This window comes from Ovis canadensis, chromosome 1, assembly GCF_042477335.2.
Source record: "Ovis canadensis isolate MfBH-ARS-UI-01 breed Bighorn chromosome 1, ARS-UI_OviCan_v2, whole genome shotgun sequence".
Taxonomy (NCBI): Eukaryota; Metazoa; Chordata; class Mammalia; order Artiodactyla; family Bovidae; genus Ovis; species Ovis canadensis.
This window is the reverse complement of record NC_091245.1, coordinates 868982-929929: the sequence shown is the minus strand read 5'-3', so window position 1 is coordinate 929929 and position 60948 is coordinate 868982. Positions and strand designations below refer to the sequence as shown.

Below are 60948 nucleotides of genomic sequence, written 5' to 3'. Positions count from 1 at the left end.
GGAGAGGGCAGAAGCAGCTGATTCTTAGGGCAGAGCAACTATTACGCTTGATACTGCAATGGGTGCCGCTTGACATAAATGCACAGCACAGAATGAACCCTAATGTGAACGTGACTTCCTTTTGTTGTTTAGTCGCTAAGTTGCGTCCGACTCCTTTGTGACCCTACGTAGTGGAACCCGCCAGCCTCCTCTGGTCCATGGGTCATCCCATGGCAAGAATACTGGAGTGAGTTGCCGTTTCCTTCTGCAGGGGATCTTCTCGGCCCAGGGATCGAAGCGGGTCTTCTGCGTTGGCAGGTGGGTTCTTTACCAGAGCTAGCAGGGAAACCTTAATAATAATGTATCAATACTGTTTCATCTATTGTAATAAATGTGCACCAGCCATGGAAAATGTTCATAAGCAAAACTGTGTATGCGTGGAAGGGGTATATAAGAACTCTTGTATTTTTTTGGTCAATTTTTCTGAGAGCCAAAAACTGCTCTAAAAATAAATTCTATTAATAAGAACACTTATCTACTCGAAACAATAAAACAGGGGTGGTGTGCAACAGTGCACTGGAGTGTGCGTGATTCTCACACCAAGCATTAAATGGAGCGGGGGTGGTTGCACAGACATTGGTATCACTTGGATCGAAGGGTGAGCAAGACGATCGCAGGCCCGCGCCTCCGGGAGTGGGGAAGCTGTACATCTCCGTACAGCCTGAGTTTGTATAACGCAGGTAAAGCTGGCAAAACAGTGAACGCGTTCCCCCTTTTACATGTCTGCCTGGGGTTTAGCACGCCGGCCCCCGCCCCGGAAGTCGCCCCCCCAGGCGCTAGGCGCGCTCCCGGGCCCCCCGGCCGAGCACCAGGCCCCCCGGCCGAGCACCAGGCCCGCCCGCCCGCCCGCCAGGGCCGCCCAGCCCGCCCAGCCCCCGCGCGAGGTCGCGCGCGCCCCGGCCGGAAGCCGAGGCGGGGGCCCCGCCCGGCCGGCGCCCAATCAGCGCGCGCGGCTCATTAATAGTGACTAGCCGGCCCCGCCCCCGGCCCTCGCGGCGCCACCGCCCGCGCAGACCCGGAGCGCGGCCGCGGACGAAGATGGCGACCGCCATGTACTTGGAGCACTACCTGGACAGTAAGCGCCCCGCGCGCCGCCCCAGCCCGCCGCCCGCGCCCCGCCGCCCCTGCCGCGCTTCCCCGAGCGCCGGGCTCCGCGCGCGGGCCCCGGGGCACGCGGGGGCGGCGGGGTGGCCGGGCGGCGGCGGGGGCGGCGGGGGCGCGCGGGGCGGGCGGGGCGGCGAGGGAGGGGCGCGGGGCGGGCGGCGCGGGCCCCGCCGGCACGGCCGCGCCAATTCCAGGTGCGTCACGGCGGGGCGGGGCTGGCGCTAAGGGGCGGGGCCCTCGCGGCCCGGCCCCGCCTTCCAGGCGACCACGCCCACCTTCCTGCAGGCCCCGCCCTCCCCGCCCTTGAACCCGGCCTCCTGGGCGGGGCCCCGCCCCTTATCGGCTGGGCTCCGCTCTCTTCCCTGTCGGACCCGCCCCCTCTGGCCAGGCCCCGCCCCTCCGGGCCCCGCCCCTCCGAGCCCCGCCCCGCCTTGGGGGCGGGACTGGCCCACCAAGATGGTTGAGTCCCAATCGCCTGGGACTCTGGGTCGGGTTTGGGGGGCCCAGGGCCTCGGAGTTCGGTGTTCTGTGCCTGCTTGTGATGTGACTTAGCTTGTGCCTCAGTTCCAGGCCTCATTTCATGCATTTGCGAGGCATGCAGGCGCAGAGGGTCACTGAGGGTACCGGTCCGAGCCCAGGGGCTGGGGGCGCTACTTACTGGCCGGGGTTAGGGTGTTCAAGGCAGGGGTCATCGTCGTGGCCAGATGTCCCGACGCATTGCACATGTTGCCCTCTCTGCAGAACTCCTGAGCGGGTGGCTTTTTTCCTCCACATTTCACAGAGCAGGTGATGCCGCCTGCAGAAGCCAGGTAGCTTGTTAAGGTCTCTTGCTGGAGAGCGGCGATCCCGCGTGGGAGTCCTTCGTCCTGACTCCTGTCTGGCCTCCGCTGGGGCATGGCCTGGGGAGGGTGGGGCTGGTGGGCGTTGGGCCCCTTGGCTCTAGAGCACTGTGCTGTACTGGGGATCACAGCCCCCAGACCCTCACCTGAGGGTGTTGAGAGTAGGGATTGAACCTCTGCTCTGGGGAAGACTGTGGTGATCCGCAGGGGATCACCTAGTCCTGGCCCAGCCTGAGCACAGGTCCTGGGTGGGAGAGCACCCAGGTGCCTGTAGGGGGGGCACTGTGGCTTGTCCTCTTTCCTGGTGCTTGCCTGGTGGGGCCCAGGAGGAGAGTCTGAGGAATATGATCCTGGCCTTTGCGGGCACCCGTGTGAAGGCTTGGGGACAGAAGCCCCTGCTCACTCCCTAAGCACCTGCTGTGCACCAGGAATTTTCCTGGGACATGCTCTCAGATGGGACACAGGAGTTTAAAGGTCATGAAGGAGTCTAGCACGTCTCAGAGTGCAGGGGTACTGCTGCAGTAGGAACGCCGGGGGGGCGGGGTCCCACAGAGAGGCTCTGAGGGGTCCGCTCGGTGTCTGCTGAGCCAGGGCGCCATGGGGCTTAAGCACCAGCTTTATTTGATGAGAGGGGCCCATCCTGGCTGCAGGCAGGGGCCGGGCTTGGCCCAGACCAGGAGCCTGGCAGTGGGGACAGGAGACCAGTGTGGTGCAGGGTCCTCCCTGTGCTGTCCTTCCTGGTCTGTTTAATTTTAAATAAACTCTCATAAAATGGGAAACTCAGTCCGTCTGTGGTACTGGCCCCATTTCAGGTGCTCAAGTAGCCCAGAACACGTGGCCAGTGCCTCTGTGTTGGGCAGCTCCATCTTTGCATCACGTTCCCCCACACAGCCCCGGTTGGTACTTCCCCATGCCCCAAGTTCAGAGTAGAGTTGGAGGAGGACCCTGGGGTTTGGGCTGGTTCGCTGTGACGGGGTGTCTGCAAGGGAGGAGTGGCCTGGGGTCTGGGGTGGGAGAGGCGCATGGGCACCCTCTGTCCTCTGTTTGAATCTAACTTCTTGAGTTTCTGACAAGTGCTCAAACACGTCAGCTTGTACCAGGGTGTGTTCAGTGTTTAGAGCACGTCGCTGGGAAAAGATACCCTGATTCTTCTTGTTTCCAAACCCTAGCAAACAGAAGCTAGAGTGGGCTTACCCCTTGTGGCCTTGAGCTGTGAGGCTGGGAAGGTGAGCTTTTGTCCTGCTGTGTCTGTTTCAGGTATCGAGAACCTTCCCTGTGAGCTTCAGAGGAACTTCCAGCTGATGCGAGAGCTGGACCAGAGGACAGAAGGTGGGTGCAGGCCTTTCAGTGCAACCAGGGTGGGGAGAGCAGCTCCCCAAGGCAGGACCCTGGGGGTGGTGCTGCGCTTCCAGGTACCTGGGGCAGAGGTGCTGCGGGCATGGGGTGACGTCTCAGAGTGCCAAGTCTGTGCAGTCAAACTGAGTGCCTGGTGCTCCTGCATTTCGTCTTTATGACCCTCATCCCCTCCTTGCAGTTAAAGTTTTTGTTAGCTTCTCTTTAAAAGATTTTCCCTTTTCACACTCTGTGTGTAGTTTACACCCTGCTTTTGGGTCTTTTGGTGTTAACTCCTTATTTCTGAGCACCTCGTTTTTGCTGCATTTCTTTATTTCCTTTTGGTTTTAGACTTTAGCTGTTCAGTTATTTCAGAAAGTGAAGACTGACGTCTTTGGTTGCGCCCAGCCAGCTCATGTGCACACAGCTCCTTCCCGCCATCTCCTGGGTGTCGTGGGCCAGAGTTCACACTGTCCTGATGTCGCGTCCGTCAGGGCCCCTGTGTCGGTAGCTGGCCGCCTGCTGTGCGCACGTGGCCTGCTTGGCCTGACTTCCTCTCGGCGTCTCTCACTGCTCTGCTGGTTGGTTTGTCTTCCATGCTCCCTGGTGTGCGGCGCCAGGCACCTGCCAGCCCTCTGTGTGCCCTCCGCGGGGGCCGCCGGAGCGCGCCAGCTGGCCTGCCGTGCACACCCCAGGCCTCCCTCTCCTGCGGCTGCTCTTCCGTGTGGGGCCCTGTTTGCTAGGCTGTTAAGCGTGCCGCGTCTTGATTTGCCCTTTGTTTCAGGGGAGCCTTAAAGGGTAGAGGGGAGGGTGAATAACGTTGCGTGTCTGAAACCGCAGCAGTGAGCAGTTGGCTGGGTGTAGAACCCCAGGTTGACCTGCGCTTCCCCCCAAGCGCGGCAGCTGTTCTGCATCGTCCGCCAGCTTCCGCGCTGCTACTGAGAAGGCCGCTAGCATTCGGATTCCGGATCCTTTGAAAATGTGATCTTTATTTCCACTTTCCTATTTAGAAGCTTTTAGGCTTTCTCTTTATCTGTGAGGTTTTACGTTTGATGATGATGTGCTTAGGCGTGGACACTTTTATCACATGTTGTGTTGGGCACATATTTTGTGAGATTGGAACAACTGTGGTTTTTGACTGAGGTACAGCTTTCTGACTAGTGAATACAGAGACCTGTTTTATCGTGAGATAGACCACTTACATTCAGAAATAAGCGTTCAGTTCAGTTCAGTCACTCAATCGTGTCAGACTCTTTGCGACCCCAGGGACTGCAGCACGCCAGGCCTCCCTGTCCGTCACCAACTGCCGGAGTTTACTCAAACTCACACCCATCGAGTCGGTGATGCCATCCACCCATCTCATCCTCCGTCGTCCCCTTCTCCTCCTGCCTTCAATCTTTCCCAGCAGCAGGGTGTTTTCCAATGAGTCAGCTCTTCCCATCAGGTGGCCAAAGTATTGGAGTTTCACCTTCAACATCAGTCCTTCCAATGAACACTCAGGACTGATCTCCTTTAGGATGGACTGGTTGGATCTCCTTGTAGTCCAAGGAACTCTCAAGAGTCCTCTCCAACACCACAGTTCAGAAGCATCAGTTCTTCTGTGCTCAGCTTTCTTTACAGTCCAACTCTCACATCCATACATGACCACTGGAAAAACCATAGCCTTGACTAGATGGACCTTTGTTGGTGAAGTAATGTCTCTGCTCTTTAATATGCTGTCTAGATTGGTCATAACTTTCCTTCCAAGGAATAAGCGTCTTTTAATTTCATGGCTGCAGTCACCATCCATAATGATTTTGGAGCCCCAAGAAATAAATCTGCCACTGTTTCTCTATCTATTTGCCATGAAGTGATGGGACCAGACGCCATGATCTTGGTTTTCTGAATGTTGAGCTTTAAGCTCTCCTCTCTCACTTTGATCAACAGGCTTTTTAGTTCCTCTTCACTTTCTACCATAAGGGTGGTATCATCTGCATATATGAGGTTATTGATATTTTTCCTGGCAATCTTGATTCCAGCTTGTGTTTCTTCCAGTCCAGCGTTTCTCATGATGTACACTGCATATCAGTTAAATAAGCAGTGTGACAATATACAGCCTTGACGTACTCCTTTTCCTATTTGGAACCAGTCTGTTGTTCCATGTCCACTTCTAACTGTTGCTTCCTGACCTGCATAAAGGTTTCTCAAGAGGCAGGTCAGGTGGTCTGGTATTCCCATCTCTTTCAGAATTTTCCAGTTTGTTGTTAGCCACATAGTCAAAGGCTTTGGCATAGTCAATAAAGCAGAAATAGATGTTTTTCTGGAACTCTCTTGCTTTTCTGGTGATCCAGCGGATGCTGCCAAGTTGATCTCTGGTTCCTCTGCCTTTTCTAAAACCAGCTTGAACATCTGGAAGTTCACGGTTCACGTATTGCTGAAGCCTGGCTTGGAGAATCTTCAGCGTTGCTTTACTAGCGTGTGAGATGAGTGCAATTGTGCGGTAGTTTGAGAATTCTCTAGCATTGCCTTTCTTTGGAATTGGAATGAAAACTGACCTTTTCCAGTCCTTAGGCCACTGCTGAGTTTCTAAATTTGTTGGCATATTGAGTGCAGCACTTTCACAGCATCATCTTTCAGGATTTGAAATAGCTCCACTGGAATTCCATCACCTCCACTAGCTTTGTTCGTAGTGATGCTTTCTAAGGCCCACTTGACTTCACATTCCAGGATGTCTGGCTCTAGGTGAGTGATCACATCATCATGATTATCTGGGTCGTGAAGATCTTTTTCGTACAGTTCTGTGTATTCTTGCCACCTCTTCTTAATATCTTCTGCTTCTGTTAGGTCCATACCATTTTTGTCCTTTATTGACCCCAACTTTGCATGAAATGTTCCCTTGGTATCTCTTATTTTCTTGAAGAGATCTCTCATCTTTCCCATTCTGTTGTTTTCCTCTGTTTCTTTACACTGATCACTGAGGAAGGCTTTCTTATCTCTCCTTGCTTTTCAAAGGAACTCTGCATTCAAATGGGTATATCTTTCCTTTTCTTCTTTATTTTTCACTTCTCTTCTTTTCACAGCTATTTGTAAGGCCTCCTCAGACAGCCATTTTGCTTTTTTGCATTTCTTTTTCTTGGGGATGGTCTTGATTCCTGTCTCCTGTACAATGTCACGAACCTCCGTCCATAGTTCATCATGCACTCTATCAGATCTAGTCTCTTAAATCTATTTCTCATTTCTACTGTATAATCGTAAGGGATTTGATTTAGGTCGTACCTGAATGGTCTAGTGGTTTTCCCCACTTTCTTCAATTTAAGTCTGAATTTGACAATAAGGAGTTCATGATCTGAGCCACAGTCAGCTCCCAGTCTTGTTTTTGCTGACTATACAGAGCTTCTCCATTTTTGGCTGCAAAGAATATAATCAGTCTGATTTCGGTGTTGACCATCTGGTGATGTCCATGTGTAGAGTCTTCTCTTGTGTTGTTGGAAGAGGTTATTTGCTATGACCAGTACGTTCTCTTGAAAAAACTCTCTTAGCCTTTGCCCTGCTTCATTCTGTGCTCCAAGACCAAATTTGCCCATTACTCAAGGTGTTTATTGACTTCCTACTTTTGCATTCCAGTCCTCTATAATGAAAAGGACATCTTTTGGGGGCATTAGTTCTAGAAGGTCTTGTGGGTCTTCATAGAACCGTTCAACTTCAGCTTCTTCAGCATTACTGGTTGGGGCATAGACTTGGATTATCGTGATACTGAATGGTTTGCCTTGGAAACGAACAGAGATCATTCTCTCATTTTTGAGATTGCATCCAGGTACTGCATTTCAGACTCTTTTGTTGACCATGATGGCTACTCCATTTTTTCTGAGAGATTCCTGTCCGCAGTAGTAGATATAATGGTCATCTGAGTTAAATTCACCCATTCCAGTCCATTTTAGTTCGCTGATTCCTAGAATGTCGACGTTCACTCTTGCCGTCTCCTGTTTGACCGCTTCCAATTTGCCTTGATTCATGGACCTAACGTTCCAGGTTCCTGTACAATATTGCTCTTTACAGCATCCGACCTTGCTTCTATCACCAGTCACATCCACAGCTGGTTATTGTTTTTGCTTTGGCTCCATTTTTTTCGTTCTTTCCAGAGTTATTTCTCCACTGACCTCCAGTAGCATATTGGGCATCTACCGACCTGGGGAGTTCCTCTTTCAGTGTCCTATCATTTTGACTTTTCATACTGTTCATGGGGTTGTCAAGGCAAGAATTCCGAAGTGGTTTAAACATTTATAAATTGCTTAGCAAATAATACCCAGAGACCCTTTCCCCAGAGGGACAAATAGGGCCCCTGGTGCCCAGGGCCTGTGAGACTCCTGAGCAGGCCCCCTTCCTGTAAGGAGTGCACCCTGAGTTATCACCTGCAAGAGTGGCCTTTTCATCCTTCTAAACTGAAGCATTAACGGCTGCGTCTGTTTCCACCCTTAATGACAATGGGATCGTCACGTGGGGTGTGTTTTCCTTGCGTCAGTGGGGTTGGCTGGTGTCGCCATGTCTTCTTACTGCTGGGTAGCGCTAAGGGTCGGGCACGCTAAGCGACTTCCCTTTTACTTCTTACTTTCATGCATTGGAGAAGGAAATGGCAACCCACCCAGTGTCTTTGCCTGGAGAATTCCAGGGACAGGGGAGCCTAGTGGGCTGCCGTCTGTGGGGTTGCACAGAGTCGGACACGACTGAAGCGACTCAGCAGCAGCAGCGCTCTGTTCTGTGAGTGGACCGCAGCCTGTTTGTTTTATCTTGGATGTTTGAGTTGCTTCTTGTTATCTGTAGTTATGACTGTTTCCCCGTGTGTATCCAGAGAGTAGCATGCTGGTCATAGGTGAGGTGAGCACGTCATCTATTCAAACGGGGACTCCTGCAAGCCCAGGGAGGCGCAGGGAGCCCCTGCTGGCGCGTGTCGTCCGCGCTGTCCTGGGCACGCTGCCCCGGCGGGGGTGTCTGCCTGTGGCCCCCAAAGGCTGCTCCCCTTGCCGCCACAGGCGGCCAGCTCGAGCCAACCACCTCTTTGCTGGAGCTTGTCATCGTTAGGCTTTATTGGTTGCCGGTCTGGTGAGCTTGTCCCGGATCGCCCGCGGGGAACAGCTCTTCATCCGTTTCTCTCTCAGATAAGAAAGCTGAGATTGACATCCTGGCCGCGGAGTACATCTCCACCGTGAAGACGCTTTCCTCGGACCAGCGCGTGGAGCACCTGCAGAAGATCCAGAGCGCCTACAACAAGTGCAAGGAGTACAGCGACGACAAGGTGCAGCTGGCCATGCAGACCTACGAGATGGTGAGCGGGCGCCCCGGCCCGCGCGGCGGGGAGCCGGGGAGCGGGCGGCCCAGGCGGCGGGGAGCCGGGGAGCGGGGCCGCCCCAGGCCCGCGTGGCGGGGAGAGCTGGTGAGTGGGGCCGCCCCACGCGCCGGGGAAGGCTGCCCCGGGCGGCAGGGCAGGCGGAGGCCAGGCTGGGGCGGAGCGGTGCGGCTCGCAAAGGTGCGCCGTGGAGGGGTCCTCCCCCTGGGAGCCTTAGCGCAGCCTCGCGTTCTGTGCCCTTCGGCTTGTTCCCTTACGTGTGTGTATATACATTTGCTGTTCGTTTTTATCAGCTTTCCGTGAGGCCCTAGAGCTCGTTCTGGCCACCTCCCTCTCAGGTCTGCCTCACTTGAGGCTCACGAAGTGGCTCACATGGGGTTCTGTCTGAGGTGCCCCATCCTCACCTCCCGTAGGAAGACAGTAGTGATTTATTAAAGCCCGAATTCGGTTGTGTTTGAGAAAGAAGCCTCTCAAAGGAGAGCTTAATGCTTATGTTTGGGGTTTTGATGCTCTAAAGCAGTAAGTCCTTTGAGTAAGCAGCCTGTCTTCCTGAGAGTTAGGTGCGATAAGCATCGTTAAGGCAGTCCTGTTTTCTCTTTGATGTATAATGAAGGTGAGGACTCTGGTTCACTCGCAGGAGGGGCCGTGTGGCTCCTGCTTGGGAAGCTGCTGCAGGGGGCGTTGGGTGCCTGTCAGTGCCAGCAGGCGCTTTTCTTGTGATGTCCCTGCAGCTGCTCAGCAAGAGCATCCCCTCCCGTGTTATCCTGTGTGGTCACGGGTGATGTCCCACCTCTTTCTCCTTCCTTCCAGCTCCATCCGGAACCTAAAACTTAAGTCATTTTCTACTTAAGGACCTGTGCGCTCTTCACATTTTACGTTAAGATTCAGTATCTAGTGTACTCAGCCCTTACTCCACGTCTCACAGCTGTTTCTCATCCCTTCAAGCTTTTCTCCCCAGTAGGCTTTATTCTCAGAGAAGGCAGTGGCACCCCACTCCAGTACTCTTGCCTGGAAAATCCCATGGACGGAGGAGTCTGGTGGGCTGCAGTCCATGAGGTCGCACAGAGTCGGACACGACTGAAGTAACTTAGCAGCAGCAGCAGCAGGCTTTATTCTGTTGATGGGTCATATGTGGAGAAAAAAGACCTTTGCATCAACTAGGAAATAGTGGGCCTTGTTCTAGCAGAGCTTCTTTAACTCAGGACTCACCCGAGAGCAGACGGCACTCTCTGGCTGGCGCTGGGAGCGTCTGTGATCCCCAGGGCGTTTGGCCCCGAGAGCCACGTGGACTGTGTGATTGTCCTTCCGTGCAGGTGGACAAGCACATCCGGAGGCTGGATGCAGACCTGGCTCGCTTTGAGGCGGACCTGAAGGACAAGCTAGAGGGCAGCGACTTTGAGAGCGCTGGAGGACGGGGGCTAAAAAGCAAGTCCTAATTTTTCTTCGTTTTGTTACTGTTAACCACGGAGTTTTGAAGAAGTCTGTCTGATAGATGTGTTAGGAATATCACGGTAAATACCGTGTTTGGGTGAACCTTGTCCTGCTTCAGGAAGTCTGTGAACAAAGTTGAGGTCTTTCTTGTTTCAGAAGGCCGAGGTCAGAAAGAAAAGAGGGGCTCCAGGGGTCGCGGCAGGAGGACCTCAGAAGATGACACCCCAAAGAAGAAGAAGCATAAAGGAGGGTGAGAGGTGCTCATTTTCTTTTTCCCCAGAGAACGTTTGTGTTTGCTCAGGATGACAACACCAGTCACTGCTGAGGCTGCAGATGTGCTCACCTGTGCAGGTGCGCTGTGGCCCCTCCCCCTCCCCTGTGCAGGTGTGCAGCAGCCCCTCCCCTCACCTGTGCAGGTGTGCCGTGGCCCCTCCCCCTCACCTGTGCAGGTGTGCAGCGGCCCCTCCCCTCACCTGTGCAGGTGTGCCGCGGCCCCTCCCCCTCACCTGTGCAGGTGTGCCGCGGCCCCTCCCCCTCACCTGTGCAGGTGTGCAGTGGCCCCTCCCCTCACACGTGCAGGTGTGCAGCGGCCCCTCCCCCTCACCTGTGCAGGTGTGCCGCGGCCCCTCCCCCTCACCTGTGCAGGTGTGCTGCGGCCCCTCCCCCTCACCTGTGCAGGTGTGCCGCGGCCCCTCCCCCTCACCTGTGCAGGTGTGCCGCGGCCCCTCCCCCTCACCTGTGCAGGTGTGCAGCGGCCCCTCCCCTCATGTGTGCAGGTGTGCTGACCTGATATCCTTTTGAATTTGAGGTTCCACATCCAAGGGTCACATAATACTGTAGCACGTATTTACTGAAAAAAAACTACATGCAGGTGAAATCACACAGTTCAAACCCATGTTGCTCAAGGCTCAGCTGTTAATTTCACATACTGTGGTTTTTGTTCTAGAACATCATTTGACTCCTTTTTTTTTCACAGAGTTTAGTTAAACGTCTCCATACATGAACATCTTAGTTACGCTTCTTTCATAATGTGTTTAAAGCCCTTCTTTGCTCATCGGAACCTCTGGTCTTCTTGCACTTGATGCTTTTTGTACACAGCCCTCCTGGTTGGTGGTGTTTAGCCTCTTAAGTCGTGTCTGACTCTGCAACCCCATGGACTCTGCCCGCCAGGCTTTTCTGTCCATGGGGTTTCCCAGGCAAGAGCCTGCCGCCCAGGGGTCAAGCGTGTGTCCGCTGCACTGGCAGGCGGCTTCTTGGCCACTGGCCCAGCAGGAAGGCCCTCCTGGCGGCCACTGCTGTGTTCTCGGTCCCTCAGGGCACACGGTTTGCTCCTCGTCTGACCTTGCGGGCGCACGCAGGTCGTGGAGAGGGCAGCGCCTGCGCGTCCCCGAAGGCTCGCCCTCGTGCGGTGCAGGTGGACGGAGCCGGGTGGGGGCTGGCGGGAAGGTGGTGAGGCAGGGAAGCCAGAGCGCCCATCTGCCGCCTGCGGGCGAGGCGCTCCTGCTCCTGCTCCCCTGGTTGGTCACGGGGCCCTGGGAGAGGCTGGCTGGTTGGAGTCCAGGGGCTGGGCTCTGCAGCCTCTGTGTGGCAGTGTGCGGTAGATGGACCACGGGTGTGGCTGTGTGCGGGGCCCGTGGTGTCGGAGCGGCCCCGTGGGTGCGGGCCACGTTGAGGGGCTGGGGTGCAGCTGACTGGGGCATGGTGCCCAAGGAAGGGGCGAGCAGTCAGTCCCTCGGGGACCTGGATCCCTCCCGTTTACCCGGTTGGTGTGTTCACGTCGCCCGGTTGGCCGCTGCCTCTTAGCTTTCCCTTTGCTGCGTCCCTTGTGTGATGCGCCGTCTCTTTAGCAGATGAATATCTGAACGTGCCTGTAGTTTTTACCTGGGGGTAGGGGAGGGAGGATTTTCCTTCTGTGCTGATGGGAAGGTACTGTTTCACTCACTGAGCTCATGGGATTCTTTTAGAAGGCTGAAACCCAGGCGAGTCGAGTCCCCCCGAGCCCCTTCCCTCCCTGCAGCTGTGGTGCCGTGGGCAGCGGTCTCGGGGGTGGCCTGGGTGCTGTGGGGGCCTGGGGGTGGTGTGGACGGCCCTGGTCTGGCTGGGCTGCTCGGGGGCCCTGGGGCAACCGCCGGGTGCAGGGTGGTGGGCTACTTCCTGGGGCTGGCAGGTGAAGTGGCCCCGCGCACAGAGGGTGGCTCTGGTGCTGCTTGGTTCCCGAGAGGCAGAGCCCAGGGGAGGCTGGGACAGGGATGCTGCGGTTCTGAGCTGAAGGTGCTGGTGGAGTCAGGCGGTGGGTGGGGCTGCAGGGCTGCACGGATACCGGGTGTCCGGGTGGGCTCGGGGCTGCTCTCGGGTGTTGCTGGGCGCCCACGTGGTGCCGTCGGCCTTGGGGCGGGGGCGGGGCTGGAGCAGGCCTGCTTCTGGGGGACTGCTCGGGACTTGTGGTAAACGCCTGCCCCACACCGGCCTGCGCCGTTGTGCCGCGCCCTTGCCGGGCGCTGTCGCAGGCAGTTTGTCCCCAACCCCCCACCCGTCACCCCTGCAGGTCGGAGTTCACCGACACCATCCTGTCTGTGCACCCCTCCGACGTGCTGGACATGCCCGTGGACCCGAATGAGCCCACCTACTGCCTGTGCCACCAGGTGTCCTACGGGGAGATGATCGGCTGCGACAACCCAGACGTGAGCGCGGGCTGGGCTGGGCCGGGCTGGGTGGCGGGCGGGCGGGCGGGCAGCACTGACCGCCGCCTCTGGACAAGAGCGCGGGCCGTGGGCCAGGCTGGGCTGGGCGGCACTGACCGCCTCCTCTGGACGGGAGTGCGGGGCAGGTGGGCAGCAGGTGGGCAGCGCTCACTGCCTCCTCTGGACGGGAGGGCTGGGCGGCGGGTGAGCAGCGCTCACCACCTCCTCTGGACAGGTGTGTGGGGCAGGTGGGCAGCGGGCGGGCAGCGCTCACCGCCTCCTCTGGACGGGAGGGCTGGGCGGCGGGTGGGCAGCGCTCACCGCCTCCTCTGGACAGGTGTGTGGGGCAGGTGGGCAGCGGGCGGGCAGCGCTCACTGCCTCCTCTGGACAGGAGTGCGGGGCAGGTGGGCAGCGGGCGGGCAGCGCTCACCGCCTCCTCTGGATGGGAGGGCTGGGCGGTGGGCAGCGGGCGGGCAGCGCTCACTGCCTCCTCTGGACGGGAGTGCGGGGCAGGTGGGCAGCGGGCGGGCAGCGCTCACCGCCTCCTCTGGACGGGAGTGCGGGGCAGGTGGGCAGCGCTCACCGCCTCCTCTGGATGGGAGGGCTGGGCAGCGGGCGGGCAGCGCTCACCGCCTCCTCTGGACGGGAGTGCGGGGCAGGTGGGCAGCGGGCGGGCAGCGCTCACCGCCTCCTCTGGACGGGAGGGCTGGGCGGCGGGCGGGCAGCACTGACCGCCTGCTCCCTCTCCCTGCAGTGCCCCATCGAGTGGTTCCACTTTGCCTGTGTGGATCTCACCACGAAGCCCAAAGGAAAATGGTCAGTATGGCGCCGGCCTTGCTTGTGGGCTGGGCGGGGGGACTGCCTGCTGCGCCCATCCTGGTGCCCGGGGCTGAGCTGCAGAGGGGCAGCTGCCCACCTCACTGGGTCGTGTCGGTCATCACCCCTGTGTGACAGTGACCTCGAGTCACGTGGGTTTGAGCCGCTTCCACGCGGCTGTTTCTCAGTGGTGAACACCACAGCACCGTGAGCTCCCTGGTGGGCAGAACCCGTGGGTGCGGGACGGGTGTGGGGAGCCGGGGGTGGGGCGGCTGGCTGAAAGTTCCTGTGATTTTCGACTCTTAAATACTGGTGCCCTGATCCCCTCCTTGTGCAAGCTGGGCTTTCCTCCGGCAGCAGCTGCTCTCGTTCTCGAGGGAGGCCGAGGTGACTGTGGGTCTAGACAAGGCACAGAGGACTCTCCCTGGGGAAGCTCTGATGGCAGCTGAGGGCCAGGCTCGGGCTGGGCGCCCCTGGAGCCCGGGTCCTCTGTCCCGGGGAGGTGCGGGCGGCTGCAGCTCTGCTGTGTGAGAGAGCCTGGTCCTGCTGGCTGTGCCGAGCGAAGGCCTAGGGACGCTGTCCTCCGCGCGTCCGCGCGTGCCTGCCTCCCTCCAGCAGCACCCTGTGTGGACCCAGAGCGTGGGCCGTCCGAGGGACTGTCCGTGTCGTCTGCCTGCAGTGGACGGCCAGGCAGGGGGTGCGGGCGCGCCTCAGAGCCACGTGTGGTGTCCACCCGGCTGGGCCCTGGCAGGCAGAGCCGGTGGAACCTGGTGGCCCGGGGCAGGCTCAGTGTGGGATGGGGTGGGGTCCTGTGCTGAGCTCCCCAGGAAGAAGGGTGAGAGGGCTGGCCCTGGGGCGGGAGGCGGGGAGGGCGACTTGGGTTTGATTTTGCACGTGGTGGGTTTGAGTTGTTTGCAGGACTTTGCTGGTAGGCGCTAGAGTATTGTTCCCTTCTGTGTAGGCAAATGCGCGCCCCACTGGGTGCAGGGAGCAGGACAGGCAGGGCGGGGCGGGGCGGGGCCGGGCCCAGCCACCAACCGCCTGATGCTTGGCCTCCCTGTCTCCCTTCAGAGGGGGCAGAGTGCAGGCTGCTTCCCAGCTGGTCTGTGACCCTCAGTGCAGCGAGGCTCCTGCCCCCCACCCCGGGGCTGGTGGGCTGTGCTCAGGCCCTGGACCAAGCGCTGGGAGCCGGGGGTCGGGCGGCTGCATCACAGGTGCATCAGCCGTTCCCTGGGAGGGGCCTCGGGAAGCTGCGTGCCCAGGGCCATGGGGCCGCTGAGCCCACTGGGGAGGGCGGGGGTCTGCGTCTGCCTGGTGGGGCTGCCTGGCACCTGCAGCTTGCTTCCCGTGTGCTCCTGGGGCGACGTCCTCGCACAGGGAGCGCCGATGCGCTCGGGTGATGGGAGTGCTTGTGTGTGCACGCCGCTGCGCTCGCTGCCTCGGGTCTTCCCCGGCCTCAGCGCGTCGGGCGGACCTTCCCCCATGGCAGGGCTGCGCCGTCTGCGTCTGGGTCTCGTCTGCGTCTGGGTCTCGTGCCGGCACCGGCACCGTGGCTGCAGCGTCCCGCTGTGCCGGGACACTGGGAGGGGCCTGGCCTCCTGCCTCCCGGGGCCCCTGACGGTGCCTTTCTGGTCGCAGGTTCTGTCCGCGCTGTGTTCAGGAGAGGAGGAAGAAGAAGTAAGGCTGGGCGGACACTGGACCGGAAGAGCGAGCTGACGGAGTCCCTCGTTCATGTTGCAATATTTTACATTCATTTTAAAACTACCTTGTTCCCCACGATATTTAATAACTCAATGGCCAGTTGTCATTCTGGATGTTTCCTCGAAAAGACGAGACGCCACCTGAGCCCTGTTGCACAGAGAAGCAGTCTTAGGGGACTTGCCTCACGACTGATCTCGTGACTTTCGCACAGACCCCAGGCCCTGTGCGTGGTGGCCAGCCGCCGGCCCCGGGCTCCGTGGGTGCGTGGCTGGTGCGCTGCCGTCACATTGCATCTGGAGCTGTGAGCCCTGGCGTCTGGCTGGCTTCCTGGGGCGGCTCGCCGAGGCCCCGGTGGCCACCGCGGGCACCTCTGAGCCTTGCTGGGAGCCCAGGACGCGCCTGGAAGCGCCAGCTCTCCCCGGGGGCTCCGCCTCGATGTGTACTGCCTTCGCGTTTGAACTGCCTGTTCCCTCCGTGAGGGGTTTTCTTTCCGGAGTAAATGATTCTCCACTAGCAAACGGGCTGTCGGTGCCATGACCGGTATGGATAAGAGACGGCCCAGCGGAAGGGCCGATGGTCCGTTTCTCCGGGAATTCTGACTGTACTGTGAAGATGAGTTGTGGTAGCATGAAGATGGTGGTCTGTGTGAGTATGAGGTGAGCCCAGGTGCCGGGAGCTGGCCTGAGACCTATCTCGCACGGCAGGCCAGCCGCTTAGACTGGGGAGTGACAATTATGTGATGTGATTTCTGAGCCTCCCGTGCCGCAGGAGCAGTTCTGGGTGAAGCGAGGAAACCTGCATGTCTTTCCTCCCCAATCGGCACATGGTCTTGAACGCGCCTTGCTGGTCACAGTAGGGGTGGTCCAGGCGTGGACGCCTCCCGTGGCTTCTGCAGGCGCCCTCTCCCCTGAGGCCGTCCAGGCGCGCATTGGGAAGGCGGCGGGCACAGCGGCTCTGCCTCAGGCCCGGAGTCCGCGACACAGACTGGAGGCCCAGCTTCCCGGCGTGGACGAAGCGCGTCCTGTCTATGAGGAGGGCCATCGACAGGAACCCACCTGCTCCCCCCTGACGGCCGCCTGTCCTGTGCGCTCCCAAGAGAGGAGACGGTGGGCAGGAGCTGCAGAGGCCGCGTCCTGTGGGGCCGCTGCCCGCGGGTCAGCTACCGTCCGGCAGGTGACGGGGGGCTGCCCTGGGTCCGCATCCGAGCGCCCTGCGTCTGACCCTGTCCTCGCCAGAGGGAGCTGGGAGACTGCAGGCGGTCTGTGCAGCGTGCGGCCCCTGGGGCCCCCGTGGGCCGGCGCGGGGTCGGGCCGCGGCTGCCCCTCGGCCCCAGGCTCATCCAGGCCATGCGGCGTTCCTGAGGAAGGGGCCGCTGGCACCCTCAGCCTCTGCCTCAGCCAGAAACCCTGGGGGGTTGGTGTTTAGCGACTTAGGTTTTTGTTAGCACGGATGTTTAAAGATTATGGGGAGTAAACTGTGGGAAGGCTTTTGCTTTTCACTCCTTTTTGCGTTTTCGTGGAGAAGATAGGTAAGTATAGGACGTTTGTGGTCATTCCTCACAAGCTCATTTCATCTTCGACCCGTTCACAGCACTGTTCCCACGGGAGGGGGGATTTGTGGACGCAGCTGGACGGCGGTCCTGAGCCTCAGCGGGGTGCCCACCGCCCCGGCTGCTCCCCAGGAGGGTGACTGGCTTCCCTGCCGGAGGCTTTCGTTTAAAGTTGGATGGTGTCACCCTGCTTGTCACCGGTAACATGCCATCCGTGGACCTTTTTTGCAAAGTTTCTGTGCTTATGTTTCCAGCGTTTACTTTTGCTGGTTACAGTAATATCACCGAAACAACATGCACGTAGCTTTGGAGAAAACGGAAAACACGAGCAGAACAGAGAGCATCCCTGGAACGTGTTTGGGCCCCGGCCGAATGCCTCCTGACCATGCGGCTGCCCGCGAGGCGGAAGACGCTGGGGAGGCCCTGTGGCGGGGAGCGCCCGGCCCGCAGGGTCGGCGGGAGCCCGCGCTGCTCGCCCCTCGCCCGCCACCCCCGTCAGGATGAGACGTTCGCTGGTCTTGGGCACCGGCGGCAGGCGGCCACTGCCGTGGCATTGCTGAGCCAGCGAGGGTGCGGGCCCCCAGGGTCCTCTTCCGGGTCTGCCTGTGCGGGAAGGGGCTTCTTGTGCGGAGAAGGGGCGCCGCCCGTTGCCACTGGTGCTCGTATCCGTCAGCAGTGGTTGAAACATCCTTATTTTCCTGCAGGAGAGCACGCGCTGCGCTAGAAGGGGCAGGTGTTAAGCCGCGCCCCCGCCTCTGCGGCGGAGTTCGAGGGGCTCGCGGCTGGCACACGAGGCCTGTGACCGTTCCTGCCGTGGGCTGGGCCCCTGAGCAGGCGGACGCGACCCTGGTGCTGTCGGGGCCTCCTGAGCCGGGCGGCCCCCGTCTACCCCGAGGCGGCAGCCGCCGGGACGCAGCCCCTGGGCAGTTGCGGGGGTGTGTGGGACACTGGCCAGCCGTGCGTCAGTCCTGCCTTCTGTCCCGTCGCCGGCAGCCCTTGGCGAGGACTGCTTCAAGCAATAACACTGTCCAAAGAGCAGCTTCCACGTGTGCCCACAGCCAGGGACTGCCCTGTGCAGGGCTGGCACGCTTAGGGTTTCAGGCTTTCCTCAGCTTTTTGTGAACGGTGAGGTTGATCTTCATTACCTGTGCCGAGAGGAATTTTAAAATGGGAAGTCTAAGAAAAGCGTTCTCATTCAGGAGAGAGTTCTGTGATGTGTCCTCCCCGCTAGTATGTATTTGTGGTATTCATCTTACCACATCTCATCCAAAAAGACGACGCAGCTTTAACCTGAATGTTACATTGTGTTTTCAAGGAATTGTTATTGATGTTCTCTTTGTAAAAGAAAGAAATATTGTAAATCTTTTTATCAAATAATGTAAAGATGTATATCTGTATTTTTGGATCATGTTATAGATGATGGATATATTGTTTAACAAATAAAGTATTTTTTGGAACAAACATTTGAGAACTCATCCTTTCTGGAAATAAGACTTCAGTGTCGTGTCGAGAGCTGGGACTGGATGCTGTGTGGACTCTTGAAGGGGGCGTGCAGTGGGCAGAGTGGGTGAGTCCCACCAGGGGCCTGGGTGGGATCCTGGGTCTCAGCTGTCTCATGGCGTCAGAAGGCGGTCCCAAGCTCACGAGAAAGACATGTTTTTAGTGAGGGCACTGGGGGTCGCTTCCTAGGGGCATAAAGTGCCTCCTCTGGAACAGAAGCTTTGCCTTCTAGACCTGCTTGGGTGCCAAGGCTCTGAGGAAACTAAACCTCTCTGAGGACATCCTTGACGAGTGCTAACAGTTAGTGTCCAGAAAGCCAGCTCCGTCAACCACGGTGAAAGCATGGCTGGGCACCCATTTTCAGATGACGCCCTGTTCCCAGACTTAGCTCCTTGCTGGAAGGGAGACTGGCTCTGGAGGAGGGCCTGTGACCTGCCTCTGCCCACACTGTCCCCCATGTGCCCCAGTGGTGCCTGTCTGGGAGGAGGAGGAGGCCAGGCGCTTTGCCACAGGAGTGGGGAGCTCAGGTGCATTGCTGCGGGTTCCCAGGGGCCAGGATGCCACTGGTCTGTGGTCAGAGTGAGGCCTGTGGCGATCGGGTAATAAGGTGACATTGGATGGCTGTCCAGGTCCCTCTGGTTATCTTCCCAGTGTCTGTGTCATTCAGATAGATGGACTTGACCACTGGCAGGATGGCCACGTCGACCTGTGGAGCGAGGACTGTCACAGTAGGAAGGGCCAGGGGGAAGTCTCTCGAGTGTTCTCTCCCTGCCAGGGCGTAACCCAAAGGCGGGGTGCGTCCTAGCGTGCCCCCACTGACTCACTGTGAAGAGGCAGGCAGATCTTAGGGAAGAAGGTTTACTGGAGGTGGTGAGGCCCCCGCTGCAGCTGCTGTTCCTGATAAGGCATCCTTACCAGAGCGGAAGTCGCACTCCTGGCTGGTGGCAGGTGGCAGGTGGCAGGTGGCTGGTTGTGCATCCAGTCCTCGCTTGTACTCTCTGCCAATCTGCAGGGACCACCTGGATCTCTGTTCTACTTGGCAGAACCTGCGGCACGCCTTCCCAACCCGGCCTTGGGCCATGTACACACTCTGTCGTGCCCTCCGCTAGGGGTCATCATCTTAGTGTCCCACAGAACGCCCCTCCTGTCTGCCGCATCGAGGACTCTGGAGCTGGTGAGCCAGACATGTCCTGGAGCTGCCTCGGGAGGACACAGGGGCCAGAAGGTGAGAAGAGAACTCTGCTCTGGGTACCAGTGACTGTGTCAGCCATCAAAGGGTGCATGGAAACCACTGTGAGTACTGTAACCATTTAATGGAGGATATCCAAGGGCTGAAGAAGCAAAAAGGGACATTGAGGTAGCAATAATTGGAGGAAGCAAGTTGAGTCTGTGGATTTGACAGCTTGGAGGAGGCGTGCTGACTGGGATTCAGAGGAGGAGGAGGAGGCCAGCTGGCTGCATGGCTGCCTTGGGTACCTCAGCCCTAGGAGCGCTGGGAAGAGGAGCTCCACGGAGCTGGGGCTCAGATGTCTGCGGAGACCTGCTGCTCAGCCTCTGCTGGCGCACCCGGGGGAGGGGGAGGCAGCTGGGAGCTGGCCGCTGGGTGGCTGGGGCGGGGAACACCTGTCAGGCCGGGAGCCCCCCCAGCCTGGTGCCCCAGATGGCAGAGCCCAACGGGCCCTTAGAGCAGATACCCTGGAGCCATGGGTGGCAAACTGGCACCGGGCGGGCACGACCTGGAGGGGCTGGAGGAGGCGGCAGTCCCGAGAGGCGGACTCTGCGTCCCCCGGGGCGGAGCGGGTGGGGGTGGTCCGGGCCTTCCTGAAGCGGGATCGCCACCGGGCGCAGATCCTAGGGCCCCTCACTTGGGGCACTGGGGTTCTCAAGCGCTTCGGGGCGCCCTCGGGCTCTGCCTGCAGACTCGCAGGGATGTCTGCCCTTCTGCCAGGGGCGGGGCCAGGGGACCGGGGCCCTGCGTGCCAGCGTTCCCCGAAGCTGAGAGGGTGAGTCACGGTCCTCTGGGGACCCTTTAGGAGGACAGAGTGACGCCCTGGGGTCAGGCGGGATGTACACGTGCGCCTCTTCCTCGTGGAAGGGGTGGGAGGCTGTGCAGGGACCACGCTAGGCAGTGCCAACGCGGCTAAAGGCCCGCGGTGCTCGCGGGGGAAGCGGGAGGAAGCCGGGCCTCACGGCGAAAGGGGCGGGGCCCCGGGTGGGGCGAGTCCGGGCAGAGGGCGGGGCAGTGGGGCGGACGGAGCCGGCAACAGGGGCGGGGCCCGGGGGCGGGGTCCCCGAGGGCTTCCGGCGCAGGCGCAGTCCCGCTCCGCCCCGCCCTCTCCCCACGGCGGCGCGAAGCCTGCGGCGGGGACGCGGACGTGAGTGCGTGCGGACGTGAGTGCGTGCGCGCGTCCGCGCGGGGTCTCGGCGGAGGGGCTGAGAGCCGCGGGCCGGGGGCGGCGGAGGCGCGCGGTCGCGGGGCGGCGGGCGCCCGCGGGGCCCTCGGATCCCGCCGCCGGGGCCGATCCGGTCACGCGATCGCGCAGGCTGCGCGCCCCGGGCCTTCCGGACGAGCCTGGGTGAGCGCGCGCGCGGGGCGCCGGCGCTTGGTCGTCGCCCCCTGGCTGGGGCGGCCGCTCCTGGCCCTCGGTGGCCCCCTAACGGCCGTGACCCCAGGCGCCCGGCCCCCGGCGGGAGTCCGGCCCCGAGCCGGCTGCTTACCTGCCGTGCGCAGCCCTAAACAGGGGGGAGTTGGCCTCCGCGCCTCCATTAAGCCTCACCCCCGCTGGTGCGGCGCCTGCTGCCTCCAGGCACCCGGGGCTCTGGTCGTGTCCGCAGGGTCACGCGGACGTGTGACCCCGCGCGAAGGCGCTGCCCCTCGAGCCGCCCAGGTGGTCTGAGCGCCAGGTGAGCTGGAAGCAACCAGAACACCGGTGCTCCACCCCGCTCCCCTCCCGGGGGGTTTCCTGGCGAGTTGCGCACTCCCGGGTCCCCACGACGGGGGCCCAGAGGAGCTTCCCCCTGCCCCGCGCTTTTTGTGAGCTTGTAGCATATCCGCAAACATGAGGTTATCATTTTAACCACTTGTTCCCTGGTGGCTCTGTCGTAAAGAACCCAGCTGCGCATCCAGGAGACCCTGGCTCACTCCCTGGGTCAGGAAGATTCCAGGGAGAAGGAAGTGGCAGCCCTCTCAAGTATTCTTGCCTGGGCGATCCTAGGGACGGAGGAGCCTGGCTGGTCTCAGAGTCGACGCCACTGAGCGAGTAAACCACCACCTTCATGCGCAGGCGCGCTCAGCCGTGTCCAGCTCTGCGACCCCAGTCTGTGAGCTGTAGCCTGCCGGGCTCTTCTGTCCAAGGACTTCTCCAGGCAAGAATACTGGAGCAAGTTGCCATTTCCTTCTCCAAAGGATCTTCCCGACCCAGGGATTGAACCCGCATTTTTTGCATGGCAGGCGGGCTCCTTACTAGCTGAGTTACCAGGGAAATGGCATCTGCCCCTCACAGCACCGTAACTGCTCGTTCCTTGTGAAGGAAGAGGGGCTGAGAGGGAGGCGTGGTTGTTGCAGATGTTAAACCTGACACAGGGGTGGGGGTGGGGTGGCCTAAGCCAGGGGTGTGTGTCTCGTGACTTGTCAGGGGGGGTCACGCCTGCCGGGGGCCATGCTGCGTCAGCTGAAGGCCTCGTGTCCTTGGTGCCCACCCAGCCCGCCTCTTCCGGGTGGTCTGAACCTCACTCTGCCCCTGCAGCCGTGGAAGCCAGTGTGCGTCTCTGGGCCCTTGAGGGGCTGGGGCCCTGCTGAGCTGCCTCCCCCGCTGCAGGTGCTCCCCTTGTGTCTGCTCCGAGCTGTTCCAGAGTCAGGTCCACTCACTTACTTTGTAGGGCAGGAGTGATGATGCCCCCTCTGGTGCCCAGGTGGCCTGCGTGGCTCTTCTGCTGGCGGGCAGCCTGCATTCAAGGAGCCTCCGTGCGACAGAGGATGTGGGTGGGGCCGCCCAGGATCCCTGGGCTGGGCGGCCCGCGAGGGGCCTGGGGCACCAGCCCCCTGGCTCCACGAGGCAGCTGCTTGGCCTCCTCCCGCGCTCCTGAAGTGACGCTGACCCCAGAGCGCTACCCTGTGCGGCGGCTGCCCTTCTCCGTGGTGTCTGAGGACGACCTGGCCGCCCTGGAGCAAGTTGTCCCTGGCAGGGTCATCACAGACCCGGAGGAGCTTGAGGCTCCCAACTTGGACTGGCTGAGGACGGTCCGAGGTGAGTGAGGGTCTGTTCACACTTCATGCTTGGGTTGAGGAACAGCCTGGGATTCCACGCGGCCAGCGGTGAGCACTGGGTGCAGGAGCTCCGGGCGGCGTCACAGACGCTTTTCTGACGCAGGACATCTGCAAATTAAGATAAAACGGCTGACCGCCCCCCTGCCCCCCCAGCTGCTCTGAGGGGTGTGTGTGTTAACTGCTACTCACTTCCTCGCAAGGCGTCAGTTCAGTTCAGTTGTGTCTGACTCTTTGCGACCCCATTGACTGCGGCACACCAGCCTCCCTGTCCATCACCAACTCCCGGAGTTTACTCAGACTCATTTCCACTGAGTCGATAATGCCATCCAACCATCTCATCCTCTGTCATCCCCTTCTCTTCCTGCCTTCAATCTTTCCCAGCCTCAGGGTCGTTTCCAGTGAGTCAGTTCTTCGCATCCGGTGGCCAAAGTATCAGAGTTTCAGCTTCAGTGTCAGTCCTTCCAATGAATATTCAGGACTGATTTCCTTTAGGATGGACTGGTTGGATCTCCTTGCAGTTCAAGGGACTCTCAAGAGTCTTCTCCAACACCACAGTTCAAAACCGTCAATTCTTCGGCACTCAGCTCTCTTTATAGTCCCCAGCTCTCACGTCCGTACATGACCACTGGAAAAACCATAGCCTTGACTGCTGCTGCTGCTGCTAAGTCACTTCAGTTGTGTCCGACTCTGTGTGACCCCATAGACGGCAGCCCACCAGGCTCCCCCATCCCTGGGATTCTCCAGGCAAAAACACTGGAGTGGATTGCCATTTCCTTCTCCAGTGCATGAAAGGGAAAAGTGAGTGAAGTCGCTTCTGTCATGTCCGACTCTTAGCAACCCCCTGGACTGCAGCCCACCAGGCTCCTCTGTCCATGGGATTCTCCAGCCTTGACTAGACGGACCTTTGTTGGCAAAGTAATGTTTGCTTTTTAATATGCTGTCTAGGTTGGTCATAGCTTTTCTCCCAAGGAGCAAACGTCATTTAATTTCATGGCTGCCGCCCAAGGCCTGGGCTAATGTATAGCGAGGAACCGCAAACTGGGCTCGAACGACTGGAGTGTCTCCTCTCTAGTCTCAGCTGTGGGTAGGACTCCCTCTAGTGGGGGGTCCTTCCTGCCTCTTCCAGCTCCTGGGGCTCCAGGCGACCTTGACGTGTGGCGTCTTCCGGCCCTTGTCCCCCTCACACAGCCTCTCCTTATATTTCCCTCTCTGTCGTCTTATGAGGCCACTGTCCTTGGATTGGGGTACCACCGTCATCAGGATGATCTCAAGTTTAGGTCCTTAATTACATCTGTACGGACCCTTTCTCCAAGGAAGGTCATGTTCGTGGGTTCTGGGGGTGGAGTTTCTACACGTCTTTTGGGGGGCCTGTTGTCCCCTCTGCAGCTCGCTTGGGCAGGATGCGGGCCCTGCAAGATGGCCTGGCCGCCCACACCTCCCACACCAGCTTGGAGATTCTTCTGGACTCAGCTTGCCTTCTTAATAGCAGGTTTCCTAAGGCCCTGTGTTGTCTTCCCTGGTGCTCAGATGGTGAAGAATCCGCCTGCAATGCAGGAGACCCAGGTTTGATCCCTGGGTCAGGAAGGTCCCCTGGAGAAGGGAATGGCAACCCACTCCAGTATTCTTGCCTGGAAAGCCCATGGACAGAGGAGCCTGGCGGGCTACAGTCCATGGGGTCACAAAGAGTTGGACACGACTGAGCGACTAACACTTCCACTTTTGTGTTGTCTCTTGAAGTGATTTCAGAGGTCATGTGACCTACTTAGTTACAAAAACCAACAGTGTTTCTGCTGCATATTAAGAAGATATGGTGGGGAGGGAGGTGGGAGGGGGGTTCATGTTTGGGAACGCATGTAAGAATTAAAGATTTTAAAATTAAAAAAAAAAAGAAGAAGATATGGAAGAGAAGCAGCTTACCACCCAACGCCATGTTTAAGCCTGAACTGCCAGGACGCGCTGGGCGCCCAGGTCCTCAGGCTGGGCCCGGAGCCAGCGCAGCCAGGCTGAAGGCGAGCCCTGGCGGGTGTGCTGGGCTCTCGGCTCAGGCACGGCGGGGCCGTGAGGGCGGCAGGAAAGCTGAGCGAGGCTCCAGACCAGAGTGCAGCGTCAGGAGCAAGTGCAACTGGGCGTGGGCGCAGGTGACGGGCCGGCCCTGCCCCGTGGGGAGGCTGGAGGCGGTGGACGCCTGTCTGCTGGGCTTCTCTACCAGGGTGCCCTTGAGGAAGGCGCCCAGGCCTGCCCCACCCTCATGGGCAGCCCCGCCCCGCCCCGCCCAGAGCCCCCAGCCTAGCCACAGGGCCACGTGGTGTCTCTGATACCGAGACAGGAGGGACGTCCCTGAGGAACGTGGGGGCCCGCAGTCCTGTGGGCAGTGTGGATGCTGGGCACAGCCTGTTCTGCGGGCCACTTGGCTCGAGAAGGCGGCTCTGAGTCCTGGAGCAGAAAATCTCAGTGGCCTGATCAGCAGGCTCCTGCCGAGGACGGGGCAGGAGGTGCCCGCTCTGCAAGGTCCTGTGGGAGCAGCCCCGAGGCGGTGGGTGCCGACCCCGAGGTGCCGTGTGCTGACCCCCAAGTGATGTGTGCTGACCCCTAGGAGGTGTGTGCTGACCCCGAGGTGCCGTGCGCTGACCCCCTAGGCGGTGTGTGCTGACCCCTAGGAGGTGTGTGCTGACCCTGAGTGGTGGGTGCTGACCCCGAGGCAGTGTACGCTGACCCCGAGGCGGTGTGTGCTGACCCCAAGTGGTGTGTGCTGGGGGACCAAGAGCCAGGAGCAATGCTGTGTTTGTGTGTGGGATGAGGGTGCCTGGGTGAGGCCCTGAGGTGAGGAGGGTGCCTCCCTTTCCTCAAGCCCAGAGGCACCTTGAGTGAGAGAGGGGGCTGCAGTGGAAGCAAAGCAGAGGCAGGAAGGCTCAGCAGCGGTGGGAGCAGCTGCTCCAGGGACAGTGGGCAGACAGCCTCCGGGAGGGACGGCAGGGGGACGGTCCCTGAAGTCAGGCCCTTGGAGCCCTGGGGATGTTCCTGGCAGGTGGCGCGCAGGGTGAGGAGGGCTGGATCAAGGGTGGCCCGCCTGTGAGCACAGCAGGGTGTTCGGAGGGGAAGGGAGGCTGCAGTGGGGGGTGGGGCGGTGGTGGGGGGTGGGGTGGGGGGTGATGGTGGCGGTGGCACCCTGACCCTGTGTGGCTGGCCCTTCTGCCTGCCCCCTTGCCAGCCTCTCCAGGCTGGACGTCCCTTCCCTCCAGTCCTGGGGGCTTCTCCAGAGTTGGCCTCTGATGGCTTCTGCCCTGGGCTTTGCTCTCTTTGTAGCCCCCCCTTATTAACACATCGGACCATTTTCTTATCCTTTCCCCATTAGAGAGGTAATCCCTAGGGCAGGAGAACTTTGCTTTTCTCTCTGTGCCTGGGCCTGGGCACACGGTGGGAGCTCAGGTATGAGAAGCACGAGTGAATGAAACCAACAGGAGCCTCGCGGATAACCAGGGTCCCTGCACTCGGCCGCCCAGAAGGACCTGGAGGCCTCCCGGCCAGGCGCCTGGGCAGACGCGGTTCATTTGATGAAAAGCAAACGAGACATGGCTTTCATAATAAGAAAGTAAGCTAGAAACTACAGTCCAATCTCAGAGCGCCGTAAAAGTCAGTGACGCAGCAGGAAACGTGCAAGACAGCCTGCTGCTCTCCTGCAGCCTCTTAGCTGCTTAAAGCACTTTCCGCAAAACTGAGCATAGAGAGAAACTTGATTGTCTTGGAGGCAGTGGTCAGGAATGCCGACAGATAAGGCCGCGACCGGGCATCAAATAACTCGTGATAACCAAGCACTGAGAGTCCACAGCCTGCACTGCTGTGGACAGATAGCCAAGATGATAAACAGGCAAGGTGGGGAAGGCCCCTTCCTGGAGCAGGAGGTGGGTTCATGAGTGCAGGTGAATGGGTGCGTTCAGAAGCTGAAGCTCGCGGGGGTCGGCTCTCAGGGCGCCGGATGTTCACGTGGCCTCAGGTGTTGCCACACGATACAGGTTCCTTCCCGGGGAAACCCAGTCACTTGCAGTGGAGAGGACTCCGGGCTCCTGCCACTGAGGTCCCCAGGCCCAGCTCCAGCCCACGGGCTGCCCGGGCGGGCCCCCCTCCTCAGCGAGTCAGGCTCTAGGCGGGGAGGCTGGCAGGCGGGCTTCCCCAGGAGGCGGGACGCCCCTCCTAGGTGGCCGTGGCTTCTGTCCCACAGGCTCCAGCAAGGTGCTGCTGAGGCCGCGGACGACCCAGGAGGTGGCACACATCCTCAGGTAGGCGCCCTGCCCGCCCCACTGCCTCCTCACCAGCGGGGCAGAGAGCACGCGGGCGGGAGGGCGGGGCGACGGGAGGGCGGGCAGAGCAGGAGACAGAGGGGCCGAGCAGGCTGAGCAGAGCTGCGGCCTCCAGGGGGCGCCGGGCAGCCTCGACACCCAGGGCAGCAGTGGGCACAGGCCTTTTCTTGAAAAACGCCTGCTTTGAAGTTTTCTATCTCTGTACGCTCGTGTTTACTATAGAAAAATTGGAAAACATAGAAAGCCATCAAGAAAAAAAAATTGCAAAAGCAAAGTTTTCCTCTCCAAATATAACCGCCGATGACATTTTGGTTTGCCAGCTCAGCGCTTTCTTGCGCGCGCGCGCGCGTGTGTGTGTGTGTGTGTGTGTGTGGGGGCTGTTAAGCATCATCACATTGTATCTCCCACGTCACGGCCTTTTCCTTCCATGTGGCGATGCCCGTGGTCTGATTCCTATTCCACGCCACTGTTGATGCGTGGAAGGTGAGTGCCCGAGAGTGCTCTGTCCCCGCCGCCCGTGGAGGTGTGTGCGGGGCCCCAGGACACCTGGCGCTGCTCCGACTGAGCTGCGGCTGGAGGCTGGCTGCCTGGCAGGTGGCTCACGTGACGCACGTGGGCAGCCTGCCCCGGGGTGGGGGCCCCAGTGCCCAGATCTTGACCCATCAGGGCCCGGTCCCTTCAGGTCCTCGCTCAGTAGGAGGCTGGCTGGGGACGAGGTGCTGCTGGTGACTCTGGCCTGCCTCTGAAGGGCAATGGGCAGGGGAGGGGTGGGCAGCCCAGGATAAAGGGGAGCAGAGATGCAGGGTGGGGGGCGGGAGGGGCCCTGAGTGTCCAGGGCTGCAGCTGTCGAGATGAACAGGCAGGGCGGCAGCGGACGCTCTGTCTGCGCTCGGAGAAGCAGCCTCGGGGTAGCCCAGGCCTCGTCTGTGACCTGGGAAGACCATGACCGCCTGTTCCCCCCCGCGGTTTGCGGGGTCACTTGCCCCTCAGACTCCTGTTGTGTGTGGGGATGGAGGAGGCACCCCCTTGAGGCTGTGGCAGGAAGTGGCTTGGCTCGGTGGTGGGAGAGGCTGGGGTCCCGTGGCCCTGATGGCGTCCTCCCCGGGTGCTGGTGTGGGAGTCAGAGGCAGCCCTGACCCTGGTCCTCGGCGTGTCCCAGGTACTGTCATGAGCGGAACCTGGCCGTGAACCCCCAGGGGGGCAACACAGGCATGGTGGGCGGCAGCACGCCGGTCTTTGACGAGATCATCCTGTCCACCGCCCTCATGAACCAGGTCCTCAGCTTCCATGACGTGTCGGGTAAGGCCGGCTGCCCCCGGGACTTCCCTGTCGGCCGCTGGGCTGGGCTGGGCTGGGCTGGGGAGGGGGGCCCAGGTCCGGGGTGGGGGAACAAGCAGGCACCCAGGCCCCTTGCACCTTGGGGCGACTTAGACCTTGGACTTGAGCTGCTCTGCGGCCCCTCCCAGCCACGCCGACCCTCCCTGAGGCCTGCGGGGTGTATAAGGGGCTCCACAGTTTCGAAGCTCCAGGCCCCACAACTGTGTGGGTGCCTCTCGGGCAGGACCCCTGGGCCGAGCATGCTCTCTGGCCAGGGCACCTGGACACTGGGGGGCTGGGCAGAGCCCCAGGATCCACCCACTCAATGCCAGCAGAATCTCCAACCCAGATTGTCTCCAGACTTGTCACATGTCCCCTGGGGCAGAATCCCACCCGCACTTGAGGGCCCTAGCCTTGTAGGAACCCCTCTTCACTGCTCCCTTGCGTGAGCCTGTGTGTGTGAGCCCTGTTCCCTCCCCTCCGTGGCCTCACTGGCCTTTCCTCTTTTCCCATAAAGCCATCTTCTAGGGGAGGGATGAGGGACACCCGTTTTCCTCCTCACCCTGGTTCCTGGATGGGCAGATGCCCCTCCCAGGGTTTTTGGCCTGCTGGGCCCCCTGGGCTGAGCCTGACGGCCCCCACGGGGGCTCTGCTTGCTCGGCAGGGGTCCTGGTCTGCCAGGCGGGGTGTGTTTTGGAGGCGCTGAGCCAGTACGTGGAGGAGCGGGGCTTCATCATGCCTTTGGACCTTGGGGCGAAGGGCAGCTGCCACATTGGGGGGAATGTGGCTACCAACGCAGGCGGCCTGCGGTTCCTGCGATACGGCTCCCTGCGGGGGACGGTCCTGGGCCTGGAAGTGGTGAGCTGGGGACACTTGCCGCCAGGCGCTGGCCCTGCTTCCGGGGACCTGGCCGGACCTGCTCTGGCTCCCGGGTTGGTCCCAGGGGCCTGGCCTTTCCCAGTGGTCGGCATGCAGGTCTCTGGTGAGACCCCCTGGCTCAGAGGTCAGGTGCACCCTTGCTCCCATACACGGGCACCCAGGGTGCTGCAGGCCCAGCCTTGGTGCCACCTTCTCGGGCCTCAGGTGGGCAGCGAGGCCACCTCAGGGTGCAGCCTGGTCTCCCCTGGGCCTCACCCGGGCCGTGGGGGTTACACGCAGCACCCCGCTCTCTGGCTTCCCACGAAGCGACGATGCACCTCCTGCCCCCACAAAGGGCTGCTGTGGGGGCTGTTCCCCTGAGCAGGTTCCCGGGTGGTGGCATTCCGCCCGCCAGCTCCCCGGGGGCTCGTGCCGCCACAGCTCCAGGGCTTTTCTAAAGCGTGGCCCCTGTGTTTGCCCACGGAGGGCGGGGGGCCGCTCCTGTCTGGTGAGCCGTGGGCCCCTGAGCTGCTCTCTGGCTGCAGGCTGCTTCATCGCAAGTCTCCTGCTGGCTTCTGCACGCTGTGCCGCTAAGCTTCTGACTAAATTCACCAGAGAGAGCATGACTGAGGCGCCTGTGGATGAGGAGTGCAGGGATGGGCACTGGTGCACTGCCTTTCCCTGCCTTCCTGCACCCCGGGTGTTCCCTGCCTTCCTGCACCCCGGGTGCTCCCTGCCTTCCTGCACCCCGGGTGCTCCCTGCTGCTCCACCCGGGTGCTCCCTGCTCCACCTGAGTTCTCCCTGCTCCACCCGAGTGCTCCCTGCTCCACCCGAGTGCTCCCTGCCTTCTTGCACCCCGGGTGCTCCCTGCTCCACCTGGGTGCTCCCTGCTCCACCTGAGTGGGTGCTCCCTGCCTTCCTGCACCCCGGGTGCTCCCTGCTCCACCCGGGTGCTCCCTGCTCCACCCGGGTGCTCCCTGCCTTCCTGCACCCCGGGTGCTCCCTGCTCCACCCAAGTGCTCCCTGCTCCACCTGTGTGCTCCCTGCTTTCCTGCACCCCGGGTGCTCCCTGCCTTCCTGCACCCCAGGTGCTCCCTGCCTTCCTGCACCTCGGGTGCTCCCTGCTCCACCCAAGTGCTCCCTGCTCCACCTGTGTGCTCCCTGCTTTCCTGCACCCCGGGTGCTCCCTGCCTTCCTGCACCCCGGGTGCTCCCTGCTGCTCCACCCGGGTGCTCCCTGCTCCACCTGAGTTCTCCCTGCTCCACCCGAGTGCTCCCTGCTCCACCCGAGTGCTCCCTGCCTTCTTGCACCCCGGGTGCTCCCTGCTCCACCTGGGTGCTCCCTGCTCCACCTGAGTGCTCCCTGCTCCACCTGAGTGGGTGCTCCCTGCCTTCCTGCACCCCGGGTGCTCCCTGCTCCACCCGGGTGCTCCCTGCTCCACCTGGGTGCTCCCTGCCTTCCTGCACCCTGGGTGCTCCCTGCTCCACCCAAGTGCTCCCTGCTCCACCTGTGTGCTCCCTGCTTTCCTGCACCCCGGGTGCTCCCTGCCTTCCTGCACCCCAGGTGCTCCCTGCCTTCCTGCACCTCGGGTGCTCCCTGCTCCACCCAAGTGCTCCCTGCTCCACCTGTGTGCTCCCTGCCTTCCTGCACCCCGGGTGCTCCCTGCTCCACCTGGGTGCTCCCTGCTCCACCTGAGTGGGTGCTCCCTGCCTTCCTGCACCCCGGGTGCTCCCTGCTCCACCCAAGTGCTCCCTGCTCCACCTGTGTGCTCCCTGCTTTCCTGCACCCCGGGTGCTCCCTGCCTTCCTGCACCCCAGGTGCTCCCTGCCTTCCTGCACCTCGGGTGCTCCCTGCTCCACCCAAGTGCTCCCTGCTCCACCTGTGTGCTCCCTGCTTTCCTGCACCCCGGGTGCTCCCTGCCTTCCTGCACCCCGGGTGCTCCCTGCTGCTCCACCCGGGTGCTCCCTGCTCCACCTGAGTTCTCCCTGCTCCACCCGAGTGCTCCCTGCTCCACCCGAGTGCTCCCTGCCTTCTTGCACCCCGGGTGCTCCCTGCTCCACCTGGGTGCTCCCTGCTCCACCTGAGTGCTCCCTGCTCCACCTGAGTGGGTGCTCCCTGCCTTCCTGCACCCCGGGTGCTCCCTGCTCCACCCGGGTGCTCCCTGCTCCACCCGGGTGCTCCCTGCCTTCCTGCACCCTGGGTGCTCCCTGCTCCACCCAAGTGCTCCCTGCTCCACCTGTGTGCTCCCTGCTTTCCTGCACCCCGGGTGCTCCCTGCCTTCCTGCACCCCAGGTGCTCCCTGCCTTCCTGCACCTCGGGTGCTCCCTGCTCCACCCAAGTGCTCCCTGCTCCACCTGTGTGCTCCCTGCTTTCCTGCACCCCGGGTGCTCCCTGCCTTCCTGCACCCCGGGTGCTCCCTGCTCCACCCGAGGTGCTCCCCGCCCCATCTGGGTGTTCCCCACTCAACCCAAGGTGTCCCCCCCCCCATCCTGGTGCTCCCTGCTCTGCCCCAGGTGCTCTCCACCCTGCCCTGGGTGCTCCCCCGCCCCCCTCCTCTGCCCCAGGGCTCGCTCTCGGTGCACAGGGTGGGTTGGCCGCCCCAGGGCAGCGTGGGGCCAGTGCTGACGCCATCTCTAGGTGCTGGCCGACGGAGCCGTCCTGAACTGCCTCACGTCTCTGCGGAAGGACAACACGGGCTACGACCTGAAGCAGCTCTTCATTGGGTCAGAGGGCACCCTGGGGGTCATCACGGCCGTGTCCATCCTGTGTCCACCCAAGCCCAGCGCTGTGAACGTGGCCTTCCTCGGTAGGCGCCCTCCCCCAGCCTCCGGGGGATTCTTGGGCAGCACTGCCTGCAGCCACGCAGGCCGCCCCTCCCGTTCCTCCCGCCTCTCCCTCTCCCCATGGGCCGGGACCTGGCCTTGGTGCCAAGGTGGGGTCTGGACCGGGCACGCTTTATTCTGTAAAAGGACTGGGGCTTCCTGCGTCTCTTCCACCCGGTGTTTGTTATCCTTAAATAACAGCTTATGCTGTAGGGTAAAGACCAAAAGGAAGCCAAACCAAAAGAAGATAAATCAGGAGAGCCGGGTTTGATCCCTGGGTTGGGACGATCCGCTGGAGGAGGGCATGGCAGCCCACTCCAGTGTTCTTGCCTGGAGGATCCCAGGGACAGAGGAGCCTGGCAGGGTGCGGTCCCTGGGGTCACACAGAGTCGGATGCGAGTGAATGACCTTCCTTCCCTCTCACTCACTCATGCCGGAAGGTTCGCAGGGAGGCAGCGTTTGGTGCCAGGTCCAGGGCCGGGTCCGTTCATCTCAGGGCCCTTAGTCCACCTGGTGGGGCCAGCAGCTCACCACCGTCTCTGCAGGCGCGTCGGGGCCCCCTCCAGCCGCGCGGCTCCTCGACTCCCCTGCCCCGAGTCCCCCTCCTGCCCCGTCCCCATCCACCTGCGCCAGGCCCCGGCCCCGCGACCTTGTCGTCCTGATGCCTTCTGTCCCGCTGGTCGTCACTGTAATTCCACGTTTGCCGTCTGGCGTCGGGCTTTCCTGGCCCCGCGCCGTGAACACATCCTGGTTGCTCCGTCACGGACGCCTGGGGCTGTGAGTCCCTGCTGAGTCCACGTGAGTCCGTGCGTGTCTGTCTGGCATGTCTCCCTCCTCCCCTTTCCTGGAAGGCGGCCCTGGCGTCTGGTGTCTCCGTCCTGTGGGAGCGGCGCTCCTCGCAGCTCCGGTGGTGGGTTGGCGTCCCCTGCGGCCGCCCTGAGGGGCTGTTTCTCTTTCTTTGGCCGATGCAGAGATTTCCTCTTTTCCTTTGGTCTCTTATGGGTTCCAGTATGTCTCCTGTGAGAGTGCGTTTCTTTCTTTCTGGAGCTTCCTAAGCGCCCCACTTCCAGAAGCTTCCCTCCACCCCGTCCTCAGCGGCCGCCCAGCCCTCTCTCCTCCCAGCACGGTGATGAGACGCACGAGGGGACCTTTCAGGCTGTCAGTCTCCATGTGTTGTAACCGCGCGGCTTTTCCTCCAGTCCCGCTCTGTGTTGCATTCTGGAAGCTTCCCTCCGATCTGTCTCCAGTTCGCTCAGCTCCCTTTGCTGGGGTTCACAGGCCGCCCCTGGCTGCTCCTTGGCCCCACAGGGTGGGTCCCACCCCCCCACCCCCACCCCCCCACCCCCACCCCCCCACCCCCACCCCCCCACCCCCACCCCCCCACCCCCACCCCCCCCCACCCCCCCCACCCCCACCCCCCCCACCCCCACCTCCCCCACCCCCCCACCCCCACCCCCTGACCATCCTCCCTGCCCTTCCCAGGACCCCTCAGGGCCTCCTCATCCCTGCCAGGAAGGGCCGAGCTTACCCCCGTGCCCACCAGGTCTTCTTGGCCCGCCCCGCCTGCCTGCACATCGACGTCCGTGCTCTGCCTTGGGCGCCTGGCAGCCAGCCCCGGGTGCTGGGGCGCCGCGGAGAGCTGGGGGCCGGGAAACGTGCCCTGAATGCTTGCGGGACCCGGGGTGTCAGAGACACAGCCGAGTTGCTTCCCGAGGGGCCCGTTTCTTCCCGCGTGTTTGCGACTTTCCAAGTGGCCGTTGGCCGGGCGGGTTGGTTTTGCTGCTTGAAGGGCGGCTCGGGTGGCCCGTGGAGGCCCCGTGTCTGCCTGCCAGTCTGCCTGCTCCCTCACCGTACCTGTTGCAGGCTGCCCGGGCTTTGCCGAAGTGCTGCAGACCTTCCGTACCTGCAGGGCGATGCTGGGCGAGATCCTGTCTGCGTTTGAGTTCATGGATGCCGAGTGCATGAAGCTGGTCAGGCTCCACCTCGGTCTCTCCTGCCCCGTGCAAGGTACTGCCCCTGCCTGCCTGTGGGCAGTGCCCGCCTCACCTTTTGCGCCATTTGGCATGTGGGCTGATGGAAGGTGCCAGGCCTCCAGCCCGTCCGTGGAGTGGAAGGGGCAGGAGGCGCGGCGGTTCTAGCCTCCCCGTCGCTGTTGAGGGCAGGGCTCTCCCTGAGATCCCTTCCCCGGCGGAGCTGGGTCAGATGCTGGCAGTTGTGCCGGAGCCCCGGGGTCTCTGGAACAGCCGGACGCAGTCAGGACCCTCCGCCGGCTCCTCAACTGGGAGAAGTGTCCCCCCAAAACGTGCCAGCCCCCAGAGCTCAGCCAGCTCCTTCCAGTTTAGCTGACGAGCTTGTCACGCCTGGTTCTTGAGTCCACGCGATGTGTGCGTCTGGGTAAACCCGCACAGCTGCAGGTCCTGGCATTCTCACTCCTGAAAACGACCAGAGGAAGCAGCCCTGGTCTCACCCCAGGCCACCGTCACGGAACCGCAGCCCTCAACAAGGGCACTGCTTTTCCCCGTTCTGGAGGCTGCAAGCCCAGGACCAGGGCTCCATGGGGGCTGGGTGAAGTGGGGGCCCTCACGTGGCATCTTCTCTATGTGTGAGGGCCTGGAAAAGTGGAGGGTCCCTTGGGGTGGGGTGGGAAGGTCCCTGGGTGGGAGGGGAGTCTCTAATGGGATGGAGGGCCCCTGGGGGCATAGAGGTCCCCTGGGGGTTTTGAGGGCCCCTGGGGGGTGTGGAGGGTCCCTGGGGGTGTTAAGGGCCCCTGGGGGTATGGAGGGTCTGTGGGGGGTGTGGAGGGTCCGTGGAGATGTTGATAGCCCCTGGGGGGTGTGGAGGCCCCTGGGGCATGGAGGGTCCCTGGAGGGTGTGGAGGGTCCCTGGGGGTGTGGAGGGCCCCTGTATGCACAGAGGGCCCCCGAGGAGTCATCCACCACGGCAGGCAGCACACCTCCACTCAACCTGCGGTTTGATGAGAGGAGCCCCACCCTCCACTGCACGATCCCGGCCCCAGCATTCCGGCTCTGCCTTGTCTCCTGGGGGCACTGTTTCTCTTACAGTGAAGGACCTGTCTTTAGCCACAGTAGCCGGTGGCTGCTCTGTGGGTGACCCCAGCATGTCGGAAGGTGCTGGAGCTCCCTGGCCCCAGCGGTCCTGCCCCGGCCTTCCCCTGACCGCCTCCCCCTGCTCACCCTGCCTCTGCGCTTCCAGAAAGCCCCTTCTACGTCCTCATTGAGACGGCGGGCTCTGGGCCGGGGCATGACGCTGAAAAGCTGGGCTGCTTCCTGGAGCAGGTGCTGGATTCAGGGCTGGTGACCGACGGGACCCTGGGCAGCGACGAGAGGAGGATCAAGGTGGGCGCTAAAGTGAGAGGGGCTGTGGCCGGGGACCCACCTGCCGGCCGCCTCACTGAAACATACTTGGTGTCTGGGCCTGTGGACAGGGGGCGGCTGGGCAGGGCGTGGGGGGCTCCCTGGGAGGGGCTTCACCAGAGGGTGAGGAAGGTGGGCCTGGCGTGGAGGAGGCTGCTATCACCGTGTGGGCGTGGGAGCTGGGGGGCCACGGTCACCGTCCAGGGACCTGGGGCCTCGGGGGCTGCTACCCATCCTGTTCCCACCTGGCCCTCTGGTCTAGGTGCCTCAGAGCCGAGGCCCTCACCTCCTGACACAGGGTTTCAGTCCTGCTCCTAGTGACCCGCCCCCTTCCTGTCCTTCCTGTGAGGCTGGGCTTGCTGGGCTGAGTCCTGGGGGTGGGGGGGATGGGGGAGATGGGGGCTGAGTCCTGGGGGGGGTGGGGGCTGAGTCCTGGGGGGGTGCGGCTGAGTCCTGGAGTGATTGGGCCTGTGTCCTGGGGGAGATGGGGGCTCAGTCCTGGGGGAGATGGGAGCTCAGTCCTGGGGGGGATGGGGGCTCAGTCCTGGGGGAGATGGGGCCTGTGTCCTGGGGGGGATGGGGGCTCAGTCCTGGGGGAGATGGGGGCTCAGTCCTGGGGGAGATGGGAGCTCAGTCCTGGGGGAGATGGGGCCTGTGTCCTGGGGGGGATGGGGGCTCAGTCCTGGGGGAGATGGGGCCTGTGTCCTGGGGGGGATGGGGGCTCAGTCCTGGGGGAGATGGGGGCTCAGTCCTGGGGGAGATGGGAGCTCAGTCCTGGGGGAGATGGGGCCTGTGTCCTGGGGGGGATGGGGGCTCAGTCCTGGGGAGATGGGGCCTGTGTCCTGGGGGGGATGGGGGCTCAGTCCTGGGGAGATGGGGCCTGTGTCCTGGGGGGGATGGGGGCTCAGTCCTGGGGGAGATGGGGCCTGTGTCCTGGGGGGGATAGGGCTGAGACCTGGGCTATGTCCTCCTCTCCCCACCGGGCCCAGTGCTGGGGCTTGCCTCCCATGCTTCCCTTGTTTCCCACTAAACGCACTTGCCTGGGAATGAGGAACCTCTGGGCCTCAGGCCTGAGAGCCGGGCCCTGCCCGCTCTGGGCACAGGGCCCACGTCTTCTGATGGAGGGCCCAGGTCCAGCGGCCCCGGCTCCGTCTGGGTGCATCGAGCTCCAGGCTGCTGTGTGGGGCGGGCGGAGCTAGAGCAGGGCTCCTGGGCTGTCTGCCGGGGGAGGGGTCCCACCCCAGGGACACCCCGCCTACCTTGATGCCCCGTTCTCAAGCGTTGGTGTCCAGGGCCCTGGTGGAGACACGGGGCGGGGGCCGGGGGTGTTTGAGCCTGGATGGGTTACGGAGCAGTGTTAGCTGTGCAGGTGCACAGAGGTGTTGCAGACGGAACGTTCTAGAGAGACTGGGTTCTAGAGAGACTGGGTTTGGAGCGGTGGGCGAGGTGGGTGGACAAGGGGCCTGCAGCTCTGTGGCCGTGCTGGGACATGAGGGCTTGAGGAGGCCGCACAGGGCGGGCGGGGCTGCTGGGCTCAGGCCGGGCATGTGGCCAGGCCCCAGGCACGGGAGGAGCGTCAGGTCACGATGAAGTTTGGGGCGCCCAGGCGTGGGAGGGGTGTGACCCACAGTGCTGAGCAACTGGGGAAACGCAGACGCCCAGTGGGTATCCCGTGCTGGAGAGGAACTGTTCCTTGCTCAGGGGTGATTATTGCACCGTGGGCTTGTTAAAAAAGAAATGAAGAAAATGATGTTTTCCCTTACCCAGAAAGCTGCCTCGCCTCGAGGTTTCCTGAGACATGGAGGTGGGACGTGGAGGATGGGGGGTGATGAGACGGGACAAGCCTGGGGACCCCTTCCCGGGCCGTCTGTGACGAGACAGGACATCGTGGGGCGCTGGGAAGGGCGTGCGGCCGTGCTGAGGTCTCCGCCTGTGTCCCCGAGCTCCCCCCGCCCTGCCGGTCCTGAAATCACGGGGTCAGCACTAATTGTCCCCGAGGGGCCCTGGGTGTCTGCCCTCAGGGGCCCGCCTGGCCACGTCTGGGGTCCCCGTCTAGTGTGGGTTCTCGGAAGCCGTGCCCTTGTCATGGCGTGGGATGTTTTTGTCACCTGAGGGTTCCCTCCCGACCCTGGGGTTACCCCGCAGCCCTGCCCGCTCGGGATAACTGTGCCCGCACCCCCTCCAGATGCTGTGGGCACTCAGGGAGCGGATCACCGAGGCCCTGAGCCGTGACGGCTACGTGTACAAGTACGACCTCTCGCTGCCCCTGGACAGGCTCTACGACCTCGTGGGTGACTTGCGTGCCCGGCTCGGCCCGAGTGCCAAGCACGTGGTGGGCTACGGCCACCTGGGTGAGCACAGCCCGCGGGATCGGGGGCGTGCCTGGGGCGTCCCGAGAAGGCCTGCTCGGGAAGGCCCGCCCTGGGAGCGCGGGCTTGGAGCTTGGCTGGGGCGGGGGCCCGGCCTGATCACGGGGATCTCCTGTTTGAGGATGAGCTCTGACCCAGCCCTCCCTCCAGATGAAAGGGTCTTAAAGCTATTTCCGGTCATTATTGTGTGCAGAAGAGTCACGCTTGTAAGTTATTGATTCACAGGAAGGAGCAATTTCATCCCCCTCGATTTTCAGCAGCCTTTGGGACCGGGTGTCCCAAAGCCCCATCTGTTCACAGGTGTGGGGGTGACTTCTGCCTGGGGCCTCCGCTGTCCTTTCCATAGGGTGGGCTCAGTTCTGCCTCCCGGGACTGTATGTGGGGGCCCTGAATGCATCACGTGGAGGAATTCCACTCTGGAAATTGAGCGTGGTTGCTGATTTGCTGAATGCTCTTTCTGCGTCTGCTCGGGTGCCGGGCTCTGGTTTCCCGTTAACCCCCAGGGCTCATCTCTCTGGACCTGGGGGCGAGTGGGTCTGTGTGTCCGGGTCAGCCCAGCGTGACCGGGACCCTTCTATGTCTTGTCTGACCCGTTTACTGACCCCGTGGAGGAGCTCCTCCATCCTGCCCTATCAGGTTCCCTTTGTCTGTCCAGGCTGGAGATTGGTCTCAGAGTCATAAAGTGACCTGGGGGTCATCTCTGGAAGCATCTGGCAGGTTGAGATTACCTCCTCTTTGAACATTTAGTAGCTTGCAGGTGAAGGTACTTGGGCCTGAAGTTTTTGGTGGGGAATTTTTTTTAGGAGATGGACTGCAAAGCACTTTCTTTCATAACTTCAGGACTCTCCCAGCTTACCTTTTCTTCAGAATCGACTTTGTTCTTTTTTTTTCCGGCCTTTTGTCCGTCTCTTCTAAGATCCTGACTGTTCTGGCCTTGCGTTGTTCTTATTATCCTTTGTGCCGTGTCCAGCACTTGCGGAGGGGGACCGTCTAAGTCCGGATTTGGATGGTTTCTTCTCTATGTACAGCCCAAAGGTTGTGAGTTTTATCTGGGACCGTACTGAGAGCTCTAGGCGGGGAGCAGGCTCTCGGACGGTGCAGAGGGGCTGCTCCCGGAGGCAGAGGAGCAGCCAGGATACATGGGAGCGTTGTGCTGGGGCAGAAAAGCCCGTGAGTCAGACATCACAGTTACTGCTCCTCACAAGCAGGCGTGCCAGGGTGTTGGGGAGATGCGGGCGTCTGGGCCGGGAGAGCCCCATTCCGCGTGGCTCTCAGCTGTCTCAGGCCAGGGTGCGTCCTGGCTTCCGCACAGGGCTGTGGGCTCAGGGGCTGGTGGCTGGGCCTCCGTGACTGGGAGAGAGGACGGCCGCAGGGGCTGGCCCAGGGCCCGGGTGACTGGGAGAGAGGGGCGGCCCCGTCCACACCGTTCTCTCTTGCTCGGGTGCTTGTTGATGTTGCAGTCTCTCCACGGTCAGCGCTGGGCCTTGCTGGTCTTTTCCATTGTAGCTTTTGTGTTTGGTGCTTTTCTCTTCTCCACCTTCAGGCGTCGCTGCTGCTTTTCTTACTATAGTTAAACACGTAGCTCACCGATTTTCAGCCTTTCTGCTCTTCAGCGTATTTAAATTTCCCTCCGTGTAAGCACACAGGTTGTGTTTGCTGGTTTTAAAAAGTACCTATTTCTTGCCTCCTCAGACTTGGCAGCATCCAGGAGCGCCCACAGGAGTCACGAGGCCCAGACCTGGCTCCAGGCCGTTGTGTCCTATGACCGAGGCACTGGCCCTGCACGCCTGGTACTTCCGCCCGCTCGGCATCTGCGCCCCTGGGCGCTCGGTGCCACCCCTCTGCAGGGGAGTGGGTCGGGGACGCAGGGTGCCTCCCTCTGTCCCGTCGCTGCCGCTGGCCGGGGGCTCCCCCCGTCTGAGGGCGCTCTCGTCATCTTTCTGTTCTGAACGCTTTCTGATTTCCCTCGTCATTGCTCCTCTGACCTACGAGGTGGGCAGAACTGTGTATTTTAACTTCCAAACGTGTGGGAGTTTTCCACCCACTTGAAGGCCGTGGGCTTGCTGTTGACCGTGCGGTGGATGGGGGCTGGGTGGAGAGCGCCGCGGGTGGAAGTATCGTCCCTGCCCGGGGCACCGCCAGTCTCCCCAGCCATTTGCCGGGTGCTGAGAGCAGACCCTCTGGATCCAGCCTGCCCTCTGCGCCGCCGCCGGCGGCCGGAGCCCGCTCGGCTGTCAGCTGCCGAGCGAGCCCCCTGCCCCTGCAGTGAGGCTGGGCCCCCTTCTGGTGCCTCGGCTGCTTCTGAAGGTGGAGACCCCGTTCGATGCCAAGAGGCCAGCCTCTGTGCACCAGTGCCAGATCGAATCTCAGAGGCAGAGTTGGGGCAAAGTAATAAAAAATAGATTCATTGCTCTGCCAGGCCGGGGTGGCACGGTGGGCTCCTGCCCCTGAACTGTGTCCCAAGCTGGGAGGATCTGGTGAGGAGTTTATGGGGACAGCGCAGGGCAGGGTTGATGATAGGGACCAGGGTGTGAGCGGGGCCTGCACTCCCCTAGCCTGGTGGATGATAGGGACCAGGGTGTGAGCGGGGCCTGCACTCCCCTAGCCTGGTGGATGATAGGGACCAGGGTGTGAGCGGGGCCTGCATTCCTTTAGCCTGGCCTCAGGTGTCTCCTGAGCTTCTCTAGATTAGCAAACAGGGATCCTCTGTGGAATGAAGAACCTGACAGCTTCCACTTACAGGGGTGCTTAGGTCTGCAAAGCTCAAAGATACTGTCAAATGCGTCCCTTGAGTTGCAGCTGAAACCACGTACCTCAGGTTTGGACTGGAACCCATGTGGTGGGGGCAGGGAGTCGAGCCCAGGAAAAATCCACGGTCTTTTTTTCTTGTCTTTTTAAATTTCTTTCCATGTGCTATGTGACTTTGGGTTTCCCCACTGGCTCAGCGATAAAGAGTCTGCCTGCAGTCCAGGAGCGGCAGGAGCCTCAGGTTTGATCCCTGGGTCGGGAAGACCCCCTGGAGGATGGCCTGGCAACCCACTCCAGCATTCTCGCCTGGAGAATCCCAGGGACAGAGGAGCAAGCTAAATATAGTCCATGGAGTCGCAAAGAGTCAGGCACGGCTGAGCCGCTGAGCAGCAGCGTGCGTGTGGCGCTGAGACGCCACGGGTTCGCTTTGGGCCCCTCTAGGCTTTCACTGCTGGGTGGGCTCCCGCCAGGTGTGGGGAGTGGGCTTCTCTCGTTGCAGAGCACAACTCTAAGGGCGCCTCTAGAGCACACAGGCTCAGGAGCTGCCGTGCTTAGTTGCCCTGCAGTGTGCGGAACCTTCTGGGGCCAGGGATCAAGCCCATGTCCCCTGCGTTGGCAGGCAGAGTCTTAACCCCTGGGCCACTGGGGAAGTCCACCCATGGACTTTTAACTAAGGTCGCACACCTGGTCTCAGGACTTAATGACGCTCAGGTTCTTGATGTCTCGTGGCAGAAAGGATGCAATGAGAGACAGAACGGTCGGAAAGACGCGGGTTCGTTTAGAGAGGGGTGCGCTGCACAGTGTGGGCCATCTCAGAAGGGGAGAGTCCCCCATCTGTGGGGCAGCCAGTAATCTCACAAGCTAACAAGTGGGAGGGTTATCCCAGCTGTTTCAGGGGAGAGGCGGAGGCTTCCAGGAAGTGGATCACGGCCGACTTTTTGGTCTCTGTGGGCCGCCCTTGGACCTGTCGTGCTGGGACGAGTGCTGACGTGTTGCGATGATGTGTACCGAGGCCCAAGGTCTAGTAGAGGCTGACTCGTAGCCATCTTGGGCCCAGCTGGTGCTGATTGTTAGGCCGTCTCATTCTTTTCAAGGCCGCGCCCGTGCCCTGCCCCTGCTGCTCTGCTGTTCTTGCCTGCTCCTCCCTGTCTCTGGACCCCTCCCCTCCCTGATTAGCAACCGTTCCAGTCTGCCCTTTGGAGCTCAGGGAAGGTCGTGGTCGAACAGAGAGACCCCACAGGGTGCTGCTCATTTTCAGGTAGTTCGACTTGTGGGGCATTTTAGCAAAGAACAGTACCTCTTTGGAGATAGCATGGATGAAGGAAGAGGACGGATGTTCAGGGGCAAATTGTGGGAAGGTTTATAAACATGCAGGAAACTGGCGGACACGAGTCTCATGTAGGCCAAGCCCGGAGCTGCCCCGGGTGGCGGCCCTGCCCTTGCTGGGGCCTGGGGACACCTTCACACACTCTCGTCCTGTTTCCACGTGGGTGGAGGGCAGGGGGCTGTTCTGTGTCTCTTTCTCCTCAGTTACCTTCAGCTCAAAATAACCCTTATGCCAAAGCGGCCCGCCTTGAGGTGGCGTATTTTGCTGCCCTTCATTCGCAGAGACTGTGCAGTGACCTGGGTCGGCCTCGCTTTTGGCCTCTATTTGTCCCTTGTTTCTTCTGTTTTTTTTTTTTGCTCTGAATTGTTACCTTCTTTGCCAGCAAAGGTCCGTCTAGTCAAGGCTATGGTTTTTCCTGTGGTCATGTATGGATGTGAGAGTTGGACTGTGAAGAAGGCTGAGCGCCGAAGAATTGCTGCTTTTGAAGTGTGGTGTTGGAGAAGACTCTTGAGAGTCCCTTGGACTGCAAGGAGATCCAGCCAGTCCATTCTGAAGGAGATCAGCCCTGGGATTTCTTTGGAAGGAATGATGCTAAAGCTGAAACTCCAGTACTTTGGCCACCTCATGCGAAGAGTTGACTCATTGGAAAAGACTCTGATGCTGGGAAGGATTGGGGGCAGGAGGAGAGGGGGACGACAGAGGATGAGATGGCTGGATGGCATCACTGACTCAATGGACATGAGTTTGAGTGAACTCTGGGAGATGGGGATGGACAGGGAGGCCTGGCGTGCTGCAGTCCATGGGGTCGCAAAGAGCTGGACATGACTGAGCGACTGAACTTACCTGAACTGAATTACCTTCTTTTGGTTGGTGTTTTATCTCATAGAGTTTGTTTCCATTTACTAACGAGAAATTATGCCTGTCTGTTCTTTAGCAGTATCCCTAGAACTGTATCTTTATCAGGGTGGTGGTGGTGCTGTTAAGTCGCTTAGTTGTGTCTGACTCTTTGTGACCCCCTGGACTGTAACATGCCAGACTTCTCTGTCCTCCACTGTTTTCTGGAGTTTACTCAAATTTGTCGGGAGCCGCATTAGGCATTACTGACAAAATGGAGGCATGGTCCCAACCCCCTCTCTTTGTCCTGCAGGCACGGACCCAGCATGAAGGAGTTAGGCCTTGTGATTTTGACTTGTTTTTTCCTCTCCTTGGTTGAGTTGACTGAAAAGGAATATTAAGGTGCTTATTGTTCTTGAGGGGAGTATGAGAAGGTACAAAGCCTTCTGCGGCTGTGCTCAGAAAATAATCCATAAAGTTAGTCATTGACATTTGTTCAAGGACTTTTACAAAAGAGTGTTCCAGGATGAGCATATAGGCCACAGCTTGAGGCCACGGGAAGGATTGCTATCTGAAGCCTGTTTGCGAGGAAAATGTTTATGGCAAAGGAGTTTACTGTGTTTAGGGCTTAGAAATAATTAAAATAGTTAGAAGTTGAAGGTTTAAGGAATGTTGTAATGTTCGCATGTTTTACTGTAGCTTATAGAGGGTAGGGATTTTAGAGAAACTATAGCTAGAAGCCTTTTTAAGAGATAGTGAGCTCAGGATGTCAGGGGTTAAACAGGAGTTAGAAAGATGAGAAATAAACTGAGGAGGGTAGCGTGAGTTACAGTGTGATCACAAGGTAACTGTAGGACAATAGGAGGTGGGTAATAGATGGTAAAGCTGATTCCGAGAGAATCGCTGAAGCAGGAACTCTGTTTGAAGGGCAACAGTCATTTACGGAGATAATAAATCTGGGTGAGGGGGATCTGAAAATGTCAAACCTCTGACCTAATGTTTTTGTAAAAGCATAAAAGAGAATCTTAAACTTGAAATAAGCAGGCAGTCCAAGAAAACTGAGAGGCTGTGTCGTTTCTCGCCAACACCGCTCACCCCTTGAGGTTGAATCCCTGGTTGCTGGAGCTGGACTCCGGCACAAACTCATGTCCTCTGAGTCGGTGACGCCATCCAGCCACCTCATCCTCTGTTGCCCCCTCTCCTCCTGCCTTCAGTCTTTCCCAGCATCAGGGTCTTTTCCAGTGAGTCAGCTCTTCTCATCAGGTAGTCAAAGGATTGGAGTTTCAGCTTCAGCATCAGTCCTTCCAGTGAATACTCAGGACTGATTTCCTTTAGGATGGACTGGTTGGATCTCCTTGCAGTCCCAGGGACTCTGAAGAGTCTTCTCCAGCAGCACAGTTTGAAAGCATCAATTCTTCAGCGCTCAGTTTTCTTTAGGGTCCAGCTCTGCCGTGTGTACATGACAACTGGAAAAACCAGAGCTTTGACTGTGGGGACATTTGTCAGCAACGTGACCTCTGATCTCTAATACACTGTCCATATTTGTCATAACTTCCTTCCAAGGAGCAAGCATCTTTTAATGTTATGGTGCGTCACCATCTGCCATGATTTTGGAGCCCCCCTGAAATAAAGTCTGCCCGTTTCCACTGTTTCCCCTTCTATTGGCCACGAAGTGATGGGGCCGGACGCCATGATCTCACTGAGCCTCAAGCCACTGCTTCAGTCTCCTCTTTGACCCTCATCAAGAGGCTCTTCAGCTCCTCTTCACTTTCTGCCATCAGAATGGTATCGTCTGCATGTCTGAGGCTGTTGATATTTCTTCGGGCAAAGTTATCAGGGTGTCCTACCTTAAAAGCGGTGGAGATTAATCAGTATCATGACCCTCTCTCCAAACAGTGTGGTGACCCGTGTGTCGGCTTGGCTGGGCTCTGTGCCCAGCTGCTTGGTCAGACGTCAGTCTGGATATTGTGAAGACAGTTTTAAGATGAGATTAGCATTTATCCACAGACCTTGAGTAAAGCACGTCACCCTCCCCATGTGGGAGGGTCTCACCTGATCAGCTGAAGGCCCGGGCCACAGGACACGGACGTCCCCAATGGAAGAGGCCTTTGGACCGGAACTGCAGCCTCAGCTCGTCTCTGGGTGTCCACTTGCTGGTCGGCCCTGCGGATGCTGAGCTAACCATGTCCCCACAATCATCTGGGCCAGTTCCTTAGAGTCAGCTCTCTGTCCCCCACCGCCAGGACACCGCTGTTCCCCTGAGAGCCTGGGCCTGGGGCCTGCCCCTTGGGTGCCGTCACCCGCTCCTGGTTGCTGTGTCTGGAGTGTGCCCCAGCACCGTGACGCTCCCCAGCCCTGGTGGTGGTGCTATTGTTACCGCCGTGTGAGCCTGTGTCTGACCAGACTCAGCCACACTGCGGGTCCGTCTCTTACCTGGTGTCACAGCCCTGCCTTCGGAGCTTCCTGTGGTCTGGGGAGGCAGGTGGCAGCGCGCCGCGGGTTTTCTTGGCCTGAACGTGTCTGCACTCTGCTGTTCAGTGGCTTCTCCGCAGTGAACTGTGAGACTCTGGTCTGACAGTCCCGCTCTCTGCAGAGTGCAGGCATCGTGGGTCCAGCGGTGCTCCACGGAGAGAAGTCCACTCTAAGATCTGTCCCTAGTCCTGGGGTTCCTCGGCTCCTCTCAGCGCTGTCCAGCTGGGTCAGTGTCTGTCAGCTGGAGCCTGTGGGCTCTGCCTCCGGACGCCACTCCCCTGTTGTCTCTGCGGACACTGTCTCCCCGCCCTCTGGGGCGTCCCCCGCGGGCTCACGGCGCATCCCCTCTCCCGTCTGCGGCCCCAGGCCTCTGCGGGCTTGTCTGCTTTGCATCCCGCTGCATCTCTCTCTGGTCGTTGACATTTCAGTGACCTTCTTTTTCATTTCTAGAAGATCGACCTGGCTGTTTAAAAGCTCTCTCTGGTCCGTGTCTCATACGTTTTCTCTTGTGTTTCTTTAAGCACATGAGCCGTTTATCTTCTTTTCGGGAGTCGCTGCGTCACAGGCCCTCGTGGGTCTTGCCATCATGGCTTCCTTTCTGCGTGTTTGTGATGTTTGTCTTAGGCTTTGTGTGGCGTGTGTGTGTCTCAGGCTGTTATCTGTGGGGATTACTGGAGGCTGAGTTGGAGGCAGTTTGCGTGTGCAAGGCGTGGGGAGGGCCCCGGGGCCGTGTGGCTCCCCCAGGCCCTGAAGGGGCTGCTGGTGTCGGCGAGGATCAGAGGAGCCCAGCTTCGCTCTCTGCAGGGCTTCCCTTGTTTCCAGAGCCTTCACCCCGGCTGTGTTGCGGGAACCACGTTTGGTGGGAGACAGGTCCCTGGTTTGCTCCCTACATTTGACAGACGTGCATGGAGGAGGGGGCATAGAAGTCTCAGGTCGTAGGGTCAGTGGTCCAAGGTCACTGGGTCAGAGGCTGCAGGTCACCCGGTCAGTGGCCTCCTGGGTGCTGGGGGACCTGGGTCTGTGGCGGCCTCAGTGGTCCAGCTGGGCTCACGCAGGTTGGGCAGATGTTTGTCTCAGGTGGGGGCCCTCGGGGAGGGGGGGCTGTGCGGGTGGGGTGGGGAGCTGCGGAGAACTCAGAGAGAAACCTGTGTGCAGCCGGGGGCGCTGCAGCCCCCGGAGCAGGGGAGTGACCACCCCAGGTCAGCGGCCAGTGGTGTGAAGGGCGGCAGGGTGGGGCAGGGGGCTCTTGGGAGTGGGGGCCTCGGGGGGGAGAGGGCCTCAAGGGGCCGAGGAGGCCCTGCTGACCTGTGCATGCCTGCCCCTCCAGGGGATGGCAACCTGCACCTCAATGTGACGGCCGAGACCTTCAGCGCATCCCTGCTGGGCGCCCTGGAGCCCTACGTGTATGAGTGGACGGCGGGGCAGCGGGGCAGTGTTAGCGCCGAGCATGGCCTGGGCTTCAAGAAGAAGGACGTTCTCGGCTACAGCAAGCCCCCCGAGGCGCTGCAGCTCATGCGGCAGCTCAAGGCCCTCCTGGACCCCAAGGGCATCCTGAACCCCTACAAGATGCTGCCCACCCACGCCTGACAGCCCCCTGCAGCCAGACTGGGGGGCCTCCATCTGGTCTTGGTGTTGCCCGTGGGGTGGCCCCGCAGAGCCTGCAGCAGGCTGGATGACTGGCCGCTTGGTCCAGGGGGCCAGAGCTCAAAGCCCAGGCCACACGGCTCTCTTGGCAGGAGTCTCCCAGAGCCCCGCTGTTCTATTGGGTGGACAGAGAGCTGTCCATGCTGGACAGACATGCCATCCCTCCGCAGGTCCTGGACAGGCTGGGTGGGCGCATGGTTCTGCCCACTCGGGGTCAGCCAGGTCACCCCTCGTTGCCTGTGGCCCGTGGGATCCTGCCTTGTGGGGGTACATCCCTGAGAGGGCAGTCGTCCCACTGGTCCCCCACTTGGCGCAAGCCTCTGAGGGGCCTCAGGCAGAGGGGACGAGCTCCACATGGGTGACGGGGCAGAGGCGGGTCCATTCGTGCTCTGACCAGCAGAGCCGAGACATCAAGCAGTCTCTGGACGACAGCTGGTCCCCTTTGAGCCAGAGGAACAGGCGTGCCCACCCTGGGTATGCCGCGTCCCTGTTTGCTAGAAGGCCCAGAGGTTCAGAAGCCAGCCACCTGTTTCCCGCACTTGCTGTGACGCGTCCATGGAGATGTCTTTCCGGTTCTGCTCTGACCACAAACGTCAGTAGTGCCGGGGGAGAAGCCCCGCCAGCCACAGGCATCCTGTCACCCCAAGCGGGTGCTCCCCTGGGGCAGCTGCTGGGGCTTGGAGATAGTCTGAGAGGCTGCACTCGCCTTCTTTCTGGTGCCGTGAGCTTCTAATAAAAGTGTAGTTAACCAGCATCCTCTCCTCCCTTTTGTTCCTAGGAAAGTGGCCTCACAAGCTGGGTGCAGGGCCCGTATACTGCGTTCTTGAGCGCTGGAAATTCAAGGCCCTGGGGCCTGACCACCCATGTGTGGGGGCATCCCTGCCCCAGTCCCTGGCCCCACACCATGTCCCCCATCCTGCGCTGTGTGGCTGGGAGGCCCGCCTCATCGGGCCCTGAGGTGTGGCCTCTCGTGGCTTCCTAAAGCTGCCAGAGGCGGTCAGGTCTGTTTGCAGTGTGCAGTGGGGCCTTTGTGGTGCAGGGAGGCTTCCCATAAGAAGTGTTAGGGCTCAGCACGTTTATTTTAGAGAATTAAAGTAAAATGCATAAATTATTAGAAGGCTTAACAATTGGAGGCATTTTCTGCTATAGCAACAGTGGGGCTTTGAGAAGGAGGCTTAGTGACTGGGGGTGGGAGGGAGCAATGGCAGGGGAAACCCCTGCTTCCTTGCAGGACAAAGCTGGCCCACCAGAACGTCAAAAAGTGAAGCAGCAACCACTGGCGCTGCAGTTTGCCACTGGGGCTCACCCTGCAGTGTCGACCTGTGCACACGCACGGCACGCGGGCACACACGGCAGCGAGCCGCTCTCCCAGGCCAGGCACGGAGCACTGTGTGCAGCTGGGCTCGGTCAGCGGCTGCTCGCTGGCTGTGCGCCTGCTGAGGAGGAGGCGAGCGTGGCCCTTGGGACCCTTGGGGGAGAGGAGGGGGCAGAGGGCAGCTCACTGCCGCTCCCAAGTAAGGGCGCTGACCCTCGGACACCACTTCCAACAGAACCTTCCTGCGTGGAGACCGTGGCTGGGACTCACTTTGCGGAGGGTCGGAGGCGGGGTCTGTGCTTCTAGAGGGTTTGCCTGCTTTCTCTGCTGGGAGCAGGTGCAGTCGTATTACCGAACCTGGGCGCGCCAGGCACAGGCTGACTCGGGCCCCACGGCTCTGCTGGGCTGGACGGCCGAGTCAGCCCTGGGCTGCAGCCTGCCCTCAGCTGGCTGCAAAGGGGCCGTGAGCCCAGCCCCCAGTGCCACGGCTGGCTGGAGGCCCCCTGCTTGGCCAGGGCCCCCTGGCTGTGGAAGGGGTGCATCCTGGGGGAGGTGGGTGTTCTCCTTGGGGGGGGCGTCTTGGCTCAGCAAGACTTCAGGGCACTGGCCAGGGGCCTCTGTCCAGGCCCCAGGCCCCGAGAGGTATCAGGTGACCTGTGAGAGCCTTCCTGGACTGGGGGCTCTGGGCCACCCAGGGGCTCTGGGGCCCTCCTGCCTTGCTGGCCCTGGTGGTGGGCTCCGTCCCCTTCCCGCCGTCCAGGGCTCGGCCCACGGCCCACGGGGCTGCCTGAGCGCCTTGGGGCTGGTCTCTGGTCCTCCGCCTCCAGCGGGCGGCCCTGCAGCTCAGCCTCTGACTCTGGAAGCCGGGCTGCAGCCTGGTATTTCCCACCTGTTTCAGGGTTGGGACGGGGGGCGCAGGCGACTGACACCCCAGTGGAGGAGGTGGCAGAGGCTGCACGCTGGGAGGCAGGCTCGCATCAGGCGTTTCCTGCTGGGGCAACCCCGAAAGTGGGGGTGACCCCTAGGGTGGGGAGCGGTGACCCCGAGGGTGGGGGTGACTCCGAGGGTGGGGGTAACCCCAAGGGTGGGGGCATGATGAAGGCGGGGGCAACCCCGAGAGTGGGGGGCATGATGAAGGTGAGGATGACCCCGAGGGTGGGGGGCATGATGAAGGTGAGGATGACCCCAAGGGTGGGGGCATGATGAAGGCGGGGGCAACCCCGAGGGTGGGGGCATGATGAAGGCGGGGGCAACCCCGAGGGTGGGGGCATGATGAAGGCGGGGGCAACCCCGAGGGTGGGGGTGGCAAGAGTGGGGGTCTTGTTCCTGGGCTCACAGCTGCTGGGGTGGGGGCTGCTGTCCTCTCTGCCCACCCACCCAGCTAGTGACGGTTCACGTCTGCCTGTGAGCCCCTGACTCCGCTGTGCTTTGGTGTGTCTCAGTGGACAGTGTCTTGGAGTCAGTGAGACAAGAGGGAGGGCGCCAGGCAGGCTGGACTGCAAGAGGCCCGCCTTCCAGACCAGATGGGAGCCCTGTGTCTAGCAGGAGAGACCCCCCACACCGTGATTTCCCCGGGATAATCCCCTGAGGTGCCTGGGAGGGCTTGAGAGTGTATTGTGTTTGGATTAGAGAAAGCTGATTTTCACCTTAAAACATCTAAGCTGCAACCTGAGAAGAGGTTATGTAAGAGGAGGGCCCGCTGGAGGGGCCCGGGGTGGTGAGGAAGGGGCTGCAGACAGCCCCCCGGGCGGGAGGAAGCTGCAGGCAGTGGTGGGAGCTGCTGGAGAGCCTGGGGATGTGAGAATGTCCCACTGCTCAGCCCCTGGGATGGGGTGCGCCAGGGCGGGAGGCACCCTGCCCAGGCCTGCAGGGGGCAGAGTCCCCATCCTGTAAGCTGGACTTGAGTTCCGGAGCCCAGAGGCTCGGGGGGAGACTGGTGGCCTCGTGGCCCTGCAGGTGGGTGACCTGAGCGTGTCCATCAGGATGCTGACCCCAGAAGGGTGCAGGTGGCCCTGACCCCAGACCTCACTCACGCTAGATGCTGGCCCCGGCCTGCCCCGCTACCCGTCTCTTCCCTGACCTCCGCCAGGACCAGGGATGGCGGCCCCACCAGCCCCACTGCTGCCTGGCCCACGGCCTGCCGTCCTAGGCTCCATGCACCTCAGACCCCGCGGGCCGAGAGGACAGGCTGAGTTTCCTCCCGTTCACCGGCGGTGGGGACGTGGCCCCTTCTGGGACAGTCTCCCTGGTGAATGCCCTCGGGACGGCCCTTGCTGACTCCTGCTCCCCCAGGGAGCCTCGGCCCTCCTTGCTGCGGGCAGGTCCATCCTGTCAGGCTTCCCGAGCGGCTACTGCAGGGGCGTGTGAGAAAGCGGCTGCGGGCATCCCTGGAGGGCCTGTCTCCCCAGGGCCTCTTCCCCTCTCTTCTCCCCAGAGGTGGTCCGGGCGTCCCGTGGGGCAGCCGCCGTGGTCAGCTGTGTCCCTTTGTTTCTGGGCAGGGTGAGCAGCAGCCGGCTCCACGGCCCGGGTGTCGGGGCAGCGAGGGAGCAGGGCCGGTGGTCCCAGGGTGGCCGGCTGGTGGCTGCCGGGTCCTCTGTAGGCCCTGGACTCAGAGGCGGAGGGTGGGACAGGGGTGGGGGGGCCACCTGCGTGTGACCTGAGCCGGAGGGGCTGCCGGTGGTCAGCTGCCCGGCCCTGGGCTGGTGAGGGGGGTTCATCCGCGATCTCTAGACCGGAGGCCCCCATCTGCCAGCCCCCTACCCCCGTTCAGGGGGGAGCCCAGGGGTGGAGCCGCACTCTCAGGCTGCCCTCCTGGCCCGTCCCCAGTGCTGCCCATCCCACAGGGCCCACGCCTGCCGCCCAGCGAGAGTGTGGGCAGCCCTGGTGGGCAGAGCCCTGCGGGGTTAAACTGCCCCTCGCAGGAGGGGAGCGGATCCCAGGGCTGGGGCACGGCCTCAGCCCTCAGCCCAGAGGCAACCACCGGCCCTCGGGCGCGGCTCTGCCGGCCTCGCCAACGCACCTCCTCCCACGCTTTGCTGGATCTTCTTGGAGTCCCATCGAGCCCCAGGGCCCTAAGGGGTGAGCAGGAGCCCCCAGACCCGGGCCTCACAGGGGCTCCCGCCTTGACTGCCGAGCCCGGGCAGCCCCTGCCTGTGTCCCCAGTCCCCGGGCTCTGTGTCCCATTTTGGGTGCCAGCCTAGATCCGAGCTGGGGCCGCAGTGAGGGCCCCTGGGCTGCCCACCTTGACCTGCTCCTAGCGCTCGGATCTGGGTGCTGGGACCCCAGCTGGGGTGCAAGGCAACACCCCCTCCCCCGATCTGTGGGTGTAGGGGCAGGAGAGGGGGTGGGTGGGGAGAGAGCGTTCCCTTGAAAGGTGGGGCCAGCCTGAGCCTTCAGGCAAGGAATGCGGAGGCCGCTGGGCGTGTGAGCGGGAGACGCCCCCACCAGCAGCACCGTGGCCTCGGGACGCGGGAGGAGGTGAGCAGGACACAGCGGGCATCTGGGCCTCCGGGACCGCTGGATGCTCCGGGTGATGAGGGCTGTGGCCGCCGGGCCAAGGCCTCTGACGCTGGCAAGGCCAGGCCGTGGGGACCCAGGGCGGCACGGCTGTCCCCCATCCAGGCCCGCAGAGTGGGCGCTAGGGCCTGGGCAGCAGCTCTGTCTGCAGGGTGGCCTCCGGTTCTGCCTGCAGGGTCGCTGGCACAGGGCAGATGGCACACGGAGATGCCTGCCTCTGCAGGGGCCCCTGTGGCCCCCGAACCAGAGCTCCCAGGTCTGCAGGGCAGCCCAGGGCTGTGCTGCCCGGGGACCCCTGTCCTGTCCTGGAGGTCAGAGACAGGCCATCTAAGGAGACCGAGAGCCCAGTCACGGGTGGGAGGTTCACAGGACCCAAGATGGGCTCCTGATGATGGGAGGCCAGGAAGGGGGACGCGGGGCTCCTAGCCGTCCTCTGGACCCTGACCCTGAGGGGCTGTGATGGGGGCGGGGCACTCAGTGAAGGCACCTGGGGGAGTTCGCAGAAGCTGCGAGCGGGCGGGTTGGGGTGATGGAGGGTCTCTCTGGTGCAGACAGGCCAGTCCCCACCCGTCGCTGTGGGGGCTCCGTTTGCTCCGGAGAAAGGAGGCCCAAGTCCCCACTGTCCTGCAAGGCAAACACCCAGCCCCCACACCCCAGTTCCCCAGTCCCCAGCCCTGCAAGGTCATCACCTACCCCTAGCCCCCCAGGGCTGTGCCCCCAGCCCCAGCCCCCAGCCTCCAGCCCTCCCCTCACAGCGGCCAGGTCGGGCTTGCATGTGGCAGCGTCCGCTCCCTGCCCCATCCGGCTCCCCATCCAGGCTACTCGCCGGCATCTCCCCTCCCGGAGGCCCCTCCTGCTCTGGCCCTGTGGCCCATCCTTGCCCTCCTAGCGGCTCCTGACAGCTGACCTCCGAGACGCCCTGATTTTGGCCAGGCCCGTGGTCCACTCCTCCTCTCTGCTGCCGGCCGTGCTGGCAGGACCTGCTGGGGGCCCCTCCTTTGACAGCAGACGCTGACCACCGTGGCTCTGGGGCCCAGCAGCCTCGCTGTGAACTGGGGATGCAGCCGTTGATCTGTCTGGTGCCTGGCCGCCCTCACCTGGAGCCAACACCCCAAGACCATCTGTGTCCCCGCAGGTGAGGCCCCAGGGGACTCTCAGGGTCTCTGCTCAGCAGCCAGTCCCCCAGGTCCATCAGTGAGCATCTGGGGTGCATTTGGAGGAGAGCAAACATTTGCAGCAACAACGAAGCCTGAGGCCCGGCGGGTAGGAGAGTGGGGGGTCTGCCCCGAGACCTCCTCATGTGTGGCCCTTGGAGTTACCCACCCCTGGCCAGAGGTGGGGCTCCTCACCCCAGGGGTGCTCAGGGAGGTTTCTTGTTCCCCTGGAGCCACGTGCTGCCTTGCTGTGGGAGGAATGGGCCTCTGAAGCCAGAGCTGGTGATGGCTGTTTACCTGCCCAGCCCTGACCCAGAGGAGCCGGGCAGACAGCTGCCTTCTGGCCCAGCGAGGGCCCTGAGAAAGTCAAGGAGTCCCGCAGGCCCGCACCATGGGGAGGACCAGCCGCCCAGCCAACCGGGGCCTCCTGTGCCAGGAGGGGGCCGTGCCAGGACCCCAGGGACAGAGGGCGGCTGCAGGCGGACAATGCCCTGCCTCCTGACCTTGGGCTGGGCTGTGTGGCTCCGTTGGCATGAGGTATGCTGGGCGGTCTGTCAGGTGAGACGAGCACATACTTGACCCCGTGAGTCCTGGCAGCCGCACCCTGGAGCCTTCAGGTGGTTTGGGTGCTGCAGGTGGGGCTCACCCGGGAGGTCAGGGCTGGGAGCACAGTGCCTCCGTCTCTTTTCATCCCCCACCCCCCTGCAGATATGAGGTACATGGTGCGGGCCCCAGCTCCCCCAAGGAAGGCCCTCCCAGAACCCCCGCTGGGCAGGGAGCAGGGCCCCAGCCTTCTCCCCACCCTTTCAGCTGAGCATCTTTTTTCCTCTGGTGCAGGCTCCCTGAACTCTGCCCCCGCCCCCCAAACTCTGCTGTGTCCAAGGCACCATCGGAGAGAAGGTGAGTGTGCCCCCGAGGCCTCTCCACCAGCTCACCAGAAAGGCCTGGGAGGGTTCTGAGCACACGCCTGCACGTCTGCCCTTCTGCCCACCCACCACGATGGGCCAGACCAGGCTGGGGAAGGGCCTGTGGACAGGCAGCTCCAAAGTGCCTGGCCACGGTGGCAGCCCCCGCACCCACGTGCAAAGACCGCGGGCTGGCCGGAGCTGGGGTGCCTCACGGTGCAGTGAGGAATTCTGGCTTTCCCTATGGACCTAACATTTGGTTAAAATGCTGCAAATATTTCTCTCGGTCTGCTGTCTTTGAATTGTATTTATTTATTTCCAAAAGAAAGAAGTGTACTTACATGGAGTAAAATCTAAATTTAAAATTTTATAGCGCAGTGTCCTCTTTTGAAAGTTCTTTTCCAGCCCAAGGTGTGAATAACAGCCAAGTTTTCTCCTGGGGTGAAGGCTTTGAGGAGGAAAAGGAGGAAAGCCGTTGACTTTGGCTCCTGCTTGCTTTCTTGTCCTCAGAGCCGCCCACCGACCCTCAGCAAGATCTGCATCTTGCCCTGAGTTCTGGACCCGGAGGCCTTGTCGCCGCCCACAGCTCCCTGCAGGCCCCCTGGGCTGACCTCCCCGCACCGGGGCAGGGTGAGCGGGCGCAGGCTCGTGGGCATGTGCCAGGCGCCGGCCTCTTCCGGGAAGGCCTTGACTCTGGTGCGGGTGCAGACTGTGGGTGAAGGGTGCGGCCCCACCCCAGGCTGGCAGGTGCGCGCCTCGAGTTCCTACCCTGCCCAGTGTCACACCCCGCCGGCGCCTGCCCTGCAGCCGCCCGCCCAAGTGGGGCAAGGGGCCAGGCCGGATCGCCACCCGCCAGCATGCTGTCCTCTTTGGGGGGCTTGCAGAGGTAAGTGGGGGCTGTGCCATCACAGGGGCCAAATTCCTTCTTCAGTCCTGGGGGCCTGAGCGCCTGATGGACCAAGTCCTCCTGGGGCATCGCCCTGGACCGGGCATTTGCTCTGAGTCCACCCTCGTGGGCTTCATTTCAGGCAGTGGGGAGCCCCCCTCTCCTGCCCGGCCGGCCTTGTCCCGGGCCTGCTGGGTGGTTCGGGTGAGAGGAATGTGGGCAGAGGAGACGGGCGTCTGGCGTCTGGGTCGGAGGCCTGGGTGGGCGGCTGCTGGGGTTGGGCTCTGCTGGCCGCAGTCCTGTGGTCGCCTTCTGGGAGGCTGGCCGTGCCCCCGCCCAGCTCCCGCACTCCAGCCCAGTCACCCGTCTGTGCAGCTTAGGGTGCTGGCTGGGCCCCGAGCCCTAGAGCCCACCCATGCTGCGGAGGTCAGGAGGGGAGGGGCGTGGCGCCTGCAAGTGCCCCCCGTCCTCTCCTGGCCCACGGGGGGTGCTGTGCCTCCACCACCGCTCCTTGCGGGCAGGGGGACATGACCAGCCTCTTCCCGGGGCCTCCCTGGAGGGCCAGCTGGGGGGTGTTGCTCCGCTATCTGGGGTCCAGCCCGGGTCCTGCGGGCTGTGCCAGCCCTGATGGAAGGGTGGGTCCCGTGGGGGCTGCTGGGACACACGGCCCGGCCCGCCGCTGTGCTTGTCCCAGACTTGCGGGTGCAGCGCAGACCTCAGGGAGGAGGGCAGTGTGCAGGCTCACACTCGGCGGCCCTGAAGGCCCAGTACCTTGGGTCGGTTTTCTGTGACTTGGGGGAACGCCTGGGGCCCATGTTGCCAGGTCAGCGCCCTGGGCCTGTGGGCAGACAGGCTGGCTGCCGCCCAGGACAAGGCACCTGCCGGCTCGGCCTTGCAGCACATCTGGGCACCATGGGAACCGAGGGGATGGGCATGGGCCTGGGGCATCCAGGGGTCCACAGGGAGGAAGGCTCCCTGGCATGGGCCGGGGAGCTCAGGGGTCCACGGGGACAGAGGGGATGAGCGTGGGCCGGGAAGCCCAGGGGTCCACGGGGACGAGAGGGGACGGGCGTGGGCCGGGGGAGCCCAGTGGCTTGTTTGGCTAGATGGGCCGCCTGGAGCAGAGACCAGACCTCTTCCACTAGGCAGGGTGAGGGGTCTGGGTGAGGCTCCTGGCCTGAGATGCTGGGGCATCAATCTCCCTGACTGTATGGGAGCTATTGTATGGTCCCTCAACTCCACACCTTGGCTTCAGGTCTTTGGAAACTTGTGTTTCTGGTTGTTTGAGGTCAGCTTCTCGGGACAAAAATCTCCTGGCGGGCTGGGACCAGGGAGTGGCTGTGGGGAGCCATGTGATCCCAGGGGCTGTGTGACCCAGAGAAGGCTGTGACCCCATGGAGGCCGGGTGACCCCGTGAGGGCTGTGTGAACCATAGAAGGCTGTGGTCCCTTGGGCGCTGGGTGACCCCATGGGGACTGGGTGACCCTGTGGAGGCTGGGTGACCCCGTGGGAGGCTGTGTGACCCCGTGCAGCTGTGTGATCTGTGGGGGACTGTGTGCCCCCCTGTGGGGGCTGTGTGACCCCGTGGAGACAGTGTGACCCCGTGTGGGGGCTGTGTGACCCCGTGGAGACTATGTGATCTGTGGGGGGCTGTGTGGCTCTCCTGGCCTCAGGCCCACTCTTAGGGAGGCTACAGAGCACACGCAGGAGTGCAGGCGGGGAGGGGACGGGGCAGGGCGTCTGGCAGCGCTCTGCTGGTGCACAGCTGCGGCGGCCACGTGCGGGCTGGATGGGGGCCAGAAAGAGTCCAGAGGGGGCCAGCCAGGACGCCTGCAGTGTGCTTTTCAGTGGACAAGGGGGCGCTTTGGCCTGAGCATGAGGTGCCGGAGGCAGGATGGCAACTGAATGATGAGGAAGAGTGGACCTGTTTCCATGGTGACCGGGCAGAAGAGGGGACCTGTTTCCATGGTGACCTGGGGGAAGACAGCACGCAGCGTCGCTGTCTGGGACACACTGGGATCTCCGCGTGCTGTGTCTGTCTGAAACATCTCCCCGCAGCCATACTGCCTCCCGCACGCTCAGATGCTGTCTTGTCTGCTCTAGTCTGTGTTTATTCTTGGCCAGTCTGTATCCGGTGGCGCAGTGGTAAAGAATCCGCCTCCAGTGCAAGGGGGTCCAGAAACCCGGGTTCGATCCCTGGGTCGAGAAGATCCCCTGGAGGAGGAAATGGCAACCCACTCCAGTGTTCTTGCCTGGGAAATCCCACAGACAGAGGAGCCTGGTGGGCGACAGTCTACGGGGTCACAAAGAGTCGGACATGAGTTAGCGGCTAAACAGGTCTAAGCTGATTGACTCTGTACCTGCTCTATCCTAGTCTATGCCTGCGCTTTCCTCTCTGTTCCATTGGGTTCTGTTTCACACTGCTCTCTAAGAGTGCTGGCTGCAACATCCAGCCCTCATCGTGTGACCCGCTGAACTGACTTCAAGGCAAATGCGGTGCCACCCGGAGGGGAGGAAGCACCCCCAGGTTGGGGGAAGGGCTCAGAGGGCCCTGTTGGCGTTGGGTGGGGACGTGGGCCACCCTGCGCTCTCCTCATATCAGCAATCTTGTAAGCAGCCCCCAGAGACCTGGCTGCACCAGGCCATGCTGACCTGTTCTCGGGCTCAGTGTCCCGCCTGGTGACGCCCCGCCCAACCAGGGGCTGCGCCCAGCTGGACAGCTGTGGGGCTGGGAGGCCCTGGCCGCCTCTTGCTCCCGGGTCTTGGCTGCGGCATCTCAGTTCCCCTCCTGGAAAGTGGCACAGCAGCTTCCTGGGGGGTGCCGTCTCAGGACAGTGTTGAGGGAGTAGAGGCGGAAGTTGCGAGGTTCTTCCGGCCAGCCTCAGATTCCAGCCAAAGCAAGGCCCCGCCAGGCCCGATTTGGTGGGCGGTGACAGGTGGGGACTGGGTGGTGGGCAGGCGTCTTGGCCACGTTTCTTCTCTTGCACCCTGCAGGGAGCGACAGAGTGACGTTCCTTTCTGTTTTAGCAGGATCCCCTGGGTGGGGGGTGCCCCCACTCTTTCCCTCTATTTGGGGGATGTTGAGTTTGGGCATCTGGGCCCCGTCCCTGCTTCTTTTTGGTTCAATCTTGGTACGGATGGCGGTGTGCCCTGGACTCACTGGACGACGGCCTCACCCATGCTGATCACAGGGTCCCCAGTCCCAAGGAGACCTCCAGCAGCCCTGTGCCAGGCCTGCTGCTGGTGCATCTGGGGCTGGGGGGTGGGGACCAGGGCCAGCACCTCCTTGTTCTTCTCAAGCAGCTGAGCCAGGGCAGGGGGGCAGGGCCTGGTTTCCTGAGGAGGCAGCCTTCCCGGCCAAGGGCTTATCTGTGAGGAGGGAGCCCTGAGCCACTGTTCAGTCTTGTCCTTGGCTGCTGCTATTAAATGCTGCCACTGTGCCCACCCCCTTGGCTTGGCCCCACGCCCAGTAGGGCACTTGGGGCTAAACAAGGGCCAGTTGAAGGAATGACGGATGGACAGGCCAGTGGCGGCCTCTGTGGGCGTCTTTACCGGCCGCTTTGGGTCCTGCGCAGCAGCCCTGGATTGGGCCCTGGGATCAGCCAGGGGAGATGAGCGCTTACCTCACCCAAGGTTCTCTGCCAGTCGTGCGGAGCTGATGTCACCGTGAAGGAGCTCAGTGCTTCTCAAGATGAGCGGATGCGAGGCTTGGGTTCATAGAGCCGGGCTCTGAAGCTATCTATGCAGAGACCGATTCCACCAGTTTACTGGAGCACAGAGTGTTCTGTTTCAGGGAGTGTCAAAGTCAACAGCTGCAGCCATACAGGATTCCATTCCCGAAGGCAGATGGCAAATGCCTGGGACCCTGTCTCCCTGCCGGGCAGAACAGCCCTCCTGTTGACAGCCCCAGGGTTGGCCCCCTGAGCGCCCCTGAGTCCCGCTGGCGCCGCCCGGCCCATCCCACACCCACACCCCGCGGACCCCGTGGGTGATGGGACCAGAGGGTGTTCTGCAAAGCAAGAGCCTCTCCTTAGAAAGGAGGCATTTCTCTGAAGACATTATTTTTCTTGGGCAGCTGTTGTTGCCACCAAAAACCTTGGATTCTCTGCCCACCGAAGCCAAATAAAAAATTACAGAGACAGAGTTTGGAGGAAATAGAAAGGTGGCTTTAATCCTCAACCGGCGAGGGCAGACAGAACAGAACAGGCTAGTGCCTCGAGGCGCGTGCCCTCCTCCGCAAGGAGTCGGGGGCCCCTCTAGGTGAGGGCTCGAAGCTGGAGTGCCGATGGGACGAGGACGTCAGGCTCTTGTATCCGTCTTCCTCCCGCCTTGTTTCGGAGGCAGTCGTAGGCTGGCGTCAGGTTGTTGGGTCCATCGCCTTTTGTGTACTGTACCGCGGCCTTCTTTCTGAATGCAAAAAAGGAGAAAATCTACAAGGGGTGGTCGGCAGAGAGAGAGTGCAGTAACGGTGAGCACCAGAGATAGGAAGTGCTCCATAGAGGTAAAACATGATAGGTGCAGAAATAGCTCATGCAGTCAGAGGGTGAAAAGCAGCCTTAGTTACAGATACAGGTTGTTGCAGCTCAGTAGCTCAGGCGTGTCCAACTCTCTGCCACCCCGTGAACTGCAGCACGCCAGGCCTCCTTGTCCTTCACCAACTCCCAGAGTTTACTCAAACTCATGTCCATTGAGTCGGTGATGCCATCCAACCATCTCCTCCTCTGTTGTCCCCTTCTCCTCCTGCCTTCAATTTTTCCCAGGATCAGGGTCTTTTCCAGTGAGTCAGCTCTTCGCACAAGGTGGCCAGAGTATTGGAGCTTCAGCTTCAGCATTAGTCCTTCCAGTGAATATTCAGGACTGATTTCCTTTAGGATTGACTGGTTGGATCTCCTTGTGGTCCAAAGGACTCTCAAGAGTCTTCTCCAACACAACAGTTCAAAAGCATCAATTCTTTGACGCTCAGCCTTCTTTATGGTCTAACTCTCACATTCATATCCGACTAATGGAAAAACCATAGGTTTGACTATAAGGACCTTTGTGGGCAAAGTAATGACTCTGCTTTTTAACATACTGTCTAGGTTTGTTATAGCTATTCTTCCAAGGAACAAAAATCTTTTAATTTCATCACCATCCACAGTGATTTTAGGGCCCAAGAAAATAAAGTCTCTCACTGTTTCCATTGTTTTCCCATCTGGTTGCCATGAAGTGATGGGCCTAGATGCCAAGATCTTAGTTTTTTGAATGGTGACTGCAGATTAGGAAGAAAGCGAAAGCTAGGAGTGATCAGCCCTGCTCACTGTTCTCTGCATCTTTGTTCTCAGGGAAGGAAGGAAAGCCTCATTCCTCTTTTCTCCTTTTCGCTGCAATTCTGTGGAGAACTGGTTCCCTTAAGGCCAAAGGGGCTACTGTAAACGTGTAGCAGAAATTTCCAAGAAGTCCTCAGTACGGCTCCTCTGAAGGGGCAGCAAACACCCAGTGTTTGCTGAAGGGAGCTTTATGTGTCAGAACAAAGTCAGGCCGGGGGCAGACTGAGGGGAAGAGCCGGGCCGTTAACGTCCCAGGAGGACCTCATCCAGCAGGGGTTAAACTCTAACTATATGGACGATAAACCCTGTGCAAAGTAAACAGCCAGTGGGGACTTGCGTGTGACTCCGGGAGCCTGAAGCCAGCGCTCCCTGGTGACCCGGAGGGCGGGATGGGGAAGCGGGCGGCAGGGAGGTTCACGAGGGAGGGGACGTGTGTACCCCTGTGGCTGATTCATGTTGCTGTGTGGCAAAGCCAACACTGTAAAGCAATTATCCTCCGATTAAGAAAAAGGAACCCACCGCTCAGGCTCCAGTGACAAGCTGCCTTCCCTGGAGGGTCTCGTGAGCTCTGCACATGTGACTCCACGGCGGTGTGGGAACCCCATGAACTTCCAGCAGCGTGGCCTTCCAGAAGTGCATCCCTTTGGGGCTTGGGGGAGGTGTGCAGTGAGCAGACCCCAGGGCCCGGCCCCTGGGCTGCCGCACCGTCTCCCGCTGCCTCTGCGGCCGCCCTCCTGGGGCCCACAGGCCGAGACTGCAGGCTGACATGGGCATCCTCTCCCGGCAGCGCCGCCCTGTGTGTGAGCATTCTACCCTTGGTCCACCATAGTCCTGAGCTTACGGAGACAGCCTGTCCACCTGCTGGTTCCCGGGAGTCTCTCTCAGGCGGATCTCAAGTCCTTCGTCAGGAGGACTTGAGGGAGCGTTAGGCAGCTAGGGGTTGGAGAAGCTCACATCATGTCTAAAACCCAGGTATGGAAGCAGATACAAATGGGGAGCAGGGGACTCCCCCGACGGTCCAGTGGTGAAGAATCCACCTTCCAAAGCAGGGGACTCGGGTTTGATCCCTGGATGGGGAACCAAGAACCCCATATACCGCGACTGAAGGTCTTGCGTGACACAGCTGCTGAGCCGTGCTCTGTAACATGAGACCCCACGTCCGCAACTAAGACCTGATGAGGCCAAGTAGGTAAATATGAAAAGACGTGGAGGGAGGGCAAAGCAC

The 60948-nt window shown here is 61.2% G+C and overlaps 2 protein-coding genes and 3 long non-coding RNA genes across 24 annotated transcripts; 3 read left to right on the top strand and 2 right to left on the bottom strand.

The window, feature by feature from the left end:
• Nucleotides 1-855: 855 nt before the first annotated feature.
• ING5 (inhibitor of growth family member 5) lies at nt 856-18274 on the top strand. Of its 4 annotated transcripts, XR_011255612.1 has the most exons (9): nt 856-1114; nt 3240-3311; nt 8447-8613; nt 9948-10059; nt 10222-10315; nt 12611-12746; nt 13502-13563; nt 15202-17383; nt 17518-18274. XR_011255612.1 is itself a non-coding variant. In XM_069582967.1 (8 exons), the coding sequence occupies exons 1-8, from the start codon at nt 1078-1080 to the stop codon at nt 15242-15244; spliced, it is 723 nt and encodes a 240-aa protein (XP_069439068.1). In that variant the 5' UTR covers nt 856-1077; the 3' UTR covers nt 15245-18274. The 4 variants fall into 4 exon arrangements, 3 of the variants coding, with proteins under 3 accessions (XP_069439068.1, XP_069439081.1, XP_069439092.1); XM_069582967.1 differs by having other exon boundaries at nt 15202-18274; XM_069582980.1 differs by having other exon boundaries at nt 1052-1091; nt 15202-18274.
• On the bottom strand, nt 18177-22980 carry LOC138436803 (uncharacterized). 3 transcript variants are annotated; one of them, XR_011255619.1, is made up of 5 exons: nt 22770-22980; nt 22186-22688; nt 21032-21222; nt 19229-19509; nt 18177-19019 (listed from the first exon to the last, which is right to left on the bottom strand). It is a non-coding gene; the product is annotated as an uncharacterized lncRNA (long non-coding RNA). The 3 variants fall into 3 exon arrangements; XR_011255629.1 differs by lacking the exon at nt 21032-21222 and having other exon boundaries at nt 22770-22924; XR_011255620.1 differs by lacking the exons at nt 18177-19019; nt 19229-19509 and adding an exon at nt 19606-19920 and having other exon boundaries at nt 22770-22887.
• On the top strand, nt 19144-47395 carry D2HGDH (D-2-hydroxyglutarate dehydrogenase). Of its 14 annotated transcripts, none has more exons than XR_011255584.1 (11): nt 20641-20704; nt 22193-22560; nt 26797-26854; nt 28035-28174; nt 28857-29050; nt 31689-31857; nt 33073-33182; nt 33356-33880; nt 35087-35229; nt 37433-37598; nt 46325-47395. XR_011255584.1 is itself a non-coding variant. In XM_069582919.1 (10 exons), the coding sequence occupies exons 2-10, from the start codon at nt 22203-22205 to the stop codon at nt 46582-46584; spliced, it is 1632 nt and encodes a 543-aa protein (XP_069439020.1). In that variant the 5' UTR covers nt 19144-19538; nt 22193-22202; the 3' UTR covers nt 46585-47395. The 14 variants fall into 14 exon arrangements, 8 of the variants coding, with proteins under 8 accessions (XP_069439020.1, XP_069439029.1, XP_069438983.1 ...); XR_011255589.1 differs by having other exon boundaries at nt 20674-21217; XR_011255571.1 differs by lacking the exon at nt 20641-20704 and adding an exon at nt 37015-37169.
• A 4651-nt stretch (nt 47396-52046) lies between these two features.
• Nucleotides 52047-54389, top strand: LOC138445659 (uncharacterized). 2 transcript variants are annotated; one of them, XR_011258966.1, is made up of 3 exons: nt 52047-52607; nt 53464-53526; nt 54042-54389. It is a non-coding gene; the product is annotated as an uncharacterized lncRNA (long non-coding RNA). The 2 variants fall into 2 exon arrangements; XR_011258947.1 differs by lacking the exon at nt 54042-54389 and having other exon boundaries at nt 53464-53901.
• Nucleotides 53821-58188, bottom strand: LOC138445706 (uncharacterized). The gene is made up of 2 exons (XR_011258978.1): nt 58041-58188; nt 53821-57405 (listed from the first exon to the last, which is right to left on the bottom strand). It is a non-coding gene; the product is annotated as an uncharacterized lncRNA (long non-coding RNA).
• Nucleotides 58189-60948: the final 2760 nt, after the last annotated feature.

Bases quoted from the DNA above. Each gene is read 5' to 3' on its own strand.
- ING5 (XM_069582967.1), top strand. From the start codon at position 1,078: ATGGCGACCGCCATGTACTTGGAGCACTACCTGGACA. The intron at 10,316-12,610 runs GTGAGAGGTGCT...TCACCCCTGCAG, and splicing joins AAGAAGAAGCATAAAGGAGG to GTCGGAGTTCACCGACACCA. The intron at 12,747-13,501 runs GTGAGCGCGGGC...CTCTCCCTGCAG, and splicing joins TCGGCTGCGACAACCCAGAC to TGCCCCATCGAGTGGTTCCA.
- D2HGDH (XM_069582882.1), top strand. From the start codon at position 20,243: ATGTCTGCCCTTCTGCCAGGGGCGGGGCCAGGGGACCGGGGCCCTGCG. The intron at 20,317-22,192 runs GTGAGTCACGGT...CTTACTTTGTAG, and splicing joins CGTTCCCCGAAGCTGAGAGG to GGCAGGAGTGATGATGCCCC. The intron at 29,051-31,688 runs GTGAGCTGGGGA...CGCCATCTCTAG, and splicing joins CGGTCCTGGGCCTGGAAGTG to GTGCTGGCCGACGGAGCCGT.